This window comes from Lynx canadensis, chromosome F2, assembly GCF_007474595.2.
Source record: "Lynx canadensis isolate LIC74 chromosome F2, mLynCan4.pri.v2, whole genome shotgun sequence".
NCBI classification, from domain to species: domain Eukaryota; kingdom Metazoa; phylum Chordata; class Mammalia; order Carnivora; family Felidae; genus Lynx; species Lynx canadensis.
The window spans coordinates 54,308,794-54,380,882 of NC_044320.2; the positions used below are offsets into that span (position 1 = coordinate 54,308,794).

Sequence of the window (72,089 nt, forward strand, 5' to 3'; positions counted from 1 at the left end):
AAAAAATTTGCTGACGGTCTTTTAATCACTTAGTAAATAATTTTGAGCTCAGAATGCGTGCCAGAAATTACATTTAAGTTCACTTTGTAGTCTCTAATTTCAGTTTTCCCAAATCCTAGATCCCAAAACTGACTGCAAAGTCATTGTTGTAACCTCTCTGGGAATCAGTTATCAGTCTGTCAATCAAAATTTCTTTCAACCTAGGGGATCCTGGTGGCTCAATCGGCTGAGTGCCCAACTTTGGCTCAGGTCACGATCTCACGGTGTGGAGTTCGAACTGCTGCTGTGAGCACAGAACCTCCTGCTTCAGACCCTCTGTCCCCCTCTCTCTTTGCCCCTCCCCTGCTTGTGTGCTCTCTCTAAAAAATAAACATTAAAAAAATTTCCTTCAACCTAAAAAATTATACAATTGGGGTACCTGGGTGGCTCAGTTGGTTAAGTGTCCGACTCTTGATTTCAGCTCAGGTCATAATCTCAGTTTGTCGGTTTGAGCCTTGCATTGAGCTTTGCACACTGATCATGCAGAGCCTGCTTGGGATTCTCTCCCTCTCCCTCTGCCCTTCCCAGCTCACAGTGTTTCACTCTCAAAACAAACAAATTTTTTAAAAAATTCTACAATTATCTTGAAACATTTTGTGTCGCTGAGTGTTCAGACATGTGCTAAGAAATGATTGTCTCCTGTGTATCTTTCACTAATATTCTAAAACATACCAAATTATGCCTGGAAGATTAATGATTACTTATTGCCAAACTTTGGTTGGGTTGGAAAAAAGAAATATCTGGCTGGCAATCAGAAAGTATCAATAGCATGTAAAGGCACCATGCAGTAATACAACCTATTTTTTAATTCCTATAATTAACTGAATAGATTTCTTGTGGTTCATTTTTTATTTCCTTTAGTTCAAAATTGAGAAAAAGTTACAACACAGACGAAGACCTGAAGGACCTTTAATTTTCTCATCCTACCAAGGACCCAGTAATTTAATTTCCTATACTACCTTCCAAACATTGGTCTGTGGTGATGTGCAAAGTGAAAGAAAAAAGCTCAAATAGCAATTTTTTCCATAAAGCTAAACCAATCGTTCTTAATTTCCACTGTATCCTTTTTGGTGTCATGAGATACTTACGCATAATCTTATCAATGTTCTTGCTAAACCAGATAAAAAAACTGGTTAACTACAATGGTCCAAAAATTTTTAAGCGAAAAACAAAACACCTTTGGATAGAAATGTTTGGTCAATTATTACCTTAGCCAAAAGGCTTATCAGGTAATCTTCCACTTTCTCTAGAATATCTCCAGCAATAGGACATCTGGTTTCTTTCTGAAGCAATTACATTTCATCTTTGGATAATTACTAAAAGCTGGTTTTTAATCTGGAGTCAAATAGTCCCAGTCTTAACCTCTTGGAACCATACAGAATATATGTAATTATTCTGCCACATGATGGCTTTTGTAATTTTAAGACACTAGGCTTTTACACATTACATGGCCACCCTTCTTCATTTCTTTAGTGAAGTCTGTATCTGGTCACTCTATGATTTCCTTTGTTCTATTACTAACACCACAAACACAAATACCTAAAAAAGTAATAATAAAACAAGTATGTTTTCTCTATATTATTAAAGTTACAGACACCCAAAACATAGATTTACTTGTAATTCATTAGCCTACTAATACGCAGTAAATATGGGATGTAGTTTACCTTTGCTTTTCAATCCACTTCCAAAATTATGCACACGTGTAAATTAGAGGGGAAATATTTTAATGTTTTCTAAAACCTGTAAAGAATCCCAAAAGTAATAAAGATTAAAAGATAGATGAAATGCTGATTACAAATCACTGCTATCTATGAATTAAAGCAGCTCTCCAAGCATTACAAGGAGGTAGTTTGAGTCATTTATGCACTTCATATAAAAACATACAAACCAAAAAACCCTATTATGTAATTCAAACTTGTAAACCTTAAGTACAAAGATATCTGAATTATACATAAATCAAAGTTTACAAAGGTGCTCCCCTACCCCAAATAGTCCAAATTAATACACTTTCAAAGAAATCTGAATTAAATGTCAGAGTCAACAAAATTCACAAAGCCAGAAGGAAGTTTAGTGCTCACAAGTTTATATTTTTAGGTTTGATAAAGATTCTTGTGTATTTTCTAAATACACAGACAAAACAGTTTTGGAAGTTTACATACATGTCTTAGGACACTTATACTAGGTAGGTAAATTACATTTAAAAAAATTGGTCTTCGTAAAAGATCTTCCCCAAGAGCTTTTACAAACAGCAGGCAGAAGAAAGCGTTCTTTTATGTTTACAGTGTTTAAAATGCTGATTCTCCCATTTCATAATGGCCTCAACCATCCCTCTCCTCAACCCAAAATTTTGTTCTCAATAGCCAGTGTACTCCAAATTAAGTACCCAATGTCATAAAATTCAGGGCCAGAAAACATCTTTTAAAGTGTGCTTATCCCTAACACATTTTAAACTATCTAAGAACTGTTCAACTTCATTTGAAAGCAGGGATACAGCAGGAAAAAACTTTCCATTTTAAATCCTAAAGTGACTAAGAAAAAACACCTGTTAGTTCTAAGCACATATATTATGTACCATAGTTAAGTTTAAGGATCTGGGTGACTGAACGGCACAAAAACTGGGGTTCGCATCTAGTTCTTCACTTTAAGACCATCCTTTTAAAAATAAAAATGCCACAGCCAATTAATAGCATGTGCTACACTGAGGTCAGGTGTCTTATTTATAGTCAGGTGACAAAACTGCTGTATTAGGAGGAAAAGACTGATAAGGATATTTGAGGGGGAGGAAAGATTAGACACTCAAATTCCTAACGTATGATGTTTTATGGGGAGAACATGTCTCCATACACAAACTGCTTTTAAAGCACTGAAATTCTACAAAAGTTTAATGAGGCAGTTAATAGAGCCCCCTAAAAAGAACATGGGCTTCAGAATCAGATCTGGTCAAAACCCAGCTCTACCACTTAGTAGCTGTGTCACATCGGGCAAGTTATGTTATGCAAATTTCTTGGAGCCTTTTCTCTTCCATAAAATGGAGACAATAGCACCCACCTTAGGGAATTAGACAAAATAATGTAAAGCGCAAGGGCACATGTAGGCACTAAAACAATGGTAGCTTTTGAATCATTATCCAGAAAAATAAACTCTTCTATGTTGACAAAATCTTTAAAATATACATAAAGCTTACCGAAGTTTTTAAATTTATTTTTTAAAACTCCTCTTCCATCACACTTTGCCCCGTATTATACTCCTCCAGTCATCTTCAGGCCTTTTACAACTGTACTGTATGAATATAAATTTCCCAACCCTGATCCTTTCATTTTCTATTTTCTCCCCCTTTCCTCTTGGTTCACATCTATTATTAAACTAAGATGTATTAGGCTCCTATTATGCACCAGACATTGTTCTAAGCGCTTTACATGAATTAACTCATTCATTTCTCTCTTCTCCAGCAGGATGGCTCTACCAAAACCAGCTAGTGTTTCCCTTCCCCCCTCAAATTTCAAAGCTATTCATTAGTGTTCAGCTTCCCCTTCCTACAGTTTTTTTTAAGCTCTTAATTGCTAGGGTGCTAAAATTTAGCAAAACATCTAGTGAATATGAATAATGAGGGCCAATAACAACAATGCAGGGACCATATGGAAGTAACTGTCTCTGAGAATTCTAAGAAATAATACATGATCTTGACTTATATGAGAGGGTCTGTTACTAGAGCAAATAGGAAAGAAAGTTTATATTCTTCCTCTTCATTAAAATTACAAGCTCTAAAATATGCTTCTCATTTAAAATATAAGTTACAAGAGAAAAATTCAGCAAATGTATAACACATAATTCTGCCAGGGCTCCACAGACAAAATTATGAGTATTTCATTGTCACCTTGAGACCAATCATAAGTTCTTATTATCTATCAACTTCCTGAAATTGTACTGTAAGTCAGAAAAAGAATATACTTTAAAAAAAAAAAAAAAAGTCCAGTAGTATACCTTAGTACTAAAACTATTTTTAAAAAAAGACCTAGAAGGGAAAAGGCAGTCCCTCGAGATCATGAAACAAAATAAGTTAGGCAGTCAGCAAGTAGAAAAATCTGTCAGTTCTGTTTCTGGTAAAATGTTTACTTTAAAGAAGAAATTTTTATATAGGCTGAGGCTAATATATTCAAGAGTATAAACATTATTCCTTTGGATTACCTTTCTAAAAACAAACTTTTAAAGTATCATATTTCAGTTGACTAAAAATATAGCCAAATCTGTCACAACACAACATAAAAAGTAATGGACAATTATAGAATATTTTAAATTAACAGTAACAAGCCATCTACATCAAACCTTGTTTCCAACTAAAACCAAAACAAAAGCACAACAATCCCGTAGTGTACCAAGTGTGTATTTCAATTTACTGTATGCAATCTAACAAAAATTTGGTCATAATTTACCAGATATACATAAATGATTTAAGTAGTAAAAGAAAATTCAGTTTAAAGAGAGTAAGTTCATATCTTGAGGAAAAGTAAAAGTACATTAAGAATGTAAAGCCAAGTCCAGTTTCTATGCAATAAGTGAACTGTAGTCTAATAAAGCAGATTTAGGTGATTTTCAGATATATATCTTTTCTCTTTAATATATATTTATATATAGACAGATCTACCAATTGTAAACTATGGTTTATTTTAAAGGAGGGGGATAATGGGATGAAAGAAATCTTTATACTATACTTACATATTCACAAAGCAGAACATTTTACGTTTAAAATACTTTTTCATTCATAGTATCTTTGCCCAACTAACGTCTACTTTGGACCCCACCAGAATTACATTATACTCATTTGTCTAGAACACTGAGAATAAGATGTACTCTTCAGTCTTAAACAAAAATCAAACCAAACTATTCATGTCAGTTTTACAATTATGTAGAAACTACAATAAAGTTTAGATGACAAAAGATGTATCTAACCATGTAACTGTATTTTATATCTTTGATTTATCCAAGCAAAAACATCAATGTCTAACATTAAACCATTATAGTACTGAAGTCGGAGACAATGAGAAAGCTTGTCTCTTAAAAAACCTATCAGCTTTTCAACTTTGATCAGATGGAGCACCAAAAGGATTATGTCTGTCAAAGTATACTTTGCAATTTTTTCCACACAAATAGCATAATTTAGTGACCTGATATAAAATAGGAAAATATACTCAATTTCTATTTAAAAGAAAGCTGAAAATATGATATCCCTCAATCTTATATAATATACAATATGTTCCTGATAAATGTCATGCATGTTAATATTAATTATGTGAAATGCTGCTGTGAGTTTAACAATCAGCTAATTCATCTGTCATTAGGCTAAATAAATCTGACAATTTCAACTTAATACATCACCCCTTGTACCCTGAAGAATTTAGTTAACAGAATAATTGTAAAGCCTCTCAATATCTTATTTGTAAGATTTTTGCAGATTGTTGAATCATGGTGACTACCAGAAAGACTATATGTGAAGATGTAGTAACTTTGAGGAATTGAAAAAATAATGATCTATCATAATTTCAAAACGTTCAATATCCCAGTAAGTATCAAACAAAAGAGAATGCACTTTTTGTGTTATTTTTAATGATAAAAAGGGCACAGGAATAAAAACCTGATATTTCACTTATATTGCATAACAAGCTAACCAAACTGGACATGGAGGTCAAATTAGGAAACAAATCATTTTCCTTATTGTTTCTATGATGACTTTTCTTTCGATTAGATTTCTGTCTTTTCATATAGGACTGAGGTATAGTACACTGGCAAAAATAAAAAGAGGCAAACCAGAATAGTGCCAAAGTAACAGATACCCAAAACCGAATACCATGTCAGAAAACGTCATATAGTAACCATTTATCGATTACAGCAGCAGGAGAAAGTTACTTCTAGATCATAATCATTTTAGTGGTATTTGTCAACTTCGCCATGTTAACTTTGCAACATCATTTCTTCATTTGTAAAGTAGTAAAATTCATGTCAAAAAGGAAAGGGGGAATGGAGGAAGTCAGTTAGTTCATTCCAATAAATTACCTCTCCAGTTCTTATAAACATGCCCATCAGCACAAAATTGAGAAATAATACCTAAGACTAGAAGAGACTTGGTTTAAGTTATGAAGCAAATTAAAATGGAAAAATACAGAAAGGTAGAACCCATGGGGCTGAAAAGGCCCCTCACTGAAAATCTGTATTAAAAAAAATAAAATTAATAAAAATAAAAATAGAAACAAAACTCTACTAGTACAAACTAGCCTGAGTGGTTTGATGGACAGAGAATTGGGTCAGCTGTCACTGTAGTCTCATAAATGGGTTTTCTTCATTCATGTTAAAGTGGCACATGAATGTAAGCTCTTTAAGGACACGTACTATATATTCATAGGACCCAAATAGTTACTGTATATCCTATAAATAAAAAATATTTTTGATAACTGACTGAAGATGGGACTCCATGTAATCCAACCACAAGGTTGTTTGCTGTACAGTCCTGTGCAAATATAAAAAAAAAATTTTTTTTTGCTATAAGGCTTTTTGACCCTACAGTTTTCACAGCAACATAACTACCATCCAGCATGTACCATATTTTGCAAGCCTTCAGTTCAACAATTCAAATTGTCGATTCATATTATGTCCAAATGCAGCATCCTTGAGGAGTATAGGTCAGTTAATCATCTAGAGACATACAAACATCTCCTGATTCATCCCATCGAGATGGATCATTCTGATCTTCTCCATCATCAACCAGCTCTTCGTCAGCTTCTCCTACTTCATTTTCCTCATATTCTTCATCCCGAGGGAAATCTGTATCCTGTCCCTGATCTACACCTTCTTGCCCTCCTGGTTGTGATTTATCTGCACAGTCTACACAAACGCCATAGCGTCGAGATCCATGTCTTATTCCAACACTGGCTGCTAACATGAAGATCTTCTTACACACCATACATTTGTATTTTTTATCCTTTTTATGCACCTAATTGAAGGGGGGAAAAATCCAATATAAGGATAGTACAGACAATAATGCATTTGAACCACTCAAACCACCCATTCAACAATGAGTGAATATATACCTTGTTTTTCTGTATGAAGTTCAGTTCATAAATCACATTCTCCGTTTAAGGCAATTTATTTAATATCAACCTTCCCTAAATTTCAGGTAATAGTGTTAAAATATCTTAAATTTCCCTGACATGAATATAGTTTATCTCAAAGATCATTTATATTTAAAGTTACTTACCAGGGAATGTCTTTTCACATGTTCTCTGCGAGTAAACAGTTTTCCACAAATGTCACAGCTAAATGATCTGACTCCCGTATGAATGAGCAAATGCCTTTTTAGTGTTCGTCTGTATTTGGCTACATAGCTACAATGAGGGCATTTTAACTTGTTCATGATTAGAGATGATTCACCTTTGAGAATAAAAACAAAACAAAACGAAACAAACACACACACACACACAAAAAGCAATTATATGTTAAACAGAAAATTTGCTATCAAAACCTTGTCTCTATCCCTGAGAACAGGGATTATTATAGGGCTACCATACTATTCAATTTTTTTAAAACCCAGAATATGGAAGCTTTTAATTGTTAAAAATAATTTTAAAAATCTGTAGATGTTTAGATGACTAATACTTGCCATTTTCCCAAGTTTCTTGTTTTGGCCAAGATTCAGGCAATAATCCATACTTGAAATCATTTGAAGCACCTGGTATCAATCCATACTTGAAATCATTTGAAGTACCTGGTAGCAATCCATACTTGAAATCACTTGAAGGGCCAGGCATCAGGCCATACTTGAAATCATGTGAAGTACCTAATACAATTGAAAAGTCATTCTGATATAATGGTGGTAATAAACACCTCTTATTAGAATTAAAAGAAAAAAATATTTATTTATATTTTATGAGCACTATGATAGAGAAGCTTAATATAAATAGCTAAATAAAAATGTCTACATTTTAGTCTAAAATGACATGTCTGCATACTTTATTGCACTTTTTTCCATAATTTATTATCCTAATCATAAAACCCTGATTGGCAGGCATCTGAAATAGAAAAACTAAAATTTAAAACACAATTCAACCACAGGTAGAGAAAAATTTAGGGAAATAAATCTAAATACTATTTAATACTGCATGGAGGCCACAAGAAAAGTGCTCTTTTATACTGTATTTCAAACATTCAAAACAGCACTCTTAATTGTTACTCCTAATTATTATATCATTTGAGACTATCGCCCTGAAGCCCAGCTGTGGAATGGAATAGTGTCCTTATTGTGCCCCAAATAATCACAATCTTGTTTTTAAGACTAATCAGTATAGAAAAACAGATGAAGAATGAAGAATAAATACAAGGAAATTACAAATTCAAGGTTCTCACATTATTACACCCGTTTGTTGTTTCAGACACACTGGGCAAGGTAACTGAATGCCTTCTTGGGGAGTTCATCAAAACCTCTCTAACTCCATTCTTAAATCCAGAAAGTAGAATTAGAATAGTCAATATCCCTTAAGGAATTTGTGCCAGAGGACCTTTAGACTAGCTAAGAGAAAAATTACCTCCTTTGGATAGGATTCCTTTTTACTTCTTAAGATTTTATTTTTTAAGTAATCTCTAAACCCAATGTGCTTGCTTGAATGAACTTACAACCCTGAGATCAAGAGTTGCATGCTCCACCGACTGAGCCAGCCAGTCACCCCTGGACAAGATTCCTTCTTGAATATTGTATGTATTTCCCTAAATCCAGGAATCCTGTGGCAATGTAAACATATCCAGAATTCTCCATAGCTATTGCCACAGTGATCCAATCAATCATCAACTCTTGCCTCTGGATTATTTTCAGTAGCCATCAGAGTTTGTATCCAGGCTCACAATGTTGCCCTCTTACAGTCTGCTCTCAACACAGCAATTAGAGATTCTTTCAGAACTTTAATTCAGAGCCTGGCACTGCTCTGCTCAAAAGCCTGCAAGGACTACCCATATCTCATTCATAGTAAAAACCAAAGACTTCCAAAATCTTACATAGCCTTACCTACTCTAGCCCTTGCTTCTAACGACTCCCCCTGGTCAATCTGTTTCAGCCATACTGGCCTTTGTACTGTTCCTCCATGGGAAAATGGGTCCCTCTCTGCAAGACCTTTGCACTTAAACTCTTCTTTCCTCTGCCTGAACACTCCTTTCCAGGCTATATACTCACTCACTTGTGCAGTAATTAATTTTCCTCCCACAAAAACCATGGATTTATACAAAACAATGCTTGTTAAAAAGGACTTTGTAAAAATTTATTTTCCTGTATCTACCTGCCAGATATACTACTTCTCTTAAAAATTAAAATAACTTGGGGTGCCCGGGTGGCTCAGTCGGTTAAGCATCCGACCTCAGCTCAGGTCATGATCTCATGGTTCAGGAGTTTGAGGCCTGCATCAGGCCCTGTGCTGACAGCTCAGAGCCTGGAACCTGCTTTGGATTCTGTGGTCTCCCTCTCTCTCTCTCTGCCTGTCCCCCATTCATGCTCTCCTTCTCTCTCTCTCAAAAATAAACATTTAAAAAAATTAAAATAACTTAATATTTCTTCTTCAGTGGAAGTATCACTAACCAACAATGCAAAAGGTCTCTAAGGTGTTTAAAATTTCACTATTATTGGGGCACAGGGGAGGCTGAGTTGGTTGAGCCATCCAACTCTTGATTTCAGCTCAGGTCACGATCTCTCCTTTCTTGGGTTTGAGCCCCATTATCAGGCCGTACAATGACAGCAAAAGCCTGCTTGGGATTCTCTGCCCCTCTCTCTCAAAATAAATAAACTTAAAAAAAAAATTCATTTCTATTAATGTAAATTGTTTTATACTTGGAATACCTTTATACCTTTTTAATGTCAGGAAAGACTTCTGAATTGACAATTAGATAATTAAACTATGATGTACTTCTGTTCAAGGGTAAGTTTTCAGAATCCTAAGTGAGACATCATGCGTGTACATGTGTGTGGGGGGGGGTGGAGACTGGGATGGGGGTGGTAGCCTGGGAACACAAATCTATCAATTTTCAGTTTTACACTTCTACATAAAGCCTGAGCTTTGACTTGTAGTTCTTGATGAAATCAGTACAAAAAAGCTGAGAGCAAGAACTTGCCTGTTTTACTCACCTTTGTATTGCTAATGTCCAAAGCATATACCCTTCAACTATTTATTGAATAAATGTATCTAGTGAATGCTAACACACACGTACTATTTTTTACTTCCTCAAAATACTTAACATAAAAAAATTAAAACTTTTTAATACTTGAAATTCTGTATTTCTCTAGGTAATCTAAAGATCTGATAAACATCCAGGATAACAGACAAGAGACACCATATCTAGAATACAAAATTCAAATTAAGAAAACCTCAACCCAAACTTCTTTCACCTGTCCCAATTCTTATAACAGTAGAAATTACTATTTATAGGAAGTATATGAGCAGTTTGACAAAGGTATTGCCTTTATAATTCAATACACTGGAAGATCATTAAGGTAATTAAAGATCTACTTCAAAACTGTGCTCACTGTTTATTAATATCCTTCAGGGTACATTTTTCCATAACTAAGAAGAAAGCAGCGTTTTTCTGAACTCAAATCCTAAGACAAAGGCTGATCTCAGTCATAAAAAGCACATGGATCAAAATGACCCCTAAGAGAAACGGCTTTAAATCAAGGGTTTACTTTTTTTGAAAAGATTATATGGACCATCCTCCATTGAAAATGTTTATGTGTAGAAATTCACTTCACCCCTCAATATAGCATGTATCTTCTAGAGCTTTTTCAAACATAACCACAGTACCTTTATCACATCCAAGAAATTTAAAATTGCCCAACTACCATTTAACCCATACTACATATTCAAATTTCCAACTGTTCCCCAAATGCCCCTTTACTCAATTTAGAACCCTAATGTTATCAAGACTGATGCCTTTTGGTTGGTCTCCTGGAGTCTAGTGGTTCTTCTGCTGGTCTTTCATGGCATTAACATTTAAAAAACCCAGAGTAGCTAGATTTCTGTAGGCTTGTCTGATATCTCCCTCATGATCAGATTTGAGTTAAACATTTTGGCATAGGTGATGTTGTGCACCTGCTACTGCATTATGGCAAGAGGCAGGTTATTTCTGTTTTTTTTATTGTAAAGAAATCTTTTCTTTTTTGTAACTGAAATAATCTATGGGATAACACGGAGACCATGTGAATATGCTATTACAACAGTCTTTTGCCCAGTCATTATGGGATAAGCCCATCAACAGTGGCTTAACATCCATGGATGATCTTGAATTGTTTCCTGTGGGTTATTTTTCAATTCTATCATTCTGTATTTATTAGCTTGGCATTCTGTTATGAAAGCTTTTCCCTCTCCTAATTTACTTAGACTCACGTTATTCTCTGGAATATTCATGGATTCTTTGCCTTTACTTCTCCCAAAGTTCAAATGATAGAAATATTACTATTCAGAATTAACATTTTGTATTGCCATCACTAATCATACTATTATTTTATATCAAAGCTAATTAAAATACATTAACTAGCCATTTGGATAATTACCATTCTCATTCCATGTATATACTAGCAGGAAACCACCATCTCTATTAACTTAATTATTCTGATATTTAAGAATTCTAAAATCTCTAAATAAATGCCTCCCACAAAGAATAAGAAACACCCATCTATTTGTGTTTACCAGGCTTCCAAAGCATTATCAGAAACATAGCTACTCTCCTTAAGGGAAGAAACTGAGGGGCGCCTGGCTGGGTGTGGAGCCTACTTAAAAATAAATAGATAAACTGATTAGACAGACAGACAGTAAAGAAACTGCAGTAGGTCCTTAAACATATACACAAACAATGCCAAATCTTTAAATCCTCTTAAACATACTCTTACTAATAAAATCCTACTGCACCTACCAGCATCACCTCCATCCTGATTGGAGCTGGCTTCAGCCAATAAATTTGTATTCACATTCCTATCACAATCTGGCCCTGAGAGTAGAGCACCATCCAGGTCTGAAAAGGAGATATTTTAATCGGTTATTTACAACCATACCATAGCCATCATCAAAACACCACTCCCTTCTTGGTATTGTTTCTTATGCAACACCAAATAGAAAAATATCTGTAAGTATTAAATACCTGCTATATGCTTAATGCTATTAAGGTACAAAATCGTTAAGACATGGTTTTCAACCACAAGAACAAGTGCACACTCAACAGTGAGTACACTGTACTGAACATGAATAAGCTTTAGAGACAGGGTGAATTAGGCTACTGGCTATGTGAGCAAGTACCTCAGTTTCCTCATATGCTTCCAACTAGATCACAGATTTGATATATATAGGTAATGCAAGTCAAGTGTTAGAGTTTTGGTGTCTGGCATCCAATGACAGCTGCTACTGCTGCTAGTACCAAGTACTAGGTGTGTAAAACATGGTTTCTGTATTGATTCAGAAGTGAAAAAGACCAATTAAAGCTAGAATAGTAAAGCAAGGCTTCAGAGAAGAGGTAATTCCTTAGAATTAACCTTGATATATGGAAAGGATGTGGAAAGGCAGCGTAAATGACATACTAATGATACCAATACTTTTGGTTCCAATCTGTTAATTTCTTTTAAGTCTGTTCCATCCCTTCTGTTTCTCTACCACTGCCTTAATTCAGGCATCATCATTCTCTTGGATTAGTGAATTACTGAAACAGTTTCTTGGGTCTCCTTGCTTCTAAATATAATGCTCATAGTTCTATTCATTATCTTTTTTTAATGTTATTTTGAGGGAGACAGCATCCTAAGCAGGCTACACATCCTCAGCACAGAGCCTCACCCAGGGCTGGAACTAATGAACCATGAGATCATGACCTGAAGTTGAAATCAAGGCATCCTCTTGGTACTTTTATTGGGCGCCTGGTTGGTTCAGTTGGTTAAGTGTCCGACTTCAGCTCAGGTCATACACAGTGCAGAGCTTGCTTCAGATCCTGTCTCCCTCTCTCTCTCTGCCCCTCCCCCACTCGTGAGCACAGGCACGCTCTCTCTCAAAAATAAACTTCAAAAAAACTTTTTAATGTTTATTATTTTTGAGAGAGGGACAGAATGCAAGCAGGGGAGGGGCAGAGAGAAAGGGAGACAATATCCAAAGCAGGCTCCAGGCTTTGAGCTGTCAGTGCAGAGCAGATGTGGGGCTCAAACTCACAAATTGCAAAATCATGACCTGAGCCAAAGTCAGATGCTCAGCTGAATGAGCCACCCAGGAGCCCCAAAAATAAACATTAAAAATGCCACTTTTGACACTCCTGGATGGCTCAGTCAGCTGAGCATCTGACTATCGGTTTCAGCTCAGGTCATGATCTCAGTTTTGTGGATTTGAGCCCTGTGTAAGGTAGAACCTGCTTGGGATTCTCTCTCTCTTCATCTCTGCCCCTCTCCTGCTCATGCTGCCTCTATCTCTCTCAATAAACTTAAAAAAAATTGGGGACATCTGTGTGGCTTTGTCCGTTAAGCTTTCAACTTTGGCTCAGGTCATTCAGGTCATGATCTTGCGGTCCGTGAGTTCGAGCCCAGCATCAGGCTCCGTGCTGACAGCTCAGCGTCTGGAGCCTGCTTCAGATTCTGTGTCTCCTTCTCTCTCTGCCCCTCCCTCACTCATGCTGTCTCTCTCAAGAATAAACATTGAAAAAAAATTTTTTTTTATTTTTTAAATGCCACTTTTTATGGACAATCTGTCCTCTACTTCCAAGATTCATTTTTTTTTTAACGGTTATTTATTTTTGAGACAGGGAGAGACAGAGCATGAACGGGGGAGGGGCAGAGAAGAGAGAGAGGGAAACACAGAATCTGAAGCAGGCTCCAGGCTCTGAGCCATCAGCCCAGAGCCCGACGCGGGGCTCGAACTCACGGACCGCGAGATCGTGACCTGAGTTGAAGTCGGACGCTTAACCGACTGAGCCACCCAGGTGTCCCCCAATATTCATTTTTGATAATACCACTCCGTACTTATTGATCTAGCTTCCCAACACTCAAGATAAAAAAAAAATTTTTAATAACAAAAAGAGAAATCCTTCCTCTTTACATAAGCAGATACTTGATTCAAAAATAAAAAGCCAAAAAACTCCATGGTGGGCAAATGAAACTGTGGTACACTTACACAATGGAATTCCACCCAGTAATGGTTCTAGTGCATAGTTATAAAACCTCAAATCACTGAATGGATCTGGCATTTATGGTCTGGTCTAAGAAGCCAGTAGGATTACGTATTTGCATAATGAAGGAGAGAAGAGTATATATTGATCCTCTCAAGCAGGTGCAGATAGGTCATATAGAGCCCTGCAGGTCATGGTCAGGATTCTGGCCTATAGTCTAAAAGCAATAGAAGGATTTTAAACAAGGTGTTAATTTCATTTACCTTAAAAAAAAATCCTGGTATTATATGAATTAATTAAAAGAGGGCAAAAAGGTGACTAGCTAGGAAACTATTTTAGAAATTCAGCTAAGAACTGATGGTGGCCTTGACTGACGAGAGCAACAAATGGGGGAAAGTAGATAAGTAAGGAAACTTTGTGGAGGAAGAACCAATAGTGCTTGGTGACAGACTGAATATGGAAAAGGCAGGGTTTGAAGGTAATGAGGGAAATTTCCAGCCTATACTAAAGGCAGTTAGGAAACTCTGGTGGGTAGAGGACCAGTTTTGGAGGCTTACATAGTTATGAAGATACTGAGTTTGACATACCTAAGAAAGAGGTAATTTAATAATAGGTTTGGAGTAGGAATAGGGGTTAAATGGGTAAACTCTAGATACTGCCTGGGACCAAATCTCATCTGTGCCACTTCCCAGCTGTGTGACAGTTGTGAAGCAGCTTATTTTGCTATTCTAACGTAGTGGTTCTCAAAGTATAGCTCCTAAATCAGCAGCATCAGCATTATCCGGGAACTTGCTAGAAATGTAATTTTCAGAACCTATCCCAAACCTACTGAATCAGGATACTGTGGTGGTGGGGCCCAGAAATCTGCATTTTAAAAAGCCCTCTAGGTGATTCTGATGCTTACTAGAGACTGAGAACTGTTCTATTATAAAAATGGGGAAATTATCAGGCAAAGAACTAAGCACTTTTCATTTATTATCTCAAAGGACCAAATTAGATAAATGAAAAGTGCTTAGCTCTTTGTCTGGTAAATAGCAAACACTCAAACTTTTAATTTTTTTTTTTTAATTTAAGCTCCCAAGTGAAGAAATTTAGTACCAAAGGCTATACAGATTTGATGCTTAAACTGGTGATAAAAATGAGTTGTCAGAATATATGTGGTAAATAAGACCACGGAAGTAAACAGAGGAGACCATGAGGAAAAAAATATGACCAATATGCTGAGGAATCCTAGCATTCAATAAACTTGAAAAGGATATAAAAGGACTTAAAGATTATTTAAAAAAAATTTTTTTTAATGTTTATTTGTGTGTGTGTGAGAGAGTGAGAGAAAGAGAGGGAGAGAGGGAGGGAGGGAGGGAGAGGGGCAGAGAGAGAGGGAGACACAGAATCTGAAGCAGGCTCCATTCTGAGCTGTTAGCACAGAGCCTGACACGGGACACCTGAGCCCAAGTCGGACGCTTAACTGACTAAGCCACCCAGGCACCTGTGGAAAAAGAGTATTTCAAGAAATACTCCACCATGACAATGCTGAAATGCTGCCCAAACTTCAAGATTAAGGACTGAAATGTGCATTACTTTCATTCAATAAATACTGAGCACCTAGGACATCATTAGTGATCTTAGAGTAACACTGGTGTTATCAGTGGGGCAAGGAGAAAGAGCAAGAGTGGCCTGTGCTGTGGATGGAAAATGAAGAATTATGATATACAATACAATCTGAGAGATTTGGTTGCAAAAGGGAATAGTGAGAAATAGAGTAAGAGTTTATTTTTTTAAAGATGAAAGTAATAAACATCTTTGAATGCTGAAATGAAGAGGTCACTAAGAAAGAGAAAAGTTAAAAATATTGAGGAAATACTGCAAAGAGGAGTCTGGAATCCAGAAGCAAATGTTTGGGTACTTAAGAGAGAGAGAAAGGATAATCAACATATAGAGATAAATTTGAAGACAAGTACTTAAGGGCATTCATCTATTGGCTTTTATATTCTCCATAAGGTGGAATAGTAAAATAGGAGGTTATTGCCTACAGTAAATGTTGGCTGTCAGGAGAATGAACAAGTACTTCATATGCAGAGCAGGAAAAGGAAATAGACACAGACTCCTTTACCTGTTCCTTGAGAGACGGGATATTGGTTAGGTTTTATTTTTCCAGCATTGTCATAATGAGTGACAAAATGCTTTTCGACAAGTGTTGTTAAATGTTGGTTTGAATATTCTGCCTTCTGCAACCTCTATTACTAGTTTAATTAATGGCATTTAAATGACAATTTCTCAGTTTTCTGGTGTACAGTAACATTAAAACATAACCAGTAACTGAAAATAATTAACTGAAATCTAGTGCCTTTGTTTTCCTATGAAAACCTGAATGTATTTCAATAGTAAATTTAAATTGTTATTCAAACAACTGTACTAGGTTTCCCCAATATCTTTTTTTTTTAAAGTCACTATTCTGAAGAATACAGCCTGTTCAGAGGGCACTACAAAGTGGGTTTGTAAATACAGGCAGGGCGTTTCTATTTATGTAACATTCTATAGTGATTTGTTGAAGGCTTCCTCAGCTAGTTCTTAAAATAGACATTTCCTGTCTCCTACTCTACCTCTTAAGTATTAGAATTTAATTTGTGATCTTTACCCTAAGCTCAGAACACCTCAACCTGAAAGCTTAACAGATGGCAAATATATTCTTTCTGTGGACAATATTTCTTCTCAAAAACAAAATCATAACCATGCTACAAATATCAAATCTCTTTCAAAAGGTACTACTTAGTTCTTGATATCAAAAACAAATTCTCATGGGTGCCTGGATGGCTCAGGAGATTGTCTCTCTCTCTCTCTGCCCCTCCCCTATCACACTGTTTCTCTTTCAAAAATAAACATTAAAAACAAAACAAACAAACAAACACACACAAATTCTTAGAATAGGTGAGCTCTTCCAGGTTGACAATAAGCATGTTTAACTCAGGAATCAATACATCATGCTGGTACCTTATTCAAAACCAGCCAAACTGCCTAGCAAATCATTTTTAATCAGTTGATGTGAATGGGATAGGAGGCAGCTAACCATTCACTTCAAACAGAAATGAATTTTGTTTCACTAGCAAGCAAAAGCAGTAACTCTGGGTCATCATTTTTCTCCAAAACTATAGGATTAAAGAATAAACTCTACTATATTTGGTTTTAGGACATTCGCCACCTTCCTACTGAAATCTTTTTCGTTTAAACTTGGCAAAAAGGGCTAAGATATCTCTGTAAACAAAAGACCTTTTTTTAAAGAACTATTAAAACAGTTTCACAAGATAGCCATCTTTCTGAATTACAGCAGGTATAGGTACACTATGCATTATCATTCAAATGACTGAATTTAAATGATTGAATTCAAATGGCTATAAGCTGCTTTTTCTCCAGTGAACAGGTAACTACAGACCTCTCCCCCCCACACACACAAACCAAACACCAGATTTTACGCATTCAAGTCTGTAAGTCCCTTTATGTATCTCATTTAAATTTTACTACAAATTTATGGAAGAATAGTAAAAATATTATCAGCTTTATGCGGAACCTAAGATAAGCTAGTGGCAGAGTGCTACATTTATTGCCTATATTACATTGCCTCCTGAGAATATATAAGTTCCAAACCTCCGGACTTGCTGCACACGAGGCAAAAAAAAAAAAAAACAACAAAAAACACAATCTGCAATGCTAGAAATGAGTGAAGAAGTACACCCATCTTTAACTTAGTTTCCTAGTGATACTTTATACTTTTTGCTAAATGAAAAAAATAAACTTTACACTCCATGCTAAATCAACATTTGCTTTAGTAACTTTATTTAATAAAACCATTTCCAAAATCTTAAATGTACCTAGGTATCAGCTATTGTGGTTCTTTGTAAGTATTACATTTTTGTCTTTGAAGGCAATTTTCTCTTCAGGTTTATTTTTAAGTAACTGACTAACCATGTTTTTGCATGTTTAAAAAGATGACATTTTATTCATGGATTTTTAAAAAACCAGATTAACAGAAAATCAGATTAACAAGCAAACAAAAGAGAATGAGATTAAAAAAAAGAATGGTGTGGTGCCTGGGTGGTTCAGTTAGTTCCGTTTAAGTATCCAACTCAATTTCAGCTCAGGTCATGATTTTGCAGTTGTGAGATTAAGACTGAGCCCTGTGCGTGGGGCTCTGCACTGGCAGTGAGGAGCCTGCTTGGAATTCACTCTCTCCCTCTCTCTGCCCCTCTCCCCCCACACTCCTGCAAGTATTCTCTCAAAATAAATATTTAAAAAAATAAAAGTAAAATAAAGTAAAATGTTGGTCTCTACTCCCTCTTTAATTTATAACAATCACAACTTCATTTTTCTCACATAAAAAAGAGTGGCAATGTTTGCCCACTTCACAAAGTTGCTGTGAAAAGTGACACCAGGGGGCGCCTGGGTGGCTCACTTGTTTATAAGCATCCAACTTCGCCTCAGGTCATGACCTCACAGTTCGAGTTTGAGCCCCACATCGGGCTCTGTGCTGACAGCTCAGAGCCTAGAGTCTGCTTCAGATTCTGTCTCCCTCTTTCTCTGCCCTTCCCCCACTCGCACTCTGTCTCTCTCAAAATAAACATTAAAAAAATTTTTTAATGAATAAAAGTGACACCAGTAAATGAAAATACTGAGTAAACTGTGAAGTGTAATATCAATCTGGTGTCATTAAGTGTGATTAATCTTGGGGCCTATCGTTACAGGTTTCTCTTGGACCACGGCAGGCAATGCTTCCAAATCATCTGGTAAAGGGAGTGGTACGGCACTTGCGTGTAAATGCTAAATAAACAAAACCAAGTTGGAAGGTTTCCCCAACAATTTTCTTCTGGGTCTCAAAATTCCAAACATGAAGTAGGTACAAACTTACTCAGACTGTCTTAAAAGACAGATATTCTTGAAATCAATGAAATGATAGAGAACATCAGAAATCAAGATTTATTATTTTTTTTAATATTTATTTTTGAGAGAGAGAGAGAGAGACAGAAAGTATGAGGCGGAGACGGGCAGAGAGAGGGAGACAGATTCTGAAGCAGGCTCCAGGCTCCAAGCTGTGAGCACAGAGCCCAATGCAGGGCTTGAATTCATGAACCGTGAGATCATGACCTGAGCCGAAGTCGGAAGCCTAACCGACTGAGTCACCCAGGTGCCCCAGAAATCAAGGTTTTGGAAGTCACTAACTCAACTGTACAAAAAATCCTTAAGAGACCCAGTAAGATATATTCCACTTTCATATAAATATATCAACATCAAGTTTCTCTTCTCTGAAGACAGTTTCAGAACTGTTTTTTCATAAACAGGTACAATTTTTTTCTCTTGATTGTGATCAGGTTTTTTTCTGCTTTTCAGTGGAGAGTAGTCAGTTATAAATGTATCATATAAAATGCCCTTGACAGTTCCTGTAGTAGGATAGAGACTCAACATATAGTAGTTTCCTTTCCCCCACTGACTCAAGTGACTGCCCCATCTTTACTTAGATTAAGTTCTTGTTTTTTCTTTGCACTACTCAACTAGGGTTGTTATTTCTGCCCTCACTAGTCCTTAAAAGGTCTACCCAGATCACTCCCCACTCCAATCCATGAACAACACACTCCAAATGTTTTTTTTCCTAAAGGCTAATATAAACACACCTAATCTCTAGTTAAAAACCTCTCACTACCTCAGTCTATTTTTGAAACCAAATCGACAAACTTACCATGTAAAACAAAGAGAATTACAATCTGCTCTAACCTACCTACCCAACCTCATCTTCCCACTACACTCCTTCTATTCTTTTACCTATTTACCCTGATTTCTTGCCATGTTGTAGTCACTGAACGCCCTCCCACTCCTCTGGCAAAGTCTTACACAAGACCCTGTTCTTACTATTGCCTTCTCCATGAAGCCTTCTCCAACTCTTCTGAGCAGTTAGGAACCTCCCATTGCATCTGCTCATCCTACTTATTTTAAACATTTGTTCCAACGCACTGGGTACGTTTCTACCCTACAGCGACCCTACTATGAACAAGTTCCAGGTAAGGTAATCCTCAATCTTGACATCAACGTCATCTGACATGATACTTACTTTTTTGGGGACTTAAATAGAAATTTTATTATCAGGGGCACCTGAGTGGCTCAGTTAAGCAGCCCTCTTGATTTCAAGTCAGGTCATGATCTCATAAGATGGAGTACCACGTCAGGCTCTATGCTGACAGCCTGGAGCCTGCTTGGGATTCTCCCTCTGCCCCTCCCCTGCTTGCTCACTCTCTCAAAATAAACATTTTTAAAAAATTTACTAGTAAATTTCCTGTTATGATGTGGAAAGCTATTCTGGTATCTCAGAAAAATAATATTTGGTTATAATATAACTTTTCTGGAGAGTAAATCTTTGAATGAAGATTTAAGGCCTTCTGGTCACCCCAGAATAAATATTAAGACTATGTCAGAAACCAAAGTTTCAGTTTTATAGAACTCTCAGGGATTGACACTTAGACAATCTGATACTCTCAGGCAGAACTCACAAAAATGCTTTTGTAACTGATCTACAAGGCTTCTTCAGTACCTAGTCTGGACACACAGATTCTATTTCTTTAGGGTTTCTAACGTATTGGTAATAATCCTAACTACAGTCATCTCTTGGGACAAATACGGCAGACAGGGAAGGAAAGGAACACTAGGCAGATGAAAAGAAGGGGGAAAAAAGATGGCAGAATATTCCTACCACCATACAGCTATCTACTATCATCCTTTTAAGATTAAACATTGGGAATATTCTTATGGATTAGTGTATTTTATAATCCATTCACTACTGGTGGACATTTACTTTTTAAAATGATCATCAGGCCTTCAAACTATCATTTAACACCCAACTGTAACAGTTTCTGAAGAAAAGTGACTGGATATTATCACTTATAGATCATCCTTCATAACACATTCAACCAAAAGGATGCCTCAAAGTTAAAGAACATCTGGGACCCCCTAACAAAGAAAACTAATCTAGATCCATCAATCTATCTGAAATGCTTACTTACAGTAAGATGTAGAAGGCAGCAATTTTCAGATTTTATAAAAGTAATAACTACAATACTCCCAGTGGTGTCTAGGGGTAGCATCCTATAATCAGAACAGTATTTCTGCAAAGAAACATGAATATTCACATTTAAAAAAATGAGTAAAAGATATAAATAGCTGGTTTTGCTGCCAGCTAAGAATCAAGTTTTGTTGCCAAAATGATTAAGAAAAAGCTTTGGGTAGTTTTTACAGATTTCAAGATTTCAGAATTACAAAATTTTCCTTTCTTTCTTCCCATTAGAGACATTATGTGGGATACAATCAGAACCAGTTACAGTTAAGTGGCAAAAGCTAGTCCAAAGCCCACATCTCTTTAAATAAAGCCAAGTTTCATGGTTTTTAAACATATTTAATAGTTTATACAGTAAATTTATATGGCATGGTCAAAACAGGACTCTCAAATGTGATGGCCAGTTTTCAAAATTGTAAAAAGTTAATCATTTAGAAAGCAGTTTAAGATTCTGCAACATTTGGGGCACTTGCGTGGCTCAGTTGTTTGTCAGACTTCATCTCAGGTCATGATCTCATGGCTGGTGAATCTGAACCCCATATCAGGCTCTTCGCTGTCAATGCAGAGCCTCCTTCACATCCTCTGTCCCTCTCTCTGCCTTTCCCTTGCATGCACGAGCTTGCATGTACACACACGCACCCACAGGTGCATGTACACTCTCAACCTATCTCAAAAATAAACATTAAAAAAGATTCTGAGGGCACCTGGGTGGCTCAGCTGGTTAAGCATCCAACTTCAGCTCAGGTCACGATCTCACCATTCGTAAGTTCAAATCCCATGTTGGCCTCTGTGCTGACAGCTCAGAGCCTGAAGCCTGTTTCAGATTCAGTGTCTCCCTCTCTGTCTCTGCCCTGCCCCCTCTTGTGCTCTCTCTCTCAAAAATAAACATTAGAAAATTTTTTTTTAAAGTTTCTGCAACATCTGACTGAAGGTAATGCATATACCTATTATCATCCAAAACATAGAAAAAAGCAGAAGTGCTGGTTAGTAGCAAACTCTGAAGAATTCAATATAAATAGAATAATTCATTAGTCCAAACATGACCCATTAGAGTATCTTAAAGATATTTAGCTTGAACATTCTGTTCTCCAAGTTGTCTTCTAAATACTCAAAAATTATTTGCTTTTTAACCAAAAGGCAAATATGCAAATTGAAATTTTAAAGCTAAAACCCTATTTGTAAAGGATTAATAGAAATTTACAAATGTTGTAAAGCTGTTTTCCCTGAGAAGTTCAGATGAGAGAAAGGAACTTTAGATTATTTAAAAGAACTGTTAAATTCTTTGCTGAGGTAAAATCACCTTGCATCCTGTATACATTAAAAAAAAATCCAGGGCCACCTGGGTGTCTCAGTAGGTTTAGCATCAGACTTTGGCTCAGGTGGCTTGCTACTGTCAGTGCAGAGCTCACAGATCCTGTCCCTCTCTCTCTCTCCCCGCCCCTTCCCTGCTGGCACTCTCTCAAAAATAAACAAAACATTAAAAAAATCAATCATCTATACAGAATTGTATCAGCTTTTATTAAAGATAAAAATCAGGTTATATAATCTACGGCTTCATTTACAGAGGAAATGGTTATTATGCTACATGGTATCAACTATATAAAACCCCAATGGAGAGATTCCTTTCAGAATTCAGTACCAGAAAAGTTTGTCATCCTCCAGAACTGGCATGTTTCCTCCTTTTGAGAGAGGCTTAGTATCTTAGAGCCAATTAAAAGCTTAATTAGGGCAACCATATTAACACCCTTGACTAGCACACTTAATTTCTTTACTGCTAAATTGTTTTGCTGATTTGTCAGTCATTTCAAAAAATGTTTGTACAAAATGTGGTATATATGCATGCATAAATTAAATGTGTATACAAGCAAAGCAGTATTTACAATGGGTGCAACCTGCTAGTGTGAATGAAATAACAGAAGAATCTAGATTCAGAAAACCATGTTCCTTATAGTCCCAGAGCATCAAAAGATCAAAAATAGGATTAACACTTGACTTGCTCTGTGAACACACTGTTAAATAATTTAGTTATTACTTTTACTCATACAATTTAATTTCTAATCTTAGATTTTTATCTACTTCGTTTGGCTGAAATTGGTTTTCTGGCTGTGTATCAGCAAGACAAGTATTTGAAATTTTTATATTAGCAGAGGAACTAACTCATTAATGACATCTTTTTTTCCCTATTACCTAGAATTTAGTCTTTCCCAATAGTTTTAATTATCCCATAAACCTTAATAAAATAAAAATGACAGAAGTTTCTAACCTTTCCTGAGTTCTACTTTATTATTTTAATTTTCTTTAAATGTTTATTTTTGAGAGAGAGAACACAAGTGGGGAAGGGGCAGAGAGACAGAGGGAGACACACAATCTGAAGCAGGCTCCAGGCTTTGAGCTGTCAGCACAGAGCTGATAGAGGACTCATGAACTGTGAGATAGATCATGACCTGAGCCCCAGTCAGATGCTTAACTGACTAAGCCACACAGACACCCCTCCTGAGTTCTATTTTCAAGTATCCTCCTATATTAAAAATAATTTGAAGCAAACTGCATTAGTGAGTCAAATAGCAAACATGCTAGTTTAAGATAAAAAAAAAAAAACCCACCTAAATAAAATCCCTGATATTTGTGGGTACATCTTATCTCAGTATCTTACAACCTTTCTGAATGAGGCATCTGAACACCAGCTTCAACATTATGTGGCAAGAAGATATTTAGAGCTGTGGTTTACAAACTGTAGACTTAAGAATCTGGGGGAAGTCATAGTTCTTATAAAGGATCCACAAATCCAAATATGTCAAGCATTGCTTGTAGACTATATAATTTACTAGGACTTTTCAATATTTACGTATAGAGCTTTAAATTCATTTAAAACTATTTCACTAAACATTTTCACCATTTCTAAATAAATGGAAGTCAAAGTATAACCAATGATGGTACAGTTCATAAAAATGTTTGAGATTTTAAAAGGGACCAATTTTTTAAAAGACTGAGTCTACTAGTTCATTAATTGCAAAGTTTTATTGTGAGATAGTCCTTAACATGAAACCTGCCTCTATTTTTACTAGCTGATTGACCTTGAGATGGGCCTTAACCTTGATAAACACAGATGCACCGTGTTCTATATTGGTCAGAATTTGCCTGAAGAGTTGTAGTTAATTCTGTACACCACAATTTCTGGGTAAAAAAAAGGGGAGGGGGGTTAATTGTAAGAAAGATGGTAAAAAGGTTTGGAATTCAGAAGGTGGGTGGTATAGCACTTAGCCTGGAAGAAAAAGGGACTTCAGGGGAATACTTAAATTATTTATAATATCTCAAGAGTTATCACGTAGATCTGGAGAGATTAGGTTAAGCTCAGATTATACTACTCAAAATGGAAGAATCAGGAAATTTATAAGAAGCAAATTGTGGCTCAATATAAAATAACTTCCTAACAGTCATCATACACTGGAATGGGCTGCTTAAAAGAGTATTCTTTCTAAATATTCAAACAAAAGGTCAAGCTGAGGCCAATAAGACCATCCTTCGTAGAATTTAGTAGAAAGTACACTGCACTGAAAAACTGACTTCAAATAATCTCAATAGTCTCAACTTTAAGGGGACCTAGGATGACTAGGATAGGTGTGCTTTGTCATTTAATTTTAATAATCCTAGAAATAAGTACCATAGTTTAAAGATAAAGAAACCAAAGGCAAGAGTTTAATTTGATCATGGTTACACTGTAGTTAAATGTTAAATACACAGCTCATTTTCAAATCATAACTCCATTTGGGCTCTTTCCTCTTTGTCAGTGGATTTCAACCTTTGCTCACTGTGTAATCACCTACAGAGCTTATAAAAATTCTAACAACCAGGACACATCACAGAACCAATTAACTCAATCCCTACTGCAAAGACCCAAGCATCATGGTCTGTAAAGTTCCCAAGTGATGTTAATATGCAGCCAAAATTAAGATCCACTACTCGATACCAAGGGTTGGCAATAAGGCTTTATAGTGAAGCATATCCATGTTCACTTGTGTTTATTGTCTATGGCTGCTTTCATGATGTAAATCAGACACTGACCTTATAACTGGCAAAACCAAAAATACTTACTCTTTGGTCCTTTACAGCAAAAATTTGCCAACCCCTGGCTCGTTTTATTATGTCTGAACCATAATAATCTCATAAGACCCTATTTCCTGCCATTCAGTGAGTTTGGATCTAGAGGCCTTGAAAAGTTGCAAAAAGTTTAACAACTGAAATATAGCACATCACTGATTAAACCAATTTGTCAGTTAAACAAGGTCCAAAACCAAAGTGATACTCATAATGTAATAATCTTTTCTAAGATGTAAGAGATAAACTGAAAACATACTATTAGACTACTAAAAATTAATTTATGATACGCCTACTCCATTGATGCAAACTCAGCTGGGGGGGGGGGGGCTTGCCAAAATAATAGCCAGTAATGTTATTTTTTAAAGAATGCATTGTGGTTCAGTATGAGTGCTTTTCTTTGAATCATTCCAATTATATGTGGGACTATGAATGGGTTTGGCTCTGATTAGTTTTGCCAATTACTACCCCCAAAACCTGCTTATTCCTTAAATTGTGTATATATGTATTTTATTTAAAAAAACACTACAGGGTTCCCAACATACTATTAAACAATTAATCCCTGCAGCGGAAAGACAATGTAGTTCTAATTTTTGAGAACTGCTTTCAAGGGCTTGTACATTAAAAATTAAGCCAAGGGGCACCTGGGTGGCTCAGTTGAGTAAATGTCCAATTTTGGCTCAGGTAATGATCTCACAGTTCATGAGTCTGAGCCCAGCACTGGATTCTGTGCTGAAAGCTCAGAGCCTGCAGCCTGCTTTGGATTCTGTTATCTCCCGTTCTCTCTGCCCCTCCTCCCCTCGAGCTCTGTCTCTCTCTCAAAAATAAATAAATATTGTAAAAAAAAAAATTTTAATTAAGCCAAAATAAAGTGACGCTACGAAATTCTATCTTCCCTTAATACTTTAAAGAAACTGCCTCTCGGCTTTTCTTACTGAACAGTTGACAAGTAGGAGGGAAAAGAGCAGTAAATCGTTATTACACAGGCATGCTGATTTTTACAAAAGTAAATGTAAAAACCAATGAAAACTAAATCCAAACCTAAAAAGCCAGAGAAACCATTTCATTTCATAAGATTACTATGGCATTTTGCCCTTTGAGATCTAAAAACAATGATTCTCTTTAACAGAAAGTACTCCATCCCCAGATAATCACCATGATGTAAAATCAGACACTGAAAGAGCTTTGAAAGCAACAAAACAAATATCAAATCATATGTGACAGTGGTAGATATATACCTCAAGTCTAGGGTCTGCAAAGGAAAACCTCAAATCCACTGAACTCTTCCTCAAATATATTTAAGTTAGTTAGGCACAGGCAATTAAAGATAAAGAAAATTTTCAAATCTTTCTATTTACACACACAGTAACAATGGTCTCCCACTCCACTAAAAAAAACAAATCCATAGTACAAATGTGATATGCTAAGATTGTGTTGTATGTGTATACATTTAGGTTAAATAATGAGGAGAAAGGTCTGAGTCCTCTTAGTAACAGGCAAATGAGAATGAAAATGAGGGGACAATGGGACAAATTTAAAACATTTAGCTTCTGTAAGATTTATGGTGAGAACAGAACAGTAGCCCTAAACAAATTAGAATAATCCCACTGTCATTTGCAAAATTCTATAAAACAAATGTTTATTCCCCCCACAAATTGGGAATAAAAAATGTTAACTAGGTCTCAAAAATGTTCTGAAATGACAAACCGATTATATATTACAACTAAGATTTTAACTAAGATTACAAAGACTTTATCCTTTCCAGCACTGGATGCAAAAAAAGTGATCAGAGCATAAAGATCAGAAACACCTAAGAACTATAAATGAAGCTGAGTCCACATTACACATAATAATATAAACAAACACCTGATTAACACAAACTCTGAGAAACTCACACACACACATGTTCAGAGAAAAAAGACACAGCAGAATTATATGCTTGAGTAATTTTCTCCCTTCTACTATAAACACTCAAATTTAGTATTACTTGTGGATTACTTTTATGATTTAAAAAATACTTTAAAAATATACTTCAAGATTATATCCAATCAGAATTAATTAGAATGAAAAACCCAGATACCTTTGTATATAAAATATTTACCTGGTTCTTCCTTGATGAATGATAAATCTTCCTCTGGATAGGCAACAGGTGGCTGCATCACTGAGCAATCTTCTAAATTTGTTTCATTAGGTGGTATATTATAAATAAATCTCTTTGTAGTTTGGTTTTTCCTCCTTGTTTTGCCAGTCTCTTGAATTCCCTGGGAGCCCATATTATTCCAAATAAACACTTTTGTTTGACCTTGAGATTCATTTTCAGCCAATTCAGGTGAACCATCCTGAACCCAACTACTGTCATTCATCTGGTAGTTTTCTATTTGGCCCTCGTCGACGTTACAACCATCATTTTCAATTTTTACATTACTTGCCAAATTGGTAAGATTCCGTGTCGCCCAAAAACTGGCAATTTTTTGATCCCGTGATGAAGATAGACCATCTCTATTAACTGGTTTTCTATTATTATAGTCCACGACAACAGACTCTGGAGCTTCTGATTTAATGCTTATATTTAAGGCATCTTTAATGAAATTTCGGCAGGTTTGAACAACTTCACTCATTTGAAGATAGCTGGCCACTGTCATCACTTCAATGGCATTTTGGCTTGTGAGCACCAGGTTACCAGAATACAAGAAGTCCAAGATGACTGAAAAACCTTGAACTGCAGCAATATCTAAATGGGTAGTATTGTTTTGGTTAGGGCTTTCTTTGTTTGAAAAGCAATATAAAGTCTTAAAGAAACGGCTGCCTGCAACCAGGATGTTCTTATGGGCTTTAAAGATTTTTCCGCTCACCACGATGCTGACATCGCAAAGAATACCTTTCTTTCTTTGTTCATTTAGTTGTCGAAGAAGTTGATAGCAATAAGAGTTCTCATTTGGCCTACTATTAAAGTCACAGTACCCCTCCTCTGATGGTATTTCTGACTCCTGTAATTGGATGGAAAACATCAATATTAAATTTTATCTACTTTTTAAAAACCCCAAAGGAAAACATGTATCATCAATATAACTTTTTAAAAAGTGCTAACCAAACACATTAACGTTAGTAATCCTGATGTATTTTGAGACCATGGTGTTCACAGGGATCCCAAATACTGAGAGTAAAGTTGTGAAGAGCTTGGTGCAAGCCACTGCTATTCTAAGTCAAACACATCTGAATGAGGATCAGCAGGAGTTCATTTGAGGAATAGCGTGAATCATGTTACTTTTTTCATATAAGCCAAGGATATAGATTAAGAATTACTTAAAATCATAATAATACTTTCTTATGAAAAGAAAATTTCCTATATATGAATCAAATTAGTTTGCTTTATCTCTGATAGGAATGCAGCAGCCTTCCTAATTGAACTAACAATGTTCAAGTTACAGTATGTTGGGCATCTCATCCTATTTAACACTACTAAAAAGGTAAATCTTAAGTCTTGGCAAACATCCAAATAGTTTAGGTCAATGAAGTTAATTAAATCTAATTCAAGAAGATAAAGTTAAGACCCTAATAGGAAAATGGGTTTCAACTACAGGAATATCCAGCTATATAATTTCCCAATCAACTTTCAAAATACCTTATCAAAAATTCCTGAACTCAAAATTCTCAAAAGTTCATAATTTTCTTTCTTTCAATCTGACAAGTACTCATTAGAGTTCTGTTTAGCATCACTAAAGTTATGGTAATTTCCTCTAGAGCCACAGCACACTGTTTAATAACTTCGCTAGATAACTGAAGTAATCACTTTTTCCAATCAAAAAAGTGCTTAGACATTTCTAGTAGAAAAGATAACTGAAAATTGTGACCTGAAGTGTTAGTCCATTTCTGTGAAATAATGACACACAGACAAATCTAAGATCATATGAGCATGGGAAAAACATGGAAAGATACATACTAGATTGTAAACATGCTGGGAGGACTGATATGCTTGGAGAGAAGAGAGGAAGGGGGAATTAGGGAAAAATATTGAAGGGTGTTGGAAACACAGTTAAGACTGCAAAAGAATTCTCATGGAAATAATATTCTAACTGGTGGTAAGATTCCTAAACAATCCCACAACTTCCTTAATTAACCCCACCCCACAGGGGTAAGGCTAAAGCACAAAAATACTAGGTTAAAGTTTGAGTACTGAACACAGCCATACATACAATTCCAATTCTCTTGAAACTAAACCAGGTCACATGGTCCACTTAAGAATTTGTGTGTTTCCAAGTATGAGAAGTCAACTGAAAAGAACCAAAATTAGAATTCCAGGTCCCTTCAGTATTTGCAAGATAACCTTGCAAATCTGAGATACAGGATCACTATATACATAGAAGGAAAAATGGCAAGTAGAGATTTTCCTCTATTTCCAACTGACCGTTGGCAGTCTATCACCGTCCCAGTGTCTCACATACAGAATGCCTTATACTGTATGCCTAGTCCCTCACATTCTCGATCTACCATACCAAAAAGTCTCATGCTCTAAATTAGCTATTTTTCCCTACCAAACACCCAATCTTCAGCAAAAACTGGTAATAGCCAAGGTTTGTGTGAAGTAATCAAAACAAATAATGCTCAAGTCCAAATTTTTTTTGCTTTTGAAGGTGTGCAGGGAAGGAGGTGAGATAAAAGACATTGTTTCAACCTTTAGAGCTTGTACATAAACCAGCATGTTTAGCATCACTAAAGTTATGGTAGAGGGGAATGAACACGTATAAATATATAAAGAACTAAACCAATACTAGAAACACCTACAATCAATGCTATGGTATAATTTTCTACAAAAGCATCATACTGCTTACTTGATCTCCCTTTTATGAGACTATTTGAATAAGACTTTTTACTAATATCCTTATGCTTTCGACTCACTACAGAAATTTCCAAACTCGAAAAATCTTCCTTTGATGCAGGCCTGAAACTGAGCTTTGCTATGCATGCCATACCTGCCCAGCAAAGCTCATTTGGTTCAAAGTTCTGATGTTGTAGTAACAGTATAAATACTTGGAAGAAGCAAAAATTTAAGCACTGATCAAAATTTGGCAGCACATCATGAAGTATTTGTGGAAGCAGTGAATTAGCATTTACAAATCAAGAACCCACCTAGAGTTTATACATCTGGCAGTTCAAACTCGCAGTTCAAACTCTTTAAGAAGGAGGTAGCTATATCTAACTGTGGCAGTCATTTTAGGCTATGGTCACTGTGTTCTGTATTTTCTGATTTTCTGGGCCAGTCCCAATTTCTGAAGTCCTCTGGCATTATCAGACCAAATGTCCTAACTTTTAACAGTAACTCAGACAAAAGCCTATCCACCAAAATATTTACCCATACTATTTTAACACAAACTATACAAATCAAACACAACTGTTCACCCATTTTTTCTCTCATTACTGTTATACAAGAATAATAATGTTCTTTGATTTTATGAGCGACATCAGCAATTTCATTTCCGCTACTGAGTAGAGCACTAGGTCTTGCTTCTGTAGCACCTATTAAACATGCTCTTCACAATGAAGGGTTTGCAAGTCAAGAATATGTGTAGTTTCGGCAGTTGGGTAAAACAGAGCTTCAATAAGCACATAGCATTAAAGTAAATTGCTGGTATTATATGCTGAACTAAATAAATTAAGAAAAATCTTAGTACTAAATATAAAAATCTTTAAAGTAGTTTCCTAAGAACTCTTGGCATCTGTCTCTGGTTCTTTAACATTCTAAATGTCCACTCCTAGTATACGGTAATATAAGTTCAGTGATATGTAAAAATATACTGATGAAAAGATTTAAGTATTTCCAGAAGTGGTCTTTTCAAATGTTGGGAACCTTTTCTGTTCCCTTTCCCAAAAATGGAAAGCACAACTTAGCCTAGACATCAGTCTAAACTGGCTGAACGATATTTTAAGGAAACGGACATTCAGACTTCAAAAGTTAGACAATTTGTTACACCGAAGATTCTATAAATGTGAAAAGCTTTCAAGTTTTTTACTTGTGAAAATGCCCAAAGTAAAATTACAATTTTACATCTGTAAGAGACCTTAGAATTAACTCTTCTATAATCAAGAAAATATAAAAAGGTGTCCATTTAGTTAAAATCCTCATAACATGTATCTTCAAATCTACTTCCAAAGAAGCTTATATAAGTACTTTACTCACAGAGGAAAAAGCTGCTAAAAGCTTGAAAAATTCTGACTTCACTCAATTATTAAATAAGCATTAAACAAATGCCTACTTTATACAAGTTCTACACTGGGGACCAAAAATGAGGAAGTATAGTTCCCAATTTGAAGACTATCACTAGTGGGCAAGACTCTTAAGGTACTGAAGATTGTAACAAAGTTGTTATGAGGGCAGAGAGGAGGTGTATACAGTCCAGTGTTTTTTTTGTTTGTTTGTTTTGTTTTTTTGGTGGTGGGGGGGATGCTTATGCTTTTTGGAAGAAAGATCTTGAGCAGAGCCTTACAGGACAAAAGAGTGGGATGGGAGGATGAACATTTTAAGCAAATAAAACATTAAAAGAAACAAGACAGTCTACAAGAATCTTCACAATACAGATTTATGAAAGAACTTGAAGGTGATCCCAAAAAAGCCCAAGAAATACAAGTATACACTTACGAACATTTTTTGAGGCATATGTCAATAGCTTCCATCAGTTACCAAGAGATTAGAATCTGTCCCCTGCCTACCCCCAGATTAAGAACCACTGTAATAGGTACCTACAGAGCCTTAGAAGCAGTGATCTGATTGGATTAGAAGATATAAGAGATGGTTATGATAGCAAAGTAGGGGATTAATATCAGGGAACTAGAACTAGAGATACTGTGACCAGGGGAAGCTACTGTTTAATAGTGCAACATACTTGCAAGAAACCAGGACCCTAACTAACCTAAGATGGATAACGTTAATGGGGGGAGGGGTGATGAGTCACAGCCTGGAAAAATACCTGGAAGATAAAAATCAGCAGAACCTGAATAATCAACTAGATTTGGTTGAGGGGGTAGGGATCATAGGGTTGGTCTTCAGCACTCTAACTTGGGGAGCTAGATAATGCCACCAACTTGCAAAGAATCCAAGACCACCACCCATCTCCACACCCTTATGAGAAGAGTTGGGGATACCTTCATTTACAGTGAGTTCATCTGTAGTTAATCCACCAATCATAAGAAAATATTAGTTAAAAATCAACAATTAGTATTTACTTTCCCTACCCAGAACTAGTCCTTTAAATAAATGGATTAGCAGAAAAAAGGCATTTCCAATGCAAAACAAAGTATAAAATTAAAGTGTTAAAAACAAAAATCTTTACTGCTTTTGTCGCAGCAACCCACTACAACACTATACTGAAAGAATGAAAATGTCAATTTCACTTCCAAATCCAAATTTTAGAACCAAATGGAAATTCTAATTCTATAGGTTAGCAGTGGAAATCTTCAATTTTAGATACTAAAGATATGCTTTATTACCAGCTCTCTTCTAAAAACACAACTACCCAGGTGTCTCTGAACAGCAACATATTTCTTCATGATCCTCCCCTGTTTAAAACTGCTAAATTTAACTGCTAAATGGTTGCCCATTTGTTAGAATAGAATACAATAATTTTAGCATGACAAAATACCCTCCATAGTCTATTACCTATTCAAACTTGATTTTTCATTCTGGTCAGCAACCAAATTATCCACTTCTTAGACACATCAATTTCATTTTGTTAATGCTGCTTCCAATTGCAGTGCCTGCAATGCCCTCCCCTTCCTGTTCAACAGCTATTCATTTAACTCAATGAAGTTCAAGAGCCAATTATACAAGCTTCTCCCAACCTTCACAAGTAGAATTTATGACTCCCTTCCTTTACTGTTTCCATTGTAATCTGAACATACTTCTAACATGGTATCTATCATTTTATTGTCGTGTCTGTCTCTTCTTACTAGACTACAAGTTCCTTGATGGCAGAGAAAATGATTTACAGGTTTATCTCCAGTGCCTTGGATGTACCTAATATAAGTAAATTTGAGAAGGAGAAAGAAGCCAATCCTAGATACACTATAAGGTAGTCAAAGACACTACTAAAAAGTCAAACACAAGGGAAATGAACCAGCTCAATAAACCAAACACAATGAATGTTAGAACCTACATATTATACAAAATGCTTCTTTAATGGGCCATAAGTTCACCTTTAAGATTTCTTAGTGAAAACTTTCAGACTTTCTTCCTAAATTGTTAACAACAAACCTTTAAGCCTTATTTTTGCCAAATGCAAAGAAGGCTGGGTAGACTGTCACTTTGTCACTTTTGCTTTAGTTGCTAACCTCAACATATTCTTATTAGTAATTTCAATCAGATCACTGATCTAAATTAAGTATTTACTTTCTAGAAAGGTTAACTAAATTTATAATATATTTAAGTGTATGTTTCAGACTTAGCAAACTTAGAGTTGACAGAATGTGTGATTTAGGCTATGAAAATGTCACAATTGGGTAGAAAGTGATCTGAACCAAGATACAGTGGTAATCACTGTTATTAAAGCAATTTTAAAGTCCTCTGGGCCAAATGGTCAAATTCTGTATGAGCTAATCATTGAACTTGCCTCAAAGAAGATAATTACTACTCAAAAAAACCTGTATGCTGCCCCTTACACCCTTATAAATACAGGTATCTCTCTGAAATAGAAGGCTCAGAACAGATTCTGAGAGCATATTTTGACTCTCCCATGAGCAGTCTTAACAACCAACAGCCAATTAACGGTATAGCAAACTTTTTAGGAATGTACTGTAATTCTTTGGTCACTACAGAATTAATGAATTGTACTTTCAGAAAGCATAAGAAAAGTAACACTTAGTGATAGTCTAAAATTTGGCCAACCTCCTCTCAAAAAACATCCCTCTTTAAAAAAAAAAATTAAAAAATTTGAAAAAAAGGAGGGGTGGAGTTGAAAGGAATAAAGGGAGTGAACTACCCTTAGCCTCAAATTCAATTCTTGCCTGAAGAACTCCAGAACTCTCATTTCATTATTTTTAAGACAGGAGAAAGCCAAAGCAAAGTATTCTTATGAAGCTGTGAAAAAATCTGCCTATGTGAGAAAATCTCAGAATGTTCAAAGAACTGGATAACCAAGTCTCTGAAGGTATGAAATGGAGAAATGGTTTATTCTCTAGAATCAAGATTGATTCCACAAGATAAAGTGCTTTCCAAACTGTCAAAATTGGTAACACTGAAGACACATGAGGTACCAGGCCACACACACACACACACACACACACACACACACACACACACACCCTTACGATTATCTATGATAAATATACACAATGATAATAATGACTAGCATTTACTAAGTGATTATGTGCTGGCATATATACTTTTCATACACAAGGAAATTAGAAGTTAACTCCTTTGCCTGCCAAGAAAGTAGAGGATTAGGATTCAGGTCCCCTTAACCTTAAGCCCAAGAATGCTCTTACAGATTGTGTTATACTGCCTCCTACAGGTAATCAAAGGCTACAGGATAAGAAAAAAAAAAAAAACAACCAAAAACCCCGAATTCTGTCCATAGGAATAACTCAATTCTTGAACAGGTCACTCATATTAACAAGACAGATATGTAGGTGGTATCTGGGGTAAACAGCAAGGTTAACACCCACAAACTAACGTTAGAATGAAAACAAAAAAAATCAGGATCAATTCAGAGGGGAAACATCTGAAACTCAATCAAGGGAACCAATATATGTATATACACCCTTAGACACACAGGACATACTTACTAAACTGTATTATCCTCAGCCTAATGAAAGTATGTCCTAAGAGAAAAATGGTATCTTATATCTATAAAAATTTTTGAGGGGGCAAAGGGAAAAGGAAGGGTAAATCAGAGATCAAATTCAGAAAAGATTTTACCTAGGGAATGAATCCCCTGATCCAGATAATGCCTAGGGGGAGAAGGTTACACCATACTAAGTCTATCATAAGGTTATCCAACTAATTCTAATTCCCCTTCCTCTGATTTCAGGTTCACTAAGCAGCTAATTATATTTTGCATTCCCATTCAGATTTGCCTAGAGGGACAGACTATGCTGACAAGAAAAGTAACTGGGTCCACATGTATATTAAGAATATATATTCCTTCTCATTGTCTTTTTGTAGTTTTCTGAATAACCAACCTATGATTATCTAGAAAAATATGCTTTCATTTTCACAAGTCCCCCTCCTCCATCATCTTACAAAATAACTTAATATATTACTTAACTCTTTAAAGCTTCTACTTCCACTTCTATAAAATAATATGACTTTGCAGAGTAAGGTGATGTGTGTTCAGCATACATTACACAAGGAAATGCTAGTTATATTTCACTCCATTGCCCAAGCTCATAAAGCTAGTAATTGTAGAAAGCTGAGATCCGAACCCAGATTTGCTCTAAAACCCATTCTTTTTCCATTACAACATTCTTTATAGGCCCTAGTCCCAGTTGTCATCGAGGACTCTAAGACTTAGGACAATTTACTTAACCTTTTGGGGCCATATATCTTTAAGTGACCTTCCTTCTAGGGCTTAGGCAACTAAAATTTGTACGAAGACTATTGCCATTCTCCACTGGGAAAAATAACCCTATGCTTTAAAGTTAACTTCTGAGAAACTGCTGCGCTATGGGGGGTTATTGGATAGTGCCTAATTAACTCCAGTGCTGTGAACAGTAAGATCACTCCAATACACACACAGAGACTAGTATCTAAAAGCTGACTTTCTAAAATCAATGAATGGCTACCAATACAAAAAAATGAATTCCATCCACCACACTGGTTGTCCAAAAACTCTTAAACGAGAAGTGCTCAACATCTATTTGGCTTGAAAAGGGATTACCAAAATGTTAAGACTACTATCTTTAGACTGGAAATATTAAAACAAGAAATAACTAAGGTACAGCTTATGTTTTGTAACTAAGGACTTATGTTTTCAAGCAGTTTAGTAAATAAAGTCTCTACCAACCTACTACCTGATAGAAATAACCTCACGTGAAACATCTCTAATATGCAAGTGTAAAATGAACTGCATTTACAAGAAGGTTTTTAAAAGGGAGGATTAGAGAAAATCTCAGCACAAAAATCTGGGTAGGAGGAAACAAGGAAAAACTACAGTAATTTACCAAAAGCATGCCTTTGGTAAGAAAGTTCAACAGAGATGAATTGAGTAAAGTTATTCATGGGGAGTGTTACCCAAATAGCTTGCTCTACATTTACACACTGCTCTCATAATTCACATTATCCTGACCTGATATAAAGAACTTTCTCAGCTGAACGTTTTCCTGAAAGGGTTAGCATCAAAGGTTAAGGAAATTGTTTAATTCATTCTTCAAAGAGTTGCCAGATTTGACTTCCAATAGCATGCTGAAAGACTGAAACATAAGGCAGCTTTTCTAAAATCACAGCTAATAAAATTTTTGACCGCAAAATCAACTTTTTGGGGTTAAAACTTTCAAACTCACTTTATTAAACTTTTAAAAAATTCAATCCCATGGACAAAGGAGTCATCAAAAAAATTCAGCGCTACGATTAGAAAATTGTCATTCCTTCCCCCCAACCCCCAACACAGATAACTTTTGAAAACTTGTTCCCAGGCTTTCTAAACCCCCACGCACGAGCTCCCTTCATTGCCACAACTGGAATGATGCCTTCACCCAGCAAAGTGTTTTGTTTTTTTTTTTAGCTGATAAATCTTTCCTTTAAAGACCTTAAAAAGTAGGAGGATATACTGTACCTGGGCGTTGGCTTCGTGGAGTTTGTGCTCGGTAGAGACGTGATGTCTCAGAAGAAGGGTTTTCTTGTAGTTTCGGGTCCCTCGCGAAAGCTCATCGTGCCCCACTTGAGGAAGGTCCCCGCTTCCCCCATCCTCAGGGGTCTTTTGGCACCAGCCGCAAGACATAAGGCCAGTATCCTTGGAATACCGCAGCCAGGGAAAATCTTTGAGCCAAGAGGTCTGGAAGGAGCACTGTAGCTTCTGCATTAGGGACTTGGGCCGCGCGAGCGGGAAGTGCTGGACAGTCTCTCCTTCGCCAGCTCCCACACCGCTGCCCTCCACTTCGTCCCCGCCATCTCCGCCCGACCGCCTGCTGCTGCTGCAGCTGCCGCCTTCCGCCCCGCTGCCGTCGCCCAGGCTCGCCCCCTCCTCCTCGTCCTCGGTGCTGTCGCTCAGGGACGCGCCGTCCTGCATCAACTCCTTCCCCTCCAGCGCGTCCAGCTCCAGATCCACAGCCGCTGGCCCTCGCCCATTGAAATGCCTCAGGGGCCACGCCGAGGTCTCGGGGCGGCCGCGGCTACTGCCATTGTTGCCGAGACCCCCGCCGCCGCCTCCTCCTCGGAAGGCCAGAGTCCGACGGTTCCTTTCCGCTAGCAGGGGGCCCCCCGCGCCACCGCCGCCCAGCGAGGTGGGGCCGCCCGCGTCTTGGGGGAGCAGCAACTCCTTGGTTTCCTCGGCGGCGGCGGCCGCCCCAGCGGAGGCCTCCAGGTCTTGGGGCTCCAGGCCCTCCAATTCCACTTCCTCGTCGGCCCCCCGCCCATTGAGCTGCTGAGGCGCTAGCGGCTGGGGTTGTCTTGGCTGGGGCTGCTGAGGCCAAGCCGAGGCCTCCCCGCCAGCGTTATTGTTCGTGGAACTGCCGCTGCCGCCGCTGGCGGTGACCAACCCGCCTCCTCGGAACGCCAGCGTCCTGCGGTTCATTTCACTGAACGACATGGCGCGCGCCGCCGCCGCCGCCCGGTGCCCCGGCTCGCGCCCGGCCTCGGGCCGCGTCCCGCGCGTTCCCCGCCGCTCCCCCTCGGCTTCGCCCCCGCCCCCACCCCCGGCGTTCCGGTCTCGCGGGGCTCGGCCTCGCCCTCCCGCCCGGCCGCCCGGCTCGCGCTCGCTCCCGGGGCTGCCTCACGCGTCCACCACCGCCCGCCGGGCCGCCGCCTCCGGCCGCCTCCTCGTCCTCCACCCCCGCCCCGCTGTGCTCCGGGCAGCGTCCCGCGCGGAGAAGGGGGCGGGCGGCGGAGAGGTGAGCAGCGAGCCGGGGGCGCGTGGGGCCTTCGAAGTTGAGAGGCGGAGTGCGGGGAGACCCTCCGCTGCCCCCTCTTTAAAGCCGCGCGCACACACCGACCCTCCAAACAGATATCCTTCCTCCGGTGCGCCGAGGAGTCCCGACGCCGCCGCCGGCTTCCCAGGCGCTGAGGGCGAGAGGCACGTTAAACTGCTAGGCTCCGCCACATAACGAACCGACAATAAAGCCGGCGGAGCGTTTCCGTCCGACCAGGCCCTGGCGGAGGTCGAATGGCAAATGAACAACGGACCGTGCGCCCACAATGCACCGGGGTAGCAGTAACCGCTGGAGGGGGAAAGGGTGGGGGCCGGGCTGGGGGAGGGGGGCTGGGCTTGGGGCTGGGCTGGGGTGGGGTGGGGGCGCCAGGGGACCGGGAAAGGGGCTGGGCCGCGCCTCCGGCCTGGGGGCGGGGGTGCGGCCGGGGGGGAAGGAAGTCGGCCGAGGGGCGGGGGACAAAAGGCCGAGCGGCTGGCTGGGGGTCTCGGGGAGGGGGCGGGCGTGTGCGGCCGGGGCCGGGCTACGCGGAGGACAAACAGCTGGCGAGTGTCAGGGTCTGGCCGCCTCCCCGCTGCCCACACGCACCTACCCGCGGCCGGGACGCACATTTTCCTTCTCTCGCCACGAGTTCACCTGGGACTTTAGAAATAACTGTGCGGTGGGAGCTGCGCTCCAGCCTTGTCATTTGCCTAGGGGTGGGTGGCGGTACCCAAGGAAGTGAACTTATTTTGTTCCTTCACAAAGACTGGACCAGGCGGTGCCTTTCACGCGAGGAGGTTACAACCACCGACACCTCCTCGTCTGCAGCATTGTGTGTGCGAGGCACCACCTCAGGCCCAAGGCAATAATCATTTCACAGAAAATGCACCGCCCCGAGTGTCTTATTGCTGTGATGAAATGGAAATTTAAATAAAAGGTCGAACACGTGCGTTCACTGGGAAGTATTGACATGGGTGTTACATCACCACCAGCCAATCAGATAACTCCAGTCGTGTTTATACTTCTACAACCACCTTGTGAGTATTACAGTATGTCATAACGTTATAAATATTAGGCAGGGTTTTCCCCATGAGCGGGGAGGAGTCTGCTTCTACGGACGTTGTGTGCGACTCCAAGGACTGTGTGTCTTAAGACAAGAATTAATTTTTCAGACTTATTTTTTAATTGTTTACATTGCGTATGGAATTTAGAATGATTAAAAGAACAGATTGAGCTAGAAACGAAACTCATAATCTTGGTCGAGTTTTTCAGAAGAAGGTTTTCCAATTTAGAGCCCTTCTCTTTTTTTTGAAATTTTAGTATGCTAAATTTAGCTAATACTAAAGTGTTTAGACTCGTTTTATTGTTTTAAAATGTGAAATTTTAAATTATTTTTTTTCAAACCTATTTCAGGTTAAAAAAAGATGTTCTCAAACTATGGCGAGGCTTTTTAACTTTTTTAAGAAATATATTGAAAGTTTAATCACAAACTAATATGAAATATGTTCAAGATAATTACTCTTGAAAAAGGGAAAAAGGACATTTATATGACAGGGTACACTTTTTACATTAATATATGTTAGAATGTGCATAGAAAAAAATTGGAAATACAAACTCTACAGTTACAAATTATCTATGGTTAGAGGCCTTAATAATCTGCATTAAATATTAATGGGAAATTTTATGTTTAATAAAGAGCATGTGTTAGAATTTTTAGGTCCTCAAGTTTGATGATTCTGTTCTTTTGAAATTTCTATTTTTCAAATAAGAAAATTATTTAAAAATTTGAATATATATGTGGAGTAAGGAATATGGTATGTTTCTCAAGATTAGCTTTAAAAAGCAGTTTCCCAGACATATTATAAAATACCATTAATATTAATATTTTTCAATGGCTATACCTATGCATGCACATCCAGACTCATATATGCTATTGATTGTATAGATTTATTCAAAGCAACTTCCACTTAAATTCTCTATAATTTTAGTACCAGTATAAATGAACAGTGTTGTATATGAAACAAAAAAATATTCTATCTTTTAGATGAAATGTAATTTTAATGTAAAGAATGATACATTAACCTGCCACAAAAAGATTTTGGCTTTGAATTATTTTTCCAGTAATGATCATATTATCACCTATCCATGTGATCAACAGCTTCAAATTCTGATACAAATCCTCAGATTGGCATTGTTGGTGTTTTTTTTTTTTTTTTCTTCATTTTGTCTTGCTTTGTTTTAGTTATTGGAAAGTCTGAGACAGTAGACTCATGACATTGACCTAATCTGTACCTTGGAGAAGATAGGATTCTGCCTGTTGGGGTACATATAATATGTGCTTCCATGTAATATATGGAAGAATGCTATAACAATACAGTACTTTGTCCTTAATGCATTTTTTCAATTCCAGGCACTTTGCAAATAAATACATTATTTACTGTATTTTAACCACCAGTGCCTCTCCCATAAAAAGAGTTATTAAAGTTAATTGCTCATCTAGGATTAAGGTAATGGTAAGTGAAAGTGGGTTTAAGAATTTTTATTTCAACTTTACAAATTATTTTCATTCCAAACTGTTAAATGAACATCTTTGCTTCTTTTCATCTTATATGTTTAGTACATAATAGGAATTTTGCTAGTATTATTTTTGCTTTCTGGTAGCACTAGAACCACCAAAAATGTTTGAATCCCTACTGGTGTGAATTGTGTCAGGACTGTATTTTTCTCAGACATATATCTTACCTTATATTTTGTAAAATCCACTTTGTCTTCTGTCTGGAATTATATTTAAACATGGATTAATTGGGAATGAACTTTAGATTCAAATGGTACAAGTAAATGGCTTAAATTATAGGACTGTTGAACTCCTAACAGCCAAATAGTGTGAGTGTGTGGTGTATGTATGTATATGTATTTATATTTTTATTGTTTTTTCTATATAAATGTACAGGTCTTCCTGATATATATAAAGAAATATTAAGGTCTTCCTCTAAACCTTAAGGGAGATGGAATCAAAATCAAAGTTCAAGAGGATAGTAATCACAAACGTCTCAAAACAGCTGTATGTATGAGGGAACTTTGAGTAACATAAGGGGATCTCCTGTTCTGTAAATGGAGTTTTTAAGAATTCCCCCACCCCTTCCAGTCTCCTGCTAGCAAGTAGGGATCTGTTCTCCCCTTAGCCCCTACATTTACTGTTGGGGGTTCTACCATATTTAAGGGGATTCCCCCTTATGCTTACCAGGGGAACCCCTCAAGAATGGGGCATTCCCCAACCAATTTATCCCCTAATTTCACTTTAGGCTATGTAAAATTCTGTGGGTTACCTTGATACTGTCTCACTATAACTGCTGTGAGGCTGACATCCTATACCTGGTTCATCTGATCTTTGATAGTCAAACTTGACAGTCAGTTACTGCTTTGGTGGGGGCACTTTGCCTCTTTAGTTCTAGGGACAATAGCCTATGATTCTGTCTGTGGGATTGACATGTGTCATCTACCAGATTGAAGTACCTGAGAATGGAGACTATGTGTTACTCACTTTTATAATTCCCTATCCCAATCCGTGCTTGGCACATAGTAAGGGATTAGTATGTTTGTTGAATAATTTATCTTCCCTTGCAGTTTAATTTGGTAGACAACTCTTTCTTCTGTTTCTTCTTTTTTTCTTTCTTTAGCTAAGTAAAGATATTGAACTAATGTTTCCATCGAATTTACATTAAAAACAATAATCATATACATACAATGGAATATTATTCTGTCCTGAAAAAGGAGGGAAATCTTGCCATTTGTAACAATGTGGTTGAAACTGGAGGACATTATGGTAAGTGAAATAAGCTAGACACAGAAGGAAAAATATTGCATGATACCACCTCTATGAGGTATTTAGTTAAACTCACAGAAGCAGAAAGTAGAGTAATTGTTGCCAGAGATTGGGGAGAGAGGGAAATGAGAGGTATTAGTCAAAGGGTGCAACATTTCAGTTATATAAGGTGAATAGTCTTAAAGATCTCCTGTATAGCATAGTGCCTGTATTTAACAATACTGTACTGTATACCTAAAATTTTGCTAAGAAGGTGGGTCTTAAATGTCTGTATCACAAAAAAAGTAGTAATAAAGTGGGCAATAGAAAACTTTGGAAGGTGATGGATATGTTTATGGAATAGATTGTGGTGATGGTTTCACAGGTGTGTATTTATCTCCAATTTGTATACATTCAATAGTACTGTGGGTGGCCTGGCTGGCTCAGTCAAAAAAGCATAGGACTCTTGATCTCAGGGTCATGAGTTCGAGCCCCATGTTGGGTGTAGAGATTACTAAAAAAAAAAAAAAGTAAACTTAAAAAAGAAATAAAAGCTTTAAGAAATATATGTACAGCTTTTTGTATGTCAGTCACACCTCAAGAAAAGGGTTTAAGCCAAAAAAGCAATGATGTCTATGTAGTTGAATGTAAATCATACTTTCTATATAGCTTACAGTGAATTATGAACAGTTTACACACCTTCCTTTTGTTTTTTTTGTTTTTGTTTTTGTTTTTTTAATTTATTTTTGAGACAGAGAGACAGAGCATGAACAGGGGGAGGGTCAGAGAGAGAGGGAGATACAGAATCTGAAACAGGCTCCAGGCTCTGAGCTGTCAGCACACAGCCTGAAGGGCGGGGGGAGCTCAAACTCACAGACCATGAGATCATGACCTGAGCCAAAGTCAGACTCTTAACCGACTGAGCCACCCAGGCGCCCCTACACACCTTCCTTTTGAATGAAATCAAGATAGGTATTATTATCCTTATTTAAAAGATGAGGAAACTCAAGTACAAAAGGGTTAACCAACTTGCTCAAGGTTATTGGGTGAAGCAAAAGTTATATTTGTAAGGTTGAAGACAATCTCTAGTCTAAGGCACCTGTAGCTACGAAAACACCACTATACACTGTGTAATCACAGGGTACACTAAATTTTAAACTTTTTTTCATACTTTATACATGCTCATGGCAGAAAAAAATAAGAGAAAAGATCACTCATTATTTCCGGTACCAAAGCTAACCACTGTCGTGTAAATACAATCTTACTCTTCTGTGCCTAGCTAAAATTGTTTTTTGGTGTTTATGGATTACATCTTAGCATATTTGTGCTTATGTTTATTAATATGTTTTAATATGATTAAATATTTTTAGTGTCATTTTAATGGCTATGGATATACCATAATTGATGTAATCAGTCTTCTGGTGTTGAACTTATCATTGCTTACAGTTTTTTGGTCATTATAAATAATTCTTTAGTGAATATCCTTGAAACTAAAACTTTGTGTCTATTATTTCTTTAAGATAAATCCTAAAAGAGGAATTTCTCATAAAAGGAAAAATTTTAATAAAGTCAGTATCATTTGTCCTCCCTTAATGCTCATGAAAATGTAAAAAGTACCAAAAGAAAATACAAGTAGGGATGTATTTTTATAATATTGGACAGTGAAAGACCTAGTTCTAAGTAGAACATAAAAGCAAGAGCCTTAAAGAAAAAGGCTGACTGGGGCACCTGGGTGGCTCAGCCCGTTAAGCATCAGACTTTGGCTCAGGTCATGATCTTGGGTTCAAGCCCCATGTTGGGTGTTGTGCTGACAGCTCAGAGCCTGGAGCCTGCTTCAGATTCTGGGTCCTGCCTCTCTCTCTATGCCCCTCCCCTGTTCATGCTCTGTCTCACTCTGTCTCTCAAAAATAAATAAATGTTAAAAAATTTTTTTAAAGAAAAAGGCTGACAGAACTAACTATATAAATTTTAAAACTTTTTTTTTAATAACAAAGATTTTTTTAAGTGAACTAGGAAAAAGAAGTTTGGGGTGTATATGGCAGACAAAGGCTTAATACCACTAATAAGCAAAGGGCTCTTATAAATCAATAAAACAAACACATATCTAGTAAAAGAAAAAAGTGTGCAAAGGACATAGAAATCTATATAAGAAGAAGGGTGCCTATGTGGCTCAGTTGGTTAAGTGTCTGACTTTGGCTCAGGTCATGATCTTGGTTCATGGCTTTGAGCCCTATGTCAGGATCTGGGGAGCCTGGAGCCTGCTTCCGATTCTTCGTGTCTCTCTCTGTCTCTTTCTCTCTCTCTCTCCCCTTCCCCCACTCACACTCTGCTTGTCTCTCTCAAAAATAAAAATTAAAAAAAATTTTTTTTAAACTATGTAAGAAATACAAGTAAGTAATAAATATATGGGAAGATGTGCAGACTTGGCCAGTAATCAGAGGAGTGTGCATAAAAAACACCAGTGAATAAGTAATTTTTTAGTCCATTAGAAGTATAGCAAAATAAATATAATTAGAAATGTAAATAGGAATAGCTTAACATTAGGCTGGCTATATGTATCAAAACAAAAAAAATATATGTATCTTTTTACCCAGCAATTTCCTTTCTAGAAATTTATCCTAGACAGGTTTATTAAGATGTCTGTGCAAGGATATTCACTGTAGCACTGTTTATAAGCCTAAAAAACTTGAGCTTCCATCCTGTGGGGTTGTTTACATACATTATGGCACACACTTACCATGAATTATTCACTAGCCATTAAAAAGGTTCATATGGCATTTTATAAGTCCAAGGCTTATTGTTGAGTGAAGAAAGCAATATATTAACACATATAATGGGAGTAATTAATTCCTCCTATTAATATTTATTGATAGCCATGGTCCCTAAAATGTATATATAAGTTCATATGTGAATACTAGCATGGAGAGTAGTTTTAAAAGATTCACCAGAATGGGGACAATACTTAGTCAGTAGTTGAACTTCAGTTTCTAAAAAACTTTCTTAACACATTTTCTGTACTGCTTTATAGTGAAAATATAACTTATATTGGGTGTATAATAAAAAAAATCAATAAAGCTATTTTCATTTGGGGAGAAAAAGTTAACATCAATAATCAATGACAAACTTTTTCCCAGGACTTCTGGGAAGGTGTACTGTTCATTTTTCTTTTTCTATACTCACTGTGAACCCATTTTGCTTTGCTCCTAAAAAATAAACACAAAATATTTAAAAGCTAAAAACACAGTGTTTCTTTTCTTAGAAAATCCCAATCCCTTTAAAACCTGATTTTTCAAAGTCTGAAGTTTATATGCAAATGTTCAGAGAAGAGTCTATCTCAGTAAACCATACATTCTTGCCCTGCCCTCTAATCCATTCCTACTGTGAAGCCAGTAATCTTTTCAGAATGCAAATCTTATCCTATCACCCCACCCACAATCACACTTAAAACCCTACAAAGGTTTCAATTATTTTCTGTTTGTCTACATGTAAAAACACTTTCTAAATGCCTGTAGAGTCCAGAAAGATCTGGCTGCCTTTCATACTCTAGCCTCATCTCATGCCTAGCTCCCCTTGCCTCTAACACTCTCCTCTAGAAGGTAGCCTTTTTCTGTCCTTCATGTTTGCTTTGATACCTGTCTGGCCTTTGTAGAAGCTGTTGTTCTAGGTCAGTAATGCTTTTCCCTCCTTTCTCCTAATTAACCCACATTCATCCTTATATCACTTCCTCAGGGCAACTTTCCCTAACCACCCCTCCCCCCCACACACACACCCAACATTCATATATGCTATTGAAGATTCTTCTTGTATTTTTTTTTAACTCTCCTTCACAGCACTTGTCATAATTGTAGTTTTTAAACATGTGTAATTATTTGATTCTTGCATGTTCCCCCAATAAACCGAAAACTCCATGAGGTCAAGGACTCTTTCTGGCTTGACTCAATGGTGTGTAGAAACAGTGACTATGACATCGCAGATAATTAGTAAGGATTTGTTGAATGAATCATGTATGAATGTGCAAATTTGCAAATACTAAGTATGCACAACCTTGAACTTTCAACAAAAGACTAAAACATAGATCAAAATGAACTACTAGAACAGAAATACAATAGGTGTTAAGTGTTGATAATACGTACCTGCTATACAGTGTAAGGCATTTTTATAAAGTGTACAGTTGTAGGAAGATTGTTTTGAAGTTTTTAAGAACTAAACTACTAGGTCTTTAAAAATATAAATAAATGAAATGTTTTATCTGTGAAGTTTTGCTTTTAATTAAAAATATTTGAAAATTCAGGGGTGCCTGGCTGGCTCAGTCGGTAGAACAGATGACTCTTGATCTCAGGGTTGTGAGTTCAAGCCCCATGTTGGGCATGGAGTGTACTTAAAAATTTATTATTTATTTATTTATTTAAAAAATTAGGTAGTATCATTTATTTTTTAAAATTTTTTTAAAATATTTATTTTGAGAGAGAGTGTGAGCAGGGAAGGGACGGAGAGAGAGAGAGAGAGAGAGAGAGAATTCCAAGCAGGCTTTGTGCTGCCAGCACAGAGCCTGACACAGGGCTTGAACCCATGAACCATGAGATCATGACCCAAGCTGAACCAAGGCTCAGCTGACTGAGTCACCCAGGTGCCCCTAGGTGAGTACTATGTAAAAAAATATTTGAAATTCAGAATTTAATGATAGCTAACCATTTTGTCATTGCAGTTTATTTGTCTTTTAATTGATCACAAATAAGAGTTCACTGTACTCAGATGAATTAAAAAGTAAAAGGCCTTCTTTGTATGTATGACTTGTACAAAAATAGATCATGTTTACAATATGAATTTTTATATCGACTGTAAAGAATGAGAACAATAAAGTAGGAGCAGAGGCTTAATATTTATTTTTATTGAACACTGAATTATTAAAACCACATAAACATTATCAATTTTTGTAAGAGGTCTATCTCAAATATTTAGTGTACAGATAACTGTTTGGTTCACAAGTTCATTTCCCTGATAGGTTGATTAATTAGGCTCTGATCAGTAGCCACAGATTTCACACTAATCCACCTCTTTCATAAGTTTACAAATACAAACCGGTTCCCTTCAGAAGGACCAGGTGAGAAAACATGGAAGAGAGAAAGATGCCAAGGTCCTAAAAGTACAGTGCTGGGGCTCCTGGGTGGCTCAGTTGATTGTGTCCAACTCTGGATTTCAGCTCAGGTCAGGATCTCATGGTTCATGAAATTGAGAGCCATGTCAATTTCATGTGAGAGCACATGTCACAGCCATGTGCTGACAGCTCAGAGCCTGCTTGGGATTCTCTCTCTCCCTCTCCCCCGCCCCTGCTCTGGTGAACTCTCTCTCTTTCTCTCAAAATAAATAAATAAACATTAAAAAAAAAAAAAAAAAAAAAAAGAAGGTACAGAATCCGAAGAAGGCTGCAGGCCCTGAGCTGTCAGTACAGAGCCTGACTTCGGGACTCAAACTCACCAACCGTGAGATCACGACCTGAGCAAAAGTCAGACACTTAACTGACTGAGCCACCCAGGTGCCCCTAAAGCAGGACTTTCTACACAACTTCACATAATGATTTCACAGAGGGCTTAAAAATTGCAAATAAGTTCCTTCCCCCAGAATTTGGAGGTAGTGTCAAGGTCAGAAAATACCACACTTTGAAACTAAAGCTAATAGAATTAATATACTTTCAGGTATATTCCAGTGCTCTTCAAACTGGAGTATGCTCAGCTCTGGAGGTTTCCAAGGAATTTCTAAGAACTATGTAACCAGCATGTAGTTTTGTTTTGTTTTTTTTAAGAGAATTAGTTGTCAGCCTTTAAATTTCCATATGCACTGTTTTTCTAAAACTGAGCCGCTAGAGAGCCCGCCCCCCATTGGTTTTCTGGTCCTACCTCCACCTTGCACAAACCTTTCTCCCCCTTCACCAAACCAAACCAAACCAAACCAAACAAAACAAAAAACAAACCCCCCAAAAACAGAAAACAAAAAAAAAAGCAAACACATTTTACGCATCCCTAATATTAACTGTGTTATATTGCCCCAGGATGGAAAAGGGACACCAGACACAGAAAGTAAAATGTCCCTAATTACTTGGTAGCTATCCTTGTACAAATGTTTTTCAGCTTTTCCTTTAAACAAAAATGAAGACGGACCTAACTAAAGTGTCAGCTAATCATTAAAAATAGTTTTCAACAATAGATCACTAAGGGTTTTTTGCATGTAACTTCAAGGAGTTTAAAGAATTTGTGACGTAGTTAAAACAAACCCCTTCTATTTCCCTCATCCATAATTTTTTGTGAACAAATATTCTCAGCACGTCTTAAAAAGAAGAAAAAAGGGAATAAAATGTATGACAAACTATTTCTCATCCTAGCAAACAAATTCTTACCACATTAATTAGTTGAAGAAACTCAGCTAATTAAGAAATGTATTTTCAGTAAATGTTTATGTCATGTTTAATATCAATATATTTATGTTGCTTTGACCAAATGTTCACTAGTAATTATAAAGATAACTCATTTCAGGATATTTTATACATTTAGGGTTATAGAAATTTTGAAATTAAGTTTTAATTGATAACGGACTTCTGAATATAAGTGTTATATTATAAAACTGTGTGGAAGTAAAATGGAAGTAAAGGAATAAGGTAAATTTTCCAACAGTTTGTTCATATATTTTTAAATGAATAATGATGGGTATCAGTTGTAGTATATAGATTCCATTGAATGGATTTCCTCCCTTCCTTCCTTTCTTTTTTTTAAGTAGGCTTCACATTCAGCTCAGAGCCCAATGAGCAGCTTGATCTCAGGACCTGAGCTGAGATGAAGAGTCAGATGCTTAACCAACTGAGCCACCCAGTTACCCTTGAATGGATTTTTCTAAGAAGATATTTTATTTTGTAGTGTCAATATCTATCACATGCCAGAAATGACATTCATTACAATAATGTGAATTTACAATGAAAATATCCCAAGTGCTATCTTAGAAATGTATGAAAGGGTACCTAGTATTTTAAAATTATTTTGGGGGGGACACTGATCTAGTTCAGTGTGTCCCAAATGCTAATTTTCACCAGTTGGGAAAGAAAAAAAAAATAATAACCTAGAAAATTTTTCATAAAGTTAAATTTGTTCAATTTAAAAGGCTATTATTTTAAATTATATCCTTTCTCATGGTTTAGAGTTAAGATATATTTTAAAATTATGATGTTAACAAATGGTGGCTTTATTTTTAATGTTTTTTGCTTCATTGCTTCCTAAAATGTTTTTAAAAAGTTATTTTTATTAACTCACAAGATTCAAAATCCTGAGAGAAACACCAGTCTAGTAGAATGTAAATAGGAATGTTTATTTTATAAAACAGAATATTCTGGACTTACTGAGGAATGGAGATATTCATTTTACTACCTAGTTTAGTGAACGTAACCAACAAGCATTTTAAAGACATGTTTTGAATTTCTACTGTGTACCAAACACCAGGATTTAATAGGTAAATAAGATTGTCCCAACCCCCAAGCAACTCCCATTTCAATGAAGGAGAGGAACATGTAAAATTAATAATTATAATGGTTAAGTGTTGATAGAGATATGTACAAATTGCTGTGGAAACATGGAGGATAGAATGATTATTGCTGGTTTTAAAAATTGAATTGCTAGGGAATATAGATGAAAGCATGAGTTTTGCCAAAATATAAGGAAAATTGTCCTAGAAGTAAGAACATTTTAAGTAGTCCAAGTGTGTTTGGACTATAGAAATGCTTGAGGTGAGATTTGAAAAGAAAGAAGGGGGAGAGACCAATACAAAATTTGTTTTTTCTCCTGAAGCAATGGCAAGACTGAAAGATTTTTTAAGCAAGGAAATGACTAAATCGGATACTTCTTAATACCATCTAATTCCTAATTACAGGCTCATCCAACAATCTGATCTTTAATTTGGCCTCCTATGTAGATTCATTCACTAGGAAGAAATTCTCTTAGTAAACAAGCTAAGTTCTCCTTCCAGATAAATGTTCTATTGAAAAATAATTGGCAATCTATTCTGAGTTGGTTTGAGATAGTATCCAAACTCTAATGTATTTAAAATATAGTGAACAAGCCCAGTTTGGGAATGCCCAAACCTGAGTTGCAGATCTGAGAAAATACTACTGAGATCAACAAATTATTTCTACTTCTTCAAGTCCTGCTTGAAAAGCTAGTGGGAATTCTGAAGACTTTCTCTGTAGTAACCTGAACATTACGTATCTATCAGCCTCCTACATGTAGTAAGAATTCAGTAGTCATGATGACAATAACTTCATAAAAGATGGTAATGATAATTTAAAAATCCTTAACACAACTTCCAGAAATGAAGGTGAAGCTCTTCCGAACATTCGTGATCAACCAACATAAAATTCATCTTGAACTTTGATATATTACTCTTGCAACAAGACCCATAAAGAATGGCTATGCCACTATACCTCTGTTCTCAAAAGGAGTTGACCAGACAGTGTAGGTGGAGAAGGAAAAACTCAGAAGCACTTTTGGATAAACTGCTCAAAGTAGTTGCACTACTTACAATGGCTCAGCAGAGTCTTCTGCATGAACAAAGACAGTGAACGTGAGTGAGGTAAGTTGTTTTCTTTCGGTGAAGTGAGAATCAATTAATTAATTTTGGCTTGATAAATTTTTTTGACTGCTCTGAGATACATTCCCCTAGGCCAGTCACAGTCAGTGTTGTACTGTGCAAAGTTATGCCTCACTGGTCAGTGGAACAATTAGGCTCACTGAACAAGTACAATTCAGGTCCAGCCTACTTTTTTCTTCTGTTTAAGTAACCTGACCTAACAACCGTGGGATTCTGTTGTTGACTCTTAAATATTTCAGGATTTTCAGGTTTGCTCAAGAGACACAAATGATCAATTCATGATTCAGAGACTTCTTCCTGCTCGTGTGCTCAGTGTTACATTAATTAATACATTAATGTCTCCAAAGGTATCCACAAAATGTTGGGCATATAGTTTTACTGTAGAGGATTTAACTTTTCAACTTGTGAGTCTTGGGAAAATTACCTAATATCTTTAGACTCTGTTTTTCCCATTTCTAAATGGAGTTAATAATAGAAAGGTAGTAACCTGGTAAGTCTGTTGTGAAAATTTAATGAAAGTATATATGTAAAGCACTTAGATCAGTGGTTACCAAATATAAATCAACAAATTAATTTATTCAATTTTTCCAACACTGCATGCCAGGTAGTAGAGATAAGTACTAGAGATAAAATGGTGAACAAGAATAAACAGTTCCTGCTCTCGTGAAGCTTACAATCTAATGGAGGAGGTTGATAATCAAATCATCACAAAAACAAATACAAAGAAGAAGGAAACAAGTGGGCTTTTAGAAATAGAAAGATTAGACTTGGTTTTTGAGGGTAATCAGAGAAGATTTCTCTAGGAAAGTGGTATCTGAAGGATGATTAAAAGTTAACTTGGTGAAATGGAGAAGAGAGATGGCTTTCCAGTCTGTTCTGAGGCCTGCAGAACAATGTGTCATCACGGGTTTGAAGGACAGAAAGCAATCCTGAGTGCCTGGAGCAATTGAGGAAGGGGAGCAGGATGTGAGAATAGGTGAATTTGAGATGAATGGATGTGATCCATTGAATAGCAGTTTTAAGTTTGTCTTTTTGATAAGAACAATGGGAAACTGCTAAAGAGCTTTTAAATGAGGTGGGAGGAAGGGACAGCGTGAAGTACCATGATTAGATTTGGATTTTGAGATCCTCTTGGCTGTAGAAAATGGATAAGAAGACCAAAGGATATAGGGGCTGTTATAAGAGATGATGAAAACTTGGACTCAGCTAATAATGGTAAAGTTGGAGAGAACTGGACAAATTTAAGAAATATTTAGGAAGAAAATCTTATATATATAAATTGGGGATGGATTGGATATGGGGATTAAAAGAGAGCAAAGTGTGGAGGATGACTCTTAAGTGTCCACTATTCACTAAGCAGGTAACATCAGAAGAGCAAGATTTGGGAGTAAAGTTATGAATTCATGTTTTGGAAATTTCATTTTGAGATTCTTTTGAGGTATTTAAGAGGACATGTTAGGTAGGCCAGAGCCCATAGAATATACATGTGTGTGTATATATATATATACACACACACACACATGCACATACATATATGTTGTTTGTGGATAGGTGATGACTTTCTCACCTGTAAAGTGAGCACACTACCTGCCTCATAGGAGTATTGTAAGAAATGAGTTCAAGAGGCTGCACATAAAGTGTCTAAATATGTATCAATAATTGTGCCAGGCTAAGAGATGGAGAAAAGGCACTAGTACGGTAATGGGAGAGTGATATGGAAATGCCAGAGGAAATGCTGCAAGAAGTGTCAGACGAACAGCAGCCTGAGGCTAGTGTGATAAACACAATAGTCTGATATATACCACTTTTGAAGGTTGATCATTAGATTCTGTTAGCAAGCTACTTAAATGTTTTCTAAATGAGCAATTACTGAACCTGAAGTCTGGAAACGCTCTTATTAATACTGACTACAACATTAAATTATTCAAGGCAAGTTTTCATGGAAATTCATGAGCATTTATTCATGGCCACTAGTCCAATGTGGTAAGGTTAATGAAAAATTCCTAGAACTGAAGCTGAACCAGAGAAAGAAGGAGATAAGTGTGTTCTAGGAAGAGTGAATAATACAGAGACTTAAAAAAGCACAGATTTGTAAAGACAGAGTGGGATGAAAGGGGTGAAATTATCTTGGAATTAATAACATTTGGTGAGTGACAGGGATGATATTGGATAGGTTAAGGAGTAAAATGTTGGAAAGCAAGTAAATGATGGGGTCTGTCAGAAAATTGTAAGCAGGGAAATGACTGGACTTGCTTTTTAATATTTATTTATTTATTTATTTATTTATTTATTTATTTATTTATTTATTTAAATCTTTTGTTTAAGTTTATTTATTTATTTTGGAGGAGAGAGAACATGTGTGCCCATGAGTGGAGAAAGGGCAGAGACAGAATCCCAAGTGGGCCCTGTGTGGACAGAGCCCGATGTAGGGGTAGATCTCACAAACCTGTGAGATCATGACCTCAGCTGAAACCAAGGTTCAGAACATCATATAGACCAGAGAATGGAATTGAAGACTGGAGAGACAGGGTTATCAGTTATGACAGTTGAACAAGTAAAAGACAGAAGCCTGATGTCCAGGAGGCCATTTGCAAAGTGGTCTGGATTGGAGATATAGAGAAAAAGATATATAGATGTATGTTGGGGATTATCAGCTTATACTAGGTAATTTAAATCAGAGTAAATGAAATAAATTAAGGACAACATATAAAGTGAAAAGAGATAAAGAATTTGAAAAGGACCCTGTGAAACAGCATCATTTAAGGAATAGGTACAATAAGAGGATCCTGGGGGTGCCTGGGTGGCTCAGTTAGTTAAGCATCCGGCTCTTGATTTCCACTCAGGTTATGATCTCACACTTTGTGAGATCGAGCCCCCTGTATGGCTCTACACTGACAGCATTGGGCCTGCTTGGGATTCTCTTTCTGCCCCTCTCCTGCTCACACATGTGCGTTCTCTCTCTCTCTCTCTCTCAAAATGAATAAGTAAACATTAAAAAAATAATAAGAGGATCCTGAGGTCTCTTATCCAATGATCCTCATTCTTAAAAGTTCTTCTTTATGTCTAACTTAGGTATATCATGCTGTATTCAAAGTCTGTTTCCTCTGTCCACTCTCCAGTTGAGATAGAAAGCAGCTGTTCATCATCTTGTATATAACAACCCTTCCTCTGCTTGAATACTGTTATTAAGAAACCCGGTAGTCTTCTCTAACTTAGGCTAAATAATTTCTAGCTCCCATCTTCCCAACCCTTTAATCATCTCTGTGACTCTCAAATCCCTTCCACTTTCTCCACATCCTTCTTTAACTGTGGAGTCCGTTGCTAGATGTGCTTTTGAAATTCACTTTGAGGATCATGGAAGAATTTTCTTAAATTTTTATGTGGTAACTTTATGTATCCCAGTGCTATGCTTGGACTTCATGTCAAATACAGGATTTCTAGTAAACCAATTATTTTGGCTATTTATGTGTAACCGGCTAAATTTTTGTATTTATTGTTAACATTAAATCCATGTTGATTGTGACATTTCAAAGAGATTATTCTCAATACCTTTAGGTGATTGAATGAAATAAGTTTACCTGCCTTGGTTTCAGTTTGGGTAGGAGGTAAAAGCTCTGTACTCCATGTACTTGCATAGGGTGACATAGATGAAGCATCTGTTCTTTTTCATCTCCCCTTTCTTGGTTAAACTGTAGAGTCAGATTAAACCGTTAGTGTGAAGGATCCTCAGTTATTTCACATGTCTATCTCCCCTACTCCACTGTGAGCTCCTTGAAGAAGGAACACGGTTCTGGTTATCTTTATATTCTCAGTTCACTTTTTTATCTCAAGGAAAATCACACTTGATGCCTGCCTTAAGTCAAATGTGGAAAAGGAAGGTCTTGACCAGCAGTAGCACTCAAGTTCCTTCTTGCTTGTCAGCTCCAGTTGACTGGTGGTAATTTAATTACTGCTTAGCAATGTGATTAGAAGGATTCTGAAGCAGGGTCCTAGATCATGAAAAAATGTTGTGGCAAATTAGAATTTTCGAAAATTAGAACTGTGAATTGCTATATCAAATTGTTTACCTTGGACATGGGACATAGGAAAGGAGGCACAGGTAGCCCGTATTTGCCATTAAAAGCAACAGGAGCTATGGCTTCATTCCGATACAGTGCCTTAGTGCCAGACAAGTAATGGACTGCTTCTGTGAGAAAGAAAATAGCACTTTGTTCAGTTTATAGATCATAGTGAAAACAACAGAAAATCTCAGAGGTCATGGCTCCACTTAAAACACACACACACACACACACACACACACACACACACACACACACACCATGGAAAGAGCCCAAATGTCCATCGATGGATGACTGGATAAAGAAGATGTGGTATATATATACAATGGAGTATTGCTCGGCAATCAAAAAGAATGAAATCTTGCCATTTGCAACTATGTGGATGGATCTAGAGGGTATTATGCTAAGCGAAATTAGTCAGAGAAAGACAAATATATGACTTTACTCATATGAGGACTTTAAGAGACAAAACAGATGAACATAAGGGAAGGGAAACAAAAACAATGTAAAAACAGGGAGGGGGACAAAACATAAGAGACTGTTAAATATGGAGAACAAACAAAGGGTTACTGGAGGGGTTGTGGGAGGGGGGTTGGGCTAAATGGGTAAGGGTCATTAAAGAATCTACTCCTGAAATCATTGTTGCACTATATGCTAACTAACTTGGATGTAAATTAAAAAAAAAAAATGAAACACACACACACACACACACACACACACACACACACACAAAACTATTCACCCACTCATTTTGCCCAGTTGGATAAAGGCTGTCTTTAGTAGCTCTTGGAAAGTGTGTCAGTGCTAATCTGCATGGTTGCCACACATGATTCTGAAATGTCATTGTAAGAGTTTTATTCATGTTCTTTCCTTGAAGCCTGCACAGAAAATAGTTTTGATTTAACTTAAAAGTCAACAAAAATAATAGAGTTGCTTTTAACTAATCAAAGAATTCAGCTGCTACTTTAAAAGTTCCACAAGAAATCAATATGTTGGGGGTTATTGTTGAGCCACTGGAATGTAAGAAATAATCCTGAAGAATTGCCAATACATTTAATTTTAGATACTTTGCTTGTCTTTGTTTTGTTTTGTGCTTCTTCACTTAACATAAGCCTCCATGTCTAGACTCTGAAGACAACCTCAAAGATACATAAATCAATGATGAATCAAGTAGATTGATCCACTCATGATAGGTACTAGATCTAAAGTTCACAGTTAAAAGTGGAGATAAGCATCTAAAAGTATAATTTCACAGTGAGTTGAGAGGGAAAAATTCTCACTACATTCTGAGTTGCTTGACCCATTGACATGGTTTTAACTGCCACTTGGTAATGACATCAAGTCTAGAGCTATATGTCAAAACATTCTGCAGAGCGCTGATTGGCTGCTATGTGTATGCTACAGTTACACCTCACACTCAAATCTAAAATTATTGAAGCCATCACTTCCTGTGAAGCCTATTCATTCTCCTGTATTCTCTGTTGTACTTGGTGTGGTGCTATGCTTCACAATTGTCTTTAACTCTTGCATTTTTTGTATGTCCCATGTTCAATCAATTACCAACTCTTATGCAGTTTACCTCCTAACTAGTTCTTGAATCCTTTTCCTACCCCCAACTCTGCTATCACTCTCCTAGTTCAGGCTCTCATCAGCTCTCATCCTGAATACTATGACATCCTCTTAACTACACTTCTAGTCTCTGGTCTGGCCCTGTCTATAGCTTACTATCTCATTTCCTTATTTATTTATTTATTTATTTATTTATTTATTTATTTAAACTATTTTATTTATTTTTTGAAGGAGAGAGAGAGAGAGAGAGAGACAGAGCATGAGTGGGGGAGGAGCAGAGAGAGAGGGAGACACAGAATTCGAAGCAGGCTCCAGGCTCTATGCTGTCAGCACAGAGCCCGACGCAGGGCTCAAACCCAGGAACCGAACTGTGAGATCATGACCTGAGCCGAAGTCAGACGCTCAACCGACTGAGCCACCCATGCACCCCTCATTTCCCTATTTAAACATTTCAGTGAATCATCGTTTGTGAGATTGAGTTCAGCTCCTTAACATGGAATTCAATAATTCTATGATCTGGCCTCCATCTGACTTTCTATTTTAATCTCTTATCATCTCCCTCTACTTCTTATCTTTCACTTTGCTCTCTAGCAGTGGCGCTATTTCTGTCTGGAGCACCCTCCTTCTTTCTCATCATTTAATTAATTCTTTCATAAAACCTACCTCAGTTATCATCTCTTCCTAGAAAGTCTTTTACCTACCTACCGACCTACCCCCCCCCACACCTTTGTGCCTTTGTAATACCCAAGACCCCTGCCTATCTTTGCCCCCTTATCACATTATGTTAATATGGCTAGGTATGGATTTTTCTGCACCACCACTATGAACTCTCTAAAGGAACATTATGTCATATCTACTTTTGTGTCTATAACACACTAACATAGTCTATTACACTGGCAATCTTTCTGTAGATGTTGACTGAAAAAATGACAGTGTATTATTATTAGTGTATACAATAGAATACAATTAGAAGCAATAGTATCATCAACTTGAATTTGCAACAGATTATATTGGTACTGATAACATAAAATATAGTGACCAAACCAGAAGAATAACTCTCATTTATACTTCCAAGTCCCCTAAAAATCACTGAAGTCTATAATTCAAATGAATATAGCAGATATGAATAAGTATGATTATTTATCTTTAGTGCTAAATTATCATAAATGACTAAGTAATATATTTAAATGTTGCTAACCAAATCAGAATTGCTAAGTAGCACACTTGTAAATGAAAGTCTAAATATTAGACTGAAAAAACATTTCCCAGAGAAGTACAGGTACCTCTTAGAAGGAAAATCTCCAGGAATGTATACTGTTATTCAAAGCACAGGACAATTAGAGTCATCAGTATTACAAAAATAAAAAGAATGACTAGTTATACCATATTCTTTCCTTTATTGACAGTTTTCAATAAAACACATCATTTGAGTTCTAAAAGTACACATTTTTTCTCTCAATGTTATTTCTATTTTGAATGAAAAAATTTAAATATAATCCATAATATTTTTATTTTCCTTACATTATCTCCTAGACCTCCCTGTAGCCACCACCCACAAAAAAGAAGCAAGATTCTAAAATAAAATGAACAGGATAACAATTTCCTATTTGGAGGGATCTTGGAATCTAGGCTTTCTTTTGCTTGGTAACTTTCCCCATTTATTCCCTCAGGTTAATTATTTTCCCTGCTAGCATGTTTTATGGTTGTGTTTGTTTGTTAAATTGTCTACAAATGTACAAGTTTATTAAAAAACCATAAATATTATAAGACAACTACAATTTTTCTTTTTTTCAAGACAACTACAATTTTAAGGTCAGTTAAGTTTCAGTTTTGAAACGTTTGCTGATATTTTTGTTTTTAAAAAGAAAATCCTGAAAGTACTTCTTTGCTTGTTTTGGAGTACCTGGTGAATTTTAACAATTCATTCTTTGAATGTTTTGGTTATTGTGCATTCTATTTTTACTAGAAAATAGGTTCTTCATATTTTGCTCACTGAAGATTATGCAAGCATATGACCATGACTAAAATACTCATCTGCCCAATCTCCAGTTGATTAGCAGGGATGTTGGATGAATGTTACTGCTTTCAGAGATTTCATTGAGGGGATACTAAGAAGTTGGAGGGGCCACACTTGCTCTGTTAGAACTCTTTGTTGTCCCATTTAATTTTGGCATAGAAAATTTTAAATGAGGTCATTTAATGTAAAATTTAGTTTTCATATCTCAGGGACGAACTGAGTAAAAAAGTGCCTCTTTCTTGAACTCACATGAAACAAAAAGATGCTCTCTGTCTCCTTACATATGTGCAATTATGCCTTCTGTGCTACTTTCTAAAGAGCCTATGAGTACTTTCTAAAGGATATCAATGTTTTTAACACTCATTCTCTTTCAGTTTGATAGAGTCAAACATCTTGGGGATTCAAGAATTTCACATAGGGAAAATTAAAAAAAAATAAACGCATAACAGCAACAAATAAAAAGAAAAAAATTATAAAAATAAAACAAAATAAGAATTTCACATAGGTTTATGTTTTTTTTAAACTAACTTTTACAGTCAGAATAATAGTTCCATGAATATCACAGATTCTTAATAGATATGTGTTGAATGAATAAACAAAGCAACCAATCAATGACATGAAAAGGATGATGTGCTTTAAAATTTTCTGGGTAATCTTTTAAATATGTGATGGTGGACATCTATTGTTTTGTCTACCAAGTGATTGTTCTTCTAGGATAGCCTCACCCTTGATTCCTAACAGAGTTGCCAAGTTCCCATGTGACATTGCTGTACATAGTGGCGGGACCTTGAAACAAGCTAGGTCAATGAATCCCAAGCTTTTTGTACTTTTCATCTAGAAAATAAGGTCAATTACTTTCTAATGGTTGAAATTAAAAGACATAAAGTCTGGTTGGTGTTAGTGGTGGCTTAGCAGTCTAAAATGTGGGTTCTGAACTTAAAGAAGCCTCCAGTGGCCAAAGATGGGACAATATGAGCATTAATAAAAATAGTAAATGCAATGGATTGAAACGATCAAATATGTTGGAATCTATGAACTCATAATGCTACCAAAAAATACTAATTGGTTACTTTTGCTGTGGAATCAACTCATTATTGTGAATACTAGTTAATAAAGGAAAATAATTGAGGCTGTATGTTGCCTTCCTTGAATTTACTATACATTAGGATAACTAAAAAGTTAACGAGGAAAATTTTTCTCTGTAGGACTATTCTAGCTAATTAGCAGAGAAGAAATGATAGAATAGATTACACTCAACTCCATGCCCCATAATGGGCTAAGTGATACAATATCTGCTAGCCGTACATAGTCATTGAGCTCTTGAAATGGGGATGGTCCGAAATGAGATGTGATTTAACCAGTGGTATACTGTTAAGTGTTTAATAACTGGCTCTCTGAGGTGGAAAAAACCCTGCTTTGTGATGTTTGCTGTGGTGTAAATACTATCACCATAGCCATTTTGAGCTACCAGTGGAATGTCCTAAATGTAGATGGGATGAGATGCTCACAGTCAGCTCTCATGGGCCAGGGCAAGCAGACTGTAACACCTACCAGCTATAAGTGGAAAAAATACACCAGACTTTGAAAAATTAGTATGAAAATAAGAATATAAAATATATCATTAATGATTTTTAGTTAAGTATCAAAATGACAGTATTTCGACATACTGAGTTAAATAAAATATATTATTAAAATTGTTTTCACTTTTTTACAAATAAGGGTACTATAACATTTAAAATTACATATGTGGCTCATATTATGTTTATCTGCTGCTGTGGACAGTGATCATTACTTACTGCCAGCATATCAGCCTGCTTAAAATTCTCTCTCTCTCTTTCTCTCCCTCTACTCCCCTCCCCTACTCATGCTCTCTCTCTCTCTTTTTCAAAGACAACAAGGTATAAGAATTCTTTGTCTTTTACAAGGGATGTTAATAGGCATCGTGTACTCTTCCACTGTATTTTTATTTTTCTTTTATGAGAGAGAGAGAGCATGAGTGGGGCGGAGGAGACAGGCAGAGGCAAAGAGAGAGAGAGAGAGAGAGAGAGAGAGAGAGAGAATCTTAAGCAGACTGCACACTCAATGTGGAGCCCAACACAGGGCTCAATCCCCCAACCCTGGAATTATGACCTGAGCCAAAATTGAGAGTTGGATGCTCAACTGACTGAGCCACCCAGGTGCCCTGTAATTTTTTTTTTTTTTAGATCGAGAATATTATTCTTGGTAACTGTCACCAAAAGTTATTTCTGAATTCCCATTTTACTTTAGTTCTCTATGTCTTATGCCATCTGTCAATTTCTACTTCAAATATAACTATTTAGGTCTTATCTAAATAAGTATAGGCCCTTAAAAAAGAGAGAGAGGGAGAGACTTAAGAGATACAGCAATCAAATGTAATGTTTGGATACCATTTGGATCCCAATAGAAATTAATCACCTGTAGAAAAAAAAAAGTTATGAAACAACTAGAAATTTTAATATGGACTGGATATTTGATGATGTCAAGAAAGTGTTAATTGTTAGGACTAATACGGATGTTGCCATTATGTTAAAATTTCTCCTTCAGAGGTATGCACTGAAATAGTTATGGATGAAATGAAATTAAGGGATTTCCTTCAAAATAATCAGTACCAATGGGGAGTAATTGGTAGGGGTATATATGAAACAAAGTGAGCATAAGTTTATGATTGTTATAGCCTTGTGTGTGTGTGTGTGTATCCTAGATTGTCACAGCTAGATTAGTCCATGCATAGGATTAATTGTACTAGTTTTTCCACTTTTGTGTATCTTTAAAATATTCCATAACAGGGGCGCCTGGGTGGCGCAGTCGGTTAAGCGTCCGACTTCAGCCAGGTCACGATCTCGCGGTCCGTGAGTTTGAGCCCCGCGTCAGGCTCTGGGCTGATGGCTCAGAGCCTGGAGCCTGTTTCCGATTCTGTGTCTCCCTCTCTCTCTGCCCCTCCCCCGTTCATGCTCTGTCTCTCTCTGTCCCAAAAATAAATAAACGTTGAAAAAAAAAATTTAAAATATTCCGTAATAGAAAGTTAATGGACCCTGGCAATAGATGGCTAGGGTTTGAATCCTGGCTATGCCACTTTCTTAAGTTTATGACCTTGAACAACCTACTCAGGGTCATCGTCCTCATCCATAAAATGGAAATGTTAGTTGTATCTACTTCATAGGTTATGAAAATTAAAGTAATTAATATAAAAGGAAGAAAGAAGATATATAAAAGAACAGAGACTTGAAAATGTAGGGACTGATGTGATTCAAGTTCCTGGGTTTGATTCACCATGTTACTCTCTTTAGGTCCCATAAAACACTCCAGAACCCTCCTAATTAATTCCCCTTTTTTTCTTAAACAGGTTAAAATTTGTATCTCTGTCTCTTGCAGCTAAAACAGTGCCAGCTAATAAACATGTACTTCCACTTTAGTAGCCTGTGAATTTGAAGTTTGTTATGTGTCTGCTGGGAGCAACCTGTCTTTGATTGGTTACTTTTCTAGAGTTGCTATTTGGGCTCCAGGGTGGTAGCCTCTCAGTTTGGGTAAGGTATTTGATGGTTTTTTGTTTGTTTATCTCTCTCTTTGTTTTAGAGAGAGAGAATGAGCAGGAGAGAGGGGCAGAGGGAAAGAAAGAAAATCTTAAGCAGGTTCCACAATCAGTGCAGAGGCTGATATGGGGCTCCATCCCTTGAGCCTGGGGTCATGACCTGAGCTGAAATCAAGAGTCAGAGGCTCAACTGACAGAGCAATCCAGGCACCCCTGTATTTGATAGGCTTTCCTTTGTTATCTAGTTTGTTTGATTGGTTGTTTTTTTTAGTTAGTTAGTTAGTTAGTTAGTTAGTTTATTTATTTATTTATTTATTTATTTATTTATTTATTTATTTAGAGTGTGTGAGCAGGGGAGGGGCAGAAAGAGGAGGGAGGGAGAGAGAATCCCTAGCAGGCTCCACACTGTCAGTGCAAGAGCCCGAAGTGGGGCTTGAACTCACAAATGGTGAGATTATGACCTGAGCCAAAATCAAGAGTTGGACACTTAACTGACTAGGCCACCAATTTAATTAAATTAAAATTTAATTTAATTTTATTTAAATTAAAATATTTAGGGTGGCTTTGGTTCTTCCAGGAGTTGTATGTCTGAAATAATAATACCTTGTTTTTCAAAACACTCGAGTGAGTTAACGTCCACAGTATCATGATTTATTGGGGTATATGAAGAAATTGATATCATTTTTATTTCTACTTATTTTATCTATAAAATAAATCAATGTAGAGATTACCAATATTTGGTGAATTATAAGTATAATTTATAGGACTACTTACTAAAAATTTATTTTTACTAATAGGCATGGAAAAAAAAAAAAAAGCTTAGCCCAGGGACCTGTAACTAGGAGCAATCTGGCCCCTACCCCACTCCCCCCAGGAGGGCAGGGTCCCATAGCCCCAGGGTCCCCTCTCTGAAAAAGAAATTAGAGATTACTATTCTCAGCCAATGAGTTCCAAACTTTCCTTTATCACAGTGGGCATAATATACACCCCATCCCAAACATTCTTCAGCTGCTTACTTCTTTATGGTATTCACTCCCCACACTCTTCTTCCATCTGGGGTCCCAGTGCCACTAATTAACAACACCTTCTTACTTACTTTGAAAATATGGCCAATAATTCCAGAAGCCTTCCTATCTCTCATATGCTAAAACGATCTGTCACCAAGTCCTATCTATTCTGTCTCCTAAGTACTTCTTGAATCCATCCCAGTTCTCTCTGATCCAGTGAGATATATTACCAAGTCTCACCTGTGCTATTGTAATGACACCACCCACCCATCCTGTCCCTAGTAGTCTTTCTGCATTCAAATTGATTTCCCTCCTATTTTCCAGCAAGCAGACATAGTGATCTCTTAAAATACAAATCTGGTGTTTCCTTCTCTGGTTTAAAACCCTTTAATGTCTACTTATTACTCTTAGGATAAAGCTCAAAATCTTTAAGTCCCTGCACAATCTCCCTTACTCTACATCCCCCTCTCTTTTTTCATGTTCCACCCAAAGTGGTTCCCTTCCAGTTTGCAAATACTGTGATGCTTTCTGCCTTAAGATGTAATGGTACAATATAGAATGTAATGTTCACTCTGTCTTCAATGCTCAATACCTGCTTACTTGCCTGATAAACTCCAATTTACTTTTCAGATTCCAACCTAAATGTCAATTGCTAAGGACCCTCTAGAATAGTTCAGGTCTCCAACTCTCAATGTAGCCTGTGCTTTTGTTTCAAAGCACATATATATTAATATCTACTGGCCCACTAGCTCATCAGGTTCAAGAGAAAGCAACAATGTCCCTAGTGCCGAACACAGCATCTGACTATTTGTTGCATTGATGAATAGATAAGTATCTTTAACTTTGGTTAATTCTATCCCCTGCCCATTTCCCTAAATGACTACTTTGGGTATAAATTTTTCTTCCTGTTCTCATTTGTTTATTCATTTATTATGTAAATAAAATAATTATTCTAGGTACCACTCTTTCAGCTGATTTGTAGTTCTTGTTTTTGTTTCTCAGGATATCATTTATAACCAAACAATTTGTAAAGTTAGGGTTTCTACCCAAACTTGAGTGCTAGTCACTGTACTATCTACCACTTGCTAATTGTGGAGATTTGAAGCAAGTTAACTAATTATATCTATTTTAGAGGGTTATCTTGAGGTTTAAGTATTAGAAGGATAATAAAACAGTACAGTTCATAGCATCTAGCTGGAGCTCCATGAATGTTCTTTTCTGTCTGGCCTCAGTAGTTAAAGAAAAAGGAGTCAATCTTTGCTCCCTTCAGGGTATAATTCTGAATCCCTTCTCCCTAAATACTAATCAGATAGGTTTCTGAGCCTAAATTCAAAGAGATCTCTCCAATTTTAATGCCTTATTAGCTTAATGAGTAATTAAGTTTTTTTGTTTGGTGAGTAAAAATTGGATCTGAGTTCTGTAATTTAGGCTGTTATCTGTGTGCTTAACAAAGGAGAAAATTACAATTTTCCATGGATCTTATCCTGTCTTTCCCACAACAATCAAATAGAAGATCAATTTAGTGGTAAGATAAAGAGTTAATTCTGGAGCCAGGAAGCCTATCCATTAAGCTATTACGCTGATGCAGGCATGAAGTGAGGAGGGCCTGTTGGCAGGACTAGAAAGAAAGGGGAGAGACAGGAGAAATATGCTATAGGGAGGCCTTTCCTGATGATCAACCTAAAGTAGTTACCCTCTACTTATGATTTTGTTCTAATTTTCCACGAGGCACTTACCATTATCTGATATTTTTCTCCTCGGCTTCATTATTAACTGCCTCCTTCCATTAGAAAGTAAGCTCCAAAAGATAAGGAATCATGTCTGTCCTGTTTGCTATTATAGACCCAGCACCCAGAACAAGGCATGGCCTAAAGCAGCACTCCGCATATATTTGTGGAAAGAATAAATTGTTACTGGAAATAAGCAACCAAATATAGTCAAAATAATTTCAAGGTTTAAAGCTTGACCAAGATAATAAGGTACCAATAACAAGGAGAAATATTCTTACAGAAGGAGTAGGGATGTTTTTGTTTGTTTTCTTGTAGGAGGAGCTAGGAGTTTTAATACTTTTAGGTATGTAGAGCTGAAACGATGGTAAGTCCTGAAAGGTGAAAATTTCTGACAGATGGCTATTTATACGACAGGATACATTGAAATTGAGATTTAAACCAAACCAAACCCAACCCAGTTTAGTTCCAGGCCCTGTCCTAGGCCCTGAGGACACAAGGATGAACAATCGTCTCTGCCCTCTGGGAGCCCATAATTAACAGAAGGAAATAGATAGCTAATTATGATATAAAAGTTATAGTAATAGAATGATAAACACAGTGAAATAGGAATACAGAGGAGGGAATACATAATTCTGCTGACATTGTAAAAGTCCAGGATGTCTTCCCAGGGTAAAAAGATGAGTAATAAATACTAGGAAAATAAAATTGGGGGGAACGCCCTGAGTTTGATGGTAGTATTCATGTACAACACACAGTGTATGCTCAACAGGTCACTTCAACGTTTATTTATTTTTGGGACAGAGAGAGACAGAGCATGAAAGGGGGAGGGGCAGAAAGAGAGGGAGACACAGAATCGGAAACAGGCTCCAGGCTCTGAGCCATCAGCCCAGAGCCTGATGCGGGGCTCGAACTCACGGACCGCGAGATCGTGACCTGGCTGAAGTCGGACGCTCAACCGACTGCGCCACCCAGGCGCCCCTCAACAGGTCACTTCAGATGACTGATGGGCATGAAGTGAGATACTGGTTCTTTTTTTTTTTTTTTAATTTATTTTAAGAGAGAGAGAGAGTGTGCGCGCACCAGCCGAGAGGGGCAGAGAGAGAGGGAGAGAGAGAATCCCAAGCAGGCTGCATGCTGTTGGCACAGAGGTGGATGTAGGGCTTGATCCTACCAACCGTGAGGTCATGACCTCAGCCAACACCAAGAGTCAGACACTGAACCAACTGAGCCACCCAGGTGCCCCAGGTACTGGTTCATTTAAAAAGAGAGTACCCAGGGGCACCTGGTGGCTCAGTCAGTTAAGCATCGGACTTTGGCTCAGGTTATGATCTCATAGTTTGTGAGTTCGTGCCCCACATCAGGCTCTGTGCTGATAGCTCAGAGCCTAGAGCCTGCTTCAGATTCTATTTCTCCCTTTCTCTCTGCCCCTCCCCTGCTCATGCTCTGTGTCTCTCTCTCAGTCTCTCTCTCAAAAATAGGTAAAAATTAAAAAAAAAAAGTATATCACTATTTTACTGATACTAGAAACCATGCTTCTGAAGAATTTTTAGTAATATGACAAAATGATTGTACTAAGATGGTTTTTAAAAAAGATGGTACAGGGGCACATATAATTTTATATTGTATTTTTTATTTATTTTTAATTAATTAATTTTAAGAGAGAGAACGGGAGGAGCAGAGATTTACGTGTGATTTGTTTCCTTCTTCATACTTTTCTGAAACGTCAAAGTTTCTATAAGGAACTGTAAATATTGAAATGTGACAAATGTAGTTATAGGTTCCATTTATTTATTCATTAATTCTCTTAATAGGTAAGTATGTGTTTAGTGCTCACTATGCACTTTCCTCAATGCTAGAATCGGAAGCTTAGAGGTTATTTAACACAAGCCATTCATCTGAGTGGTTAGAAAGACTCAGGATATATGACAACCTTTGGTAGGTAGTTAGTGATGGGACTCGAACAGGGATACCTCTTCTCTGGTTCTGGACTCTCCTCATTTCATCATCTTGACACTGTACAGGAAGGACGTGATTTGACCAAGCACATAATCAAATAGCAGTATGTCCTTTAGAGGGTATCCTCCCATATATCCCTATGATACACTAACCTCACACATTTTGCATATTCAAAAGTTCTGTTTGGTAAATATTCTTTCTCTATTCTGAACCCTTCACAGGCTGCTCATTATTTCCCAAATAAAATTTAGACTTTCTACCCTGAAGTTCAAAGCCTTCTCCAGTCTAATTTTTGCATACTTTGCAGATATTATATTTGGTCTACTCATTGCTCATGTATAGAAAATAACAAATTTATCATGTGTATTCTTCATGCTCCATGACTATTCTCAGTTTTTTTCCTATTAGTAAGTAATTTTCTCAACAAAGGTGTGTGGCAAGAGGAAGAAACAGCCAGTGGCCATTCAGTGAATGAACCCCAAACTATCATTCAGCCATTCACTGAACCCCGAAATCAAGAGTCTGACACTCAAATGACTGAACCACCCAGGTACCCCAGATCTTTGATTTTAGAATCTTTATTTTACTAATAACATGTAGTACAGTAAATTAATCTTAGTGTATTTTCCTATACCTCAGTAAGACCCAGTATGCTTCTAGACAAACAAGTTTCCCTAGCTCCCAAAACAAAATTAAAAATGCTTCTTTTGCTCCAGTTTAACCTCAGCATTCTTTGAGGAGGTTCTGAATTACAAGTATATCCAATCACTCCCAAATAATGATAAAGTCTAACCTATCTGCCTACTTCAAGTTCTAGCCTTGTTTAAAGTAAATGGATTAACATTTTCATTGATGAGATTTTCTCCTATCTAGGTTTGAAGATTATCAGTAATTTAAAAAAAAAAAAAAAAAAAAACCACCACAGCCCTCCATAGCTCAATCTCCTCATTTCACACCCCCATTCCCAAAACTTTCTTTCCCACGAGATCATCTGACTCTTTTTTTTTTTTTTTAATGCTGGCGATAGTCTAATAACTTACTTTAGTCACAGTTCCTTTAATCACAGATGTCTCCCTTCATCTGTCTATTTTGACCAGATCTCAGGTTTGCAAAAGTTTTTCCTTGTTGAAAAGCTTTGATAAATGTTTGTCTAATATTATTTTTAAATTCAGTTATCTCTTTAATTTTTTTAATATGGAGAGAGTTAATTATTTCTGTTCTTTCCCTATTGCTTTTTCAGAGCACTTGTAGTACTAGACAGACCAAAACAAGATTTTCAAGGGTTCATGCTTCTAACCACCCCAAGGGGTATCCCAGTGGTCTCCTTGGTGCTTCATGCCAAAAGCTGTGGCTAGGACTTCTGAGCATGTCTGTTTTCCTATGTAATCTTTTTCACTGCTGATTAGTTACATTGGCCCCAAAGGAGAAAGTAAACTAAATCCTCTTTACAAATCCATACAAGTTATTAGGGAATAGGGAAAGAGTTTCCAATGCATGATCAGACCTTGTCAATAAGGCTTTCTTTCTTCCAAAGATACAGACTCTTTCTAAATTTGATTTTGACAGGCTTCATTTTAATTCTGATTACAACAATTAATATTATGGCCTCTTGGATTGTACCTCCTTTTCTTTTTTTCATTTCTTCACGATTTGGTCAAGTGTATGTTCTCGATCTCTGAATGTTTCCTAAATACTGACATTCATAGCTTACATTATTGTCTCATCAGTAATGGAAAATTGAAAAACAATTATAGTATATATTGATATATGTTCTCTGATATGCATATATATATGAATATAAATATATCCTCTGAATGGGCAAAGTTTCCATTTATTGATGTCTCCCTTCCTCCGTCTATTCTTTTTTTTTTTTAATTTTTTTTTAACATTTATTTATTTTTGAGACAGAGAGAGACAGAGCATGAACAGAGGAGGGTCAGAGAGAGAGGGAGACACAGAATCTGAAACAGTCTCCAGGCTCTGAGCTGTCAGTGCAGGACCCCATATAGGGCTTGAATTCACAAACGGTGAGACCAGGACCTGAGCTGAAGTCGGACGCTCACCCAACTGAGCCACCCAGGCGCCCCGTCCTCCGTCTATTCTGACCAGATCTCAGGTTTATGTCAGCTATTAGCAACATGACTATTTCTTACAAGAAGAAACACATCTACAGTCTGACAAAAAATGGTTTTCAAGGAATGACAGTCCTACACTAAATCCCTGACTTTCTAAGCTTTTCCCCTCACGAATAGTGCTAGGACCTTCAATGTCAGTATGGAAATATTGGGAACTTTCGAAACTGGAGAGGCAGTTGAATGCAGCAGAACTGGCCCAAAAGCAGAATCTCAGAACCTGGGTCCTTTCCAGCCTGAGCTGGAGATTCTAAGCAAGATACTTACTTAGCTTCTCTGAGCCTTGTCTTCCCTTCCTGTTAAATAAGAACAATACCTTAACAGGTTTCAAAATTATACCAATGTACTTTATAAAATGATATGTTCATCATTGCTATCATTCACTTAAAAAAGTAAAGGCAACAACAAATGTTAAAAAGTAAGGGCAAACATTGTAAAAAAAAATAAAAGTAGGAATTTAAAGAACCATATTTTGGGCTGCCTGGGTAGCTCAGTCAGTTAAGCGGCCAACTCTTGATTTCGGTTCAAGTCATGATCTCACAGTTCATGGGCTGACCCCCCACATTGGGCTCTGTACTCACAGCATGGAGCCTGCTTCAGATCCTCTGTCTCCCTCTCTCTGCCCCTCCCCCCCCAATAAATAAATGTTAAGAAATGTTTTTGGAAAAATTTTTAAAAATTAAGAAAAAAAAAAAAGAATCAAACTTTGGAGGCCTGTTGTTAAATTGCATTACGCTCTTCCTCCTAAAACATAAATGTTTGAAATAATATACATTCCCTTCATATTTTAAAAGAGCTCTTCAAATATCCAGAGTTAATTAGTTATTCACAACTAGAATGTTTCAATGGGAAGTTAAGACAACTACACTGAAAGCATGGGAGTTGTATTAAGGAAGAACAAAGCAATCATTAGGAAATTGGACATTTTCAAGGAATTGGAACAGGCCCAAATGGAGGGAAGTAGTGAGGACTTGGGACATCACTGGGACCTTGAAGAATCACCAGGAGGAGAAAGAAACAGGGAGAAAAAGGTGGAGAGAACAAGATAGAGTTCAAATTTTCTAGAACTTTCCTCTTTATATAGAAAGTGGGGGGAAAGCTCTCTTTATTCTGCTGTCCTCAGTAATGCCTCTAGGACCCAGAATTCAAGCAAGTAGTATATATATAAGATTAACCAGGTTTTTGTGCACTTGCCTAGGAACTCAACCATCATAGTGTTTCTGAAAGAAAAATTTATTCCAACTTCCAAAGAGCCAACCCTCAAATGCATTTTTGGAATACAATCTGTTTGAAAGTGAAATAACCAGGCAGCCTGTATAAGTTATCTTTTGAAAGAGTTTGCAGTTAGAAACATATCAGCTTCTGTGCAAAAATGTTTTCTAGTGGTGGATGAGTCTTTTGTGGCTATCTTACATATTTTTTGGAAAGAGATGGGCTATAAATATATAAATGAGGTATATAGATAAAAACATTTAGATAGATAATTTTTAAGACAGAGCCATAGTATAGTTTCACCAAATTCAGACATCCTGAAGATCTTTTTTTTTTTTCCCATAGCCCTGAAATCAGCTATTTACTTTAGGATATAATGGGGCTTCCTTAACTATATCCTGAGAATAATCTTACCTATAATAAATCATATCTTTGTGAAAAAAAAGCTCTGCAAAACATGTGTAGTACTGTAGCCATGTCTATGGTTTATTAACCCTCTCTGGAATATTTAGAATAACTTATACTTACAATTTAAAAATTAAAATGGCAGGTTGGGGTGAAAATTCAAATGGGCAGGTTCAACAAGTACTTGAACTTTTTTCAATCAAGATAGTTATAACTTAGAATGTCTCCTACAGTAATTTTACTCAGATAAGTGATATGAATAATGAATTATTCATTACTATATTATTCTAGCCAACTCATTCCTTTTACACACTAGCTTATGACTGCAACCCTAGTAAAATTTGTGTTCAAGAAAAGAGATAACTTATTTTTCTTTCTAAGGGATGTCACCCATTAGTAAGGTCCAAACCAGGACACTCTTCTCCAGAAAAATGCTTCAGCAGATGAGATGTCAGGACAATAGGCATAAAACAGGACTAACTTGGCAAATCACAACTATGGTTCCCAATACGTAGCTGCATTTTGGCTGCCCCAATTTCCCTCTCAAGACAACATGCATGATCTGTGATAGAAGGGAGATAGTATGACTTAGTGCCAAGAACAGTAGCCCAACTGACTCTGGTTCCCTGCTAGAGAACTGATACATCATCCACCAGCTCTTTAAACCAGGAAAGTAGAGAAAGGTAGGCTTCCTTTTCCTTCACATCCTTCTTCTTTTTTTTTTTTTTAATTTTTTTTTTTTTCAACGTTTATTTATTTTTGGGACAGAGAGAGACAGAGCATGAACGGGGGAGGGGCAGAGAGAGAGGGAGACACAGAATCGGAAGCAGGCTCCAGGCTCTGAGCCATCAGCCCAGAGCCTGACGCGGGGCTCGAACTCACGGACCGCGAGATCGTGACCTGGCTGAAGTCGGACGCTTAACCGACTGCACCACCCAGGCGCCCCACACATCCTTCTTCTAACCAATTATCAAATCTCACTATTTTCACTTCAATGCATTCTTCACACTGATGCCTAACTGCTCTTTTTCAATTGATCATTCTCCTTAAAATCCTAATTGGATCCCCATTGCCCCCATATCAATTTTTACCTTGTTCTATAAGGCTCTCTGTAATTGGGTATCTATCTCTAGCCTTGCTCTTAATCACTCCCTACCCACTCCACCTGCACACTGTGCTTCAGCATATTGAATTACACTCAGTTCCTGGAATGTACCTCGAATTTAACAATATTTTGCATAAACACTTCCTCCTCCATGGTCCCCATTCTCACCCACCCATCCCACTCCTGTGCCTGAAATGCCATCTTTATTACTTAAATCTCAGCTTAGAAAGGACATCCGCTAGGAGGCTTACCTTCCCACAAGCCCCAAATCCTTCCTATGCACTATACCATCACAGTAATCTCTACTTCTCTCTTCATTTATTTATTTTTATTTTTATTTTATTATTTAAAAAAAAATTTTTTTAACGTTTATTTATTTTTGAGACAGAGAGAGACAGAGCATGAACAGGGGAGGGTCAGAGAGAGGGAGACACAGAATCCGAAACAGGCTCCAGGCTCTGAGCTGTCAGCACAGAGCCCGACGCGGGGCTTGAAC

General features: G+C 37.0%; 1 protein-coding gene and 1 long non-coding RNA gene across 3 annotated transcripts; one reads left to right on the top strand and one right to left on the bottom strand.

Moving 5' to 3' along the window:
• Nucleotides 1-3,587: 3,587 nt before the first annotated feature.
• On the bottom strand, nt 3,588-39,217 carry ZBTB10 (zinc finger and BTB domain containing 10). Of its 2 annotated transcripts, none has more exons than XM_030304011.1 (6): nt 39,036-39,217; nt 27,474-28,359; nt 11,971-12,069; nt 7,688-7,864; nt 7,286-7,458; nt 3,588-7,021 (listed from the first exon to the last, which is right to left on the bottom strand). In XM_030304011.1, exons 1-6 carry the CDS (start codon nt 39,129-39,131, stop codon nt 6,716-6,718), a joined length of 1,737 nt encoding a protein of 578 aa, XP_030159871.1. In that variant the 5' UTR covers nt 39,132-39,217; the 3' UTR covers nt 3,588-6,715. The 2 variants fall into 2 exon arrangements, with proteins under 2 accessions (XP_030159871.1, XP_030159870.1); XM_030304010.1 differs by lacking the exon at nt 39,036-39,217 and adding an exon at nt 37,135-38,114.
• A 26-nt stretch (nt 39,218-39,243) lies between these two features.
• Nucleotides 39,244-42,169, top strand: LOC115506141. The gene is made up of 3 exons (XR_003966252.1): nt 39,244-39,462; nt 41,376-41,486; nt 42,103-42,169. It is a non-coding gene; the product is annotated as an uncharacterized LOC115506141 (long non-coding RNA).
• The last annotated feature ends 29,920 nt before the right edge of the window (nt 42,170-72,089 follow it).

What these genes read in the sequence shown, in the direction of transcription:
- ZBTB10 (XM_030304010.1), bottom strand. Translation starts at nt 38,106, where the DNA reads ATGTCGTTCAGTGAAATGAACCGCAGGACGCTGGCGTTCCGAGGAGGC. An exon ending in TCCACGAAGCCAACGCCCAG is followed by an intron (nt 28,360 to 37,134) that starts GTACAGTATATC and finishes ATCCAATTACAG; the next exon opens with GAGTCAGAAATACCATCAGA. An exon ending in ACAAGAAACTTGGGAAAATG is followed by an intron (nt 7,459 to 7,687) that starts GCAAGTATTAGT and finishes TTATTCTCAAAG; the next exon opens with GTGAATCATCTCTAATCATG.